Source organism: Peromyscus californicus, unplaced genomic scaffold (genome assembly GCF_007827085.1).
Source record: "Peromyscus californicus insignis strain IS unplaced genomic scaffold, ASM782708v3 Scaffold_22__1_contigs__length_63687245, whole genome shotgun sequence".
NCBI classification, from domain to species: domain Eukaryota; kingdom Metazoa; phylum Chordata; class Mammalia; order Rodentia; family Cricetidae; genus Peromyscus; species Peromyscus californicus.
The window spans coordinates 56,623,310-56,695,398 of NW_026294525.1; the positions used below are offsets into that span (position 1 = coordinate 56,623,310).

General features: G+C 41.2%; 1 protein-coding gene across 1 annotated transcript; it reads left to right on the forward strand.

Annotated features, from left to right (window-relative positions):
* The first annotated feature begins 6,371 nt into the window (after positions 1-6,371).
* Positions 6,372-35,702, forward strand: Hdac2 (histone deacetylase 2). Its single transcript, XM_052751415.1, has 14 exons — positions 6,372-6,508; positions 20,569-20,681; positions 21,772-21,889; positions 23,981-24,055; positions 25,515-25,653; positions 27,401-27,542; positions 28,640-28,732; positions 28,807-28,915; positions 30,647-30,787; positions 31,055-31,163; positions 31,726-31,856; positions 32,221-32,376; positions 34,447-34,504; positions 35,331-35,702. Exons 1-14 carry the CDS (start codon positions 6,457-6,459, stop codon positions 35,359-35,361), a joined length of 1,467 nt encoding a protein of 488 aa, XP_052607375.1. The 5' UTR covers positions 6,372-6,456; the 3' UTR covers positions 35,362-35,702.
* Positions 35,703-72,089: the final 36,387 nt, after the last annotated feature.

A 72,089-nucleotide genomic window follows, 5' to 3' on the forward strand; every position in this document is an offset into this window, starting at 1 on the left:
GATCTCTGAGACCAGTGAACCGACCGAGGAGCAGCTTTGCCCTCAATATACTTTTTGTTAAATTTTTTCAATTCAGCTTGCTCTGGCTTACTGCATCAGTGGAGACACTGATGTGAGGGACAGAAAATCCATTATTATTTTTCCTCCACCTCCTCCCCAACGATCCCTGAGTTCTTGGAGGAGGAGTGTGATATAGATGTCCCATTTAGAACTGAACATTCTGAAATCTCTTCTCTGCACCTTGACTAGTGGTGGGTTTCTGCAGTAGTTCCCATCAACTGCAAAATGAGGCTTGAGAGAAGCACTAATCTAAAGGTATAGCCATACATCATTAGGAGTCTGTTCAATATTATGCCTGTTTAGCAGAATAATAGTAGTAGATTCTCCAGTGAGGTCTATAACCTCTCTAGCCATAGGTTCTTGATATCAATTATAGTTCCAAGTATGGGTTCTATCTTTTGGAGTAGGTCTTAAATCCAATCAGAGCGGTGGTGGCATAGGCCTTTAATCCCAGCCCTTGGGAAGCAGAGGCAAGTGAATCTCTGTGAGTTCGAGGCCAGCCTGGTCTACAAATCAAGTTCCAGGACAGTCAGGACTGTTACACAGAGAAACCTAGTCTCAGAAAAAAAAATCAATCCAATCAGGCGGTGGTTTGTTAGTCCCATGCCATTCATGACAGCATTGCACCCTGGGACATGTCTTGCCCAGCTGATCATTATTGGAGCTTATTACTGGGTACACAGTTTAGAAAGAGGGACACATTTCTCCTTTGGTGGTGTGCATAACAGCTTCCGGCACTGTGGAAGCTGGACGAGAGAGACGAGACTTCCAGGTGAGTACCAGCTTGATTTCCCCATGTGCTTTGATTCTTTAAATCTTTTTTTTTTTTTTCATTTTTTTTCAAGACAGGGTTTCTCTGTGTAGCTTTGCGCCTTTCCTGGAACTCACTTGGTAGTCCAGGCTGGCCTCGAACTCACAGAGATCCGCCTGGCTCTGCCTCCCGAGTGCTGGGATTAAAGGCGTGCGCCACCACCGCCCCGCCGTGCTTTGATTCTTTAAGACTCCTATCTGAGATCTCTCCTTGACCTAGTCATTAAACCAGACTCAGCTCCATGTGCTGCTGTCTAGACCAACTCTCTCTTTGGCAACAGTCTAGCCAGTGATTTGAGAGGTTTCTACGACTCAAGTGATAATCACTGATCAGTTTAAGTTCAGGACAATTCTCTTACCATGTTTTCTAACTGACTACCCTGTGTCACTAAGGGTGGCTGTTTCAGAAAGAACTCTATGGTCATGTGTGTATGTGAGGGGGAGGGGATATCAATTTCAAGTTCCTTAAACAGTTGAAAGTCACTTATGGGGTGGGGGTGTGGGGGGGAAGTCACTTATGACCACCACTAGGGTACAAATTACTGTGATATTTGGAGCAGAGAAATGGCCTTGTTTCTACTCAAATAAAGAATAAGGTATCTTTAAGGAAGAAAATGTTAAGATTGTAGAGAATCCCTAGTTGCACAAACGTAATTCTGAAAGTCTAAGTTGATATTGCTACCAATATAGCGACACAGTTCTCCAATCTAGAGAAAAGTTACAATAATGGAGACAATTTTAAACCTTTTATCCTCATGAACAAGTAGTTAAGTGGAGAAGATGGAAGAAGACTTCATACACAGACTGCTAGCATCTTTGAGGAGTACCCTAGAGAAGATATGATGAGGACAGGAGAAAAAAACTTGCTAAGCAGTGGGGGCAGGGACTCCCAAAGTGAACTGTATTATTGTCCTTGCTGGAAGCATGGAATGTCCTTGGTTCTCAGGCTAGCATGTGGGAGAGAACCCTGACTCCTTACTTCCTCCTTTCAGAGCCCCTGCCAGGAAGCTGTATGTGAGGGTGCCACTGAAACTCCAGTCCAGATACTTAGCCCTGATGAAAAGCTTTGGAAATGGTATTTGGAGTGTCCCAGAGGTAATGAGTTACATTCTTCCCCTGATTTCAGCCCATTTCCTAAAACATTTTACAATGCCCACTCTTGAGGAGAGAAATGTTGCAGAGCCTTAGAGGCCATCAAAGCTTTGTTCTTAACCTTGCATTTCCCAGATAACGCTTGTCTTAATCAGGGTTACTATTGCTGTGATGAAACACCGTGACCAGAGAAATGGGGAAGAAATGGTTTATTCAGCTTAGGCTTCCACACACATCATCATCAAAGGAAGTCAGAACAGAAACTCAAGCATGCAGGAACCTAGAGGCAGGAACTAACGCAAAGCCTTGGAGGGGGGCTGCTTACTGTCTTGCTCCCTTTGGCTTATTCAGCCTGCTTTCTTATAGAACACAGGACCACCAACCCAGGGGTGCTTCCACCCACAATGGGCTGTACCCCAACCCTCACATCGATCACCTCCTCCTCTTCCTCCTCCTCTTTATGTGTATGAATGTTTTGCCTGCTACATGTATGTGCATCACATATGTGCTGGTTGGATCCCCTGGAACTGGGATTAGGGATGGTTGTGAGCCACCATGTGGGTGCTGGGAATCAACTCTGGTAATCTTAACAGCAACAGTTGTTAGTTACTTGGCGGCGCTCTTACCCTGCAAGGAAATGTCACAAAACACGACAGAATCCACTAACAAGAGTTTTATTAAGATAAGACAGACAAGTGTGCTCAGGCCTGCGGAAGAGACACGTGCGTGGAGAAGAAGAAAGAAGCCAGGAATATGGCGCCAGCTTATAAAGGCTGGGTCACGCAGGCACACACAGGTCCATGTGGCTACTCCACGCATGCGTGCAGATCACATGGTTGCATTGCGCGCTCTTACGCAACCATACAAAGCCACGGGGTCCTGGTCCCTCGAGATGCCCTGACCCGGAAATGGCTATTTTGACCTGGAACTGACTAGGCAGAAGTGTCTAGGTCCGCCGGACATGCCCAACCGTGGGGGCGTGTTGTGAATCTATCAACAGTGACACTGCCATACAGCTGATAAGCTCCTCAACCTGTGGGTCCAGACCCCTTTGGGGTACAGAAGGAGATTAGTATGAGTGGGCAAGGGGGCAGGTGGGAAGGAGGAAGCGTAAGAGGGGAATATAGTTAAGACACATGATATACATGAAAGAAACCATCTTCATTAAACCCAGTCAGGTAACACAGAATAGATAACAACTTAAAAACAAACATGCAATTAAGTGGAGAACCATTTATTTTCAGATTGTTTTTTGTTTTTGTTTTTTACTAGACTCCACAGCCTTTTCTCAGATTCTGTTAGCTGGGGAATAGGATACTGACAAGGCCATCTGAGAAATGAAAGTGGAGAATGGTGTTGACCAACTAGGTGGTTTAGTAGATATGCTACAGTTCAAAAGTCCTTTCAATGGACAATTTGAAAATGGTGGACAAATTCAGGGTTGAAATTATTTTCTTCCAATGTATGATATTACTGTTCCGATTTTTGAGTTAAAGTACTGTAAGGAAATCGAAGCATGCTTACGAAGAGCTCAAAACTCAGCTGGAGGCTTGCAATCTGGGACAACACCCTACTGGTCGCTGCAAGCCTATACTTTCTATATTTCCTCATGGAACTGCTACATAGAATTTAACAGGTAAGACTAAACTTTCTAGGTGTAGAAACAACTTTATAACTCTTCTTACCAAGTAACTTTTTTAACTGTTGCAATTATCAACAGGATCTAATTGTGTGTGTATGTGTGTGTGTGTGTGTGTGTTGTGTGTGTGTGTTTGTGTGTGTGTGTGTGTGTGTGTGTGTGTGTGTGTGTGTGTGTGTGTGGTTTTTCGAGATAGCGTTTCTCTGTGTAGCTCTGGCTGTCCTGGAACTCACTTTGTAGACCAGGCTGGCCTCAAACTCATAGAGATCTGCCTGCCTCTGCCTCCCAAATGCTGGGATTAAAGGCATGTGCCCACATGCCCAGCAACAGGACCTCATTTTTAACATAGGCTGGAGCAGATGGCTTCTAGACAACCCTGTTTCTAACCCTGATACATTTAATATATCATCTTACTGAATAATTTTAGAGTACTAAACATCTTCAAGTACAATGAAGTTTCCATATGCAGAACAGGAGCTACAGAAAAATAGTTGGAGGCAAAGGGCGTTCCTTAACTATATATTCTGTTATGTATGCTCTCAGTGTTTTTCCTTTTGTATATTACCTAAAACATGGTAGGTCTGATAGAAAGGAGTTTGAATCTGGTAAGTGTTGTGTCCATAGGTTTTGGTAACTAATTCTTTTCCAAGTCAAGTGCATCACAGATGCTTAGAGACATAAATGTGAAAGCAATCAGTCTCCTTTAATGCTAGTTTCTGAGAATAAAAATCCTCTGTTCTTTTCATTTATAATTGTTAAATAATATCACAGGTTCTGCAACAAATTGAAAGATTTGTCCAGCCTCTTCCCTGAGGTTTAAAGCTGGGTTCTACGGAAGCAAAGAACAGTAGTAGTTATGATTACTCTTATCAAAATGGTTAATACAGTCCATAATAGCTTCTATTCATGTGCTTTAAGAACAATTCCATGTGGATTATCTTAAGAAGCTTCTTTAAGGTCATATTAGCAAGTCTCCCATTTTATGGGTAAAACCATTTATACAGAAAATTCAGGTGGCTTGCCAGAAGTCACAGGCACTAGAGAAATAATTATGTACAATGCAAGACAAGCTTGTGAAACTGTATCCTACTGAGACAAGCCTATAAGCTATGGGCAACTGTAACATATTAAGTGTAGCACTTAAAAGGCACATGGTATTAAAAGCACAGGAAAGAGACATGGGAGAAGGGAGAAGTCTCCCTGAAGAAATCAAGTCTTATCTTACACTTCACCATGTTGGGTCTGGGGAAGAACATTAGTGTCTGCAAAAGTATCTCATTCCCTTTTCAGAATCGTCCCCGATTGACTTTGTAACTGAAAGCAAAACTCAGATAGCAACACTATATAGTGAACAGTAACATGGAAGCTTGCGGTTCTCCACTGTGGTTCCTGAACCAACCCTCTTAGTCTCCCAGGGTCTTGTTAAAATTACAGGCTTGGGAGAGAAGGGGATGTGGCAAGGGGTATCCTGAACGAATTCTAAATCTCTTGGGGGTAAAGTCTGGGAGATTGGTGTTTTAAGCAAGAGAGTCATGGGGATCGGAAAGTAGAAAAATAATTGTTTTTGTTAGTGGCTTAGTATGGGCTTACTTCAATACCACCTCTTTAGGGAGGAGGCACTGTGTACCATGTGCATGCAGAAGGAATTGTAAATGATAATTGTTAAGATATGCGAGTGTTGCGTTAGACCGTCAGTTTCCATCCTTCACCTGCGCCTTGCAGGCTGGCTCGGACAGGGGCTGAATAAATGTCACTCTATTAAACACAGGGACTCAATTGTTCAAATCCTTTCTTTGGATTTCTGCTCTTCTCCCAGTGCCTGGCAAGTAGCACAGTCTGATGCGGTAGGTAAAGCATGTGGAGTTTGCAAAAGTTCGACACCTCTCCAGTCCTCAGACCATTACTTAGCACTTGCCAGTACTCCACTCCTCCATCTAACCCACGCCTATAAGGAAGAAATGGACATGGCACGTGCATCCCGGCACTTTTTGACAGCTTTCTAAACAGGCATCGGTGCTGAGAGCCGTGCTCACTCGTTGAGTCTCATAAATGCTTATTAAATCCAGGAGGTACAGTCTGCCATTAACGTCTCCAAGTCAGGAACTAAGTAAGAGCAGTTATCAGGAGCTGATGTGGGAGAAGAGAACACGCGAATCCGGAATGCGTGAAAAATCTCCGACCATCTCGTAGCCGGGGAGCAGCACCTTCTGAAGCCCCGGGGAGTGCTCAAGCGGGTTCCCCTCGGGGATCCCGCGGCACGTGGCGGGCTGGGGCCGGAGCGTCGCGGCCGTGGGGGAGGGGAGCGGCGTGGGCCCAGGCGGAGGGGGTCCAGACCAGCCCGGGATACGTTTGAGCAGGCGCCGAGTGCGCAGGCTCGGCCCAGGCGCAACCAGTGCGCGCAGATCCGAGGGGGGAGCCCGACGGCTGCGCGTCCCGGGCTCGGAGCGCAGGGGGCCGAGGTCCGCTTCTTCGCACCTCCGGATTCCGTGCGACACGATGATCGGTCCATCTGTCCCGCCCCAGCCGGCGGCGTCCACTCCGAGCCGGGCCCTGCGAGCGTGCACAGCCGCGCTCTCCCCTCCCCTCTGCGACACCGCAGTGGTAGCGCCCGCCTCCCAGCCCCGCCACCCTGGGCCTCCCCCGCCGAGTGTCGCGCGTCGGCGCCGCTGCCACCCCCTGCTCCGTGCTCTCAGCCTTTCCCGGCACCCGCTCCCGTCCGGCTCCGGGCCGCCCTTGCTCCGCGGGCCGCCGCGCCCGCTGTCTCCCCCGCTCAGCCCTCTTGTCTGGCCGCCGGGCCGCGGCGGGCGGGAGCAGCCGGAGGAGGAGCCGCAGCCGGGAGGCGGCGGCCCGAGCCCATGGCGTACAGTCAAGGAGGCGGCAAGAAGAAAGTGTGCTACTACTATGACGGTGGGTGGCCCGGGAGCCTGCGGCGGGGCTGCGGGGAGGGCGCGGCGGGGTGGTGGACGCGCGGCTCCGGGTGCCCTGGGTGGCTGTCTGCGGGGACAGGGACACGGCCTACCCGGCTTCGCGATCGTGGCCCGGGGACGCCCGCCCGCGCTCCTCCTCTCGGGTCCTCCGCACGGGCACGCGGAGGTTTGGGGTGCACTGCCTCGGGCCGGTCCCCGACCAACCCCAGTCGGTACCCGGGGCCTGACTGCACAAAGCCGGCGGCCTGGAGCTCCGCCCCGCGTCCCCGTCCCCTCCCCCGCTCGCCCGGTCCCCCTTCTCGGCCGGCGATCTGTCTGCGCTGCGCTTCCAGCCTCACCCGGGACCCCGCCGCTCGGGTGGGGCTGCGGAGGAGTTACTGCTGGCCGGGGGCCAAGTTCGCAGAGCGGCGCTGTCTCGCTCGTGTCTTGCGTGGACTCCATCCCTCGCCTTTGTTCGCCGGGTTCTTTGAGCGCCACTTTTCTCGGGGTTCAGATGGAAAGGCTGCGCCTTGCACGGTGGACAATTAAGGGGTTCCGAGTTGGGGATAGGTAGGCCGGTGGGGAAGTAGTAAGAGGAGGAAGACAAGCTTGGAGTTGTTCCTGCTTGATGGGTCCTAGCATGCCTCTGTGGGAGGTTGCTACCACCCACTTCTTTGTGGCTCTTTGTTCCATCTGCAGTTATACCCTGCTCTGGGGGTCTAGGAGAGAGCATGGGCATCCTGTTTTAGGAAGTCAGTCCCAGCGCGGTGGGGACCCTGCTGCAGGAAACTTTGAGAAGTGGACTGAATATTCTGAACAGGTAGAGCCGAGCTCACAATGCAGTGAATGGTACCAGGTGATGGGAAGGGTTCTCTGGTTTGGAGTATGAGCAGTTAAAGTCTGATTTCTGTTGGTCGAGCCGTCCGCAGTTACATGCGCTAAGTAGTGCCCTGTCTTACAGCTTTCACCAAGACATTAGTAGGTAACTCTTGAGAGAAGGAATAATTTGACAAAACTAGCCTCATTGACCTGAATGAAAGACCTGATTTCTACAAAGCAATACAAAACTGGGAGCTGTTTGTGTATTTGTTGTATTGAAGTCACAGTATCTTGGAGAGGTAGATAAGAAAGAGCCTAGAGAGCCAGGCTGGGTGAAACTGACTTGAACTTGAAAATAGTCGCACGTTTTCTTGGTTTGGAAGAAATTTTTTAATGTCTGGTTTTTGATGCTTGTGCGTGCCCGCGGGGCGTGGGGCGGGGGGGCGGTCAGGAGGGGTGTGTGTGATTAGAGACAGAGCTTCTCGGTGTAACAGCCCTGGCTGTCCTGGACTCGCTCTGTAGATCTGACTGACCTTGAACTCTCAGAAATCCGCCTGCCTCTGCCTCCTCTCCCAAGTGCTGGGATTAAGGAGTGCGCCACCACCGCCAGGCATTTAATACCTGTTTTTGATAAAATGGCCACCTGTGTGTCATTGGCTGGAAAAAATCAAAAGCCTTGCAGAAAGCTGGGACACAATAGCAAAGGCTTTTTAAATTGCCTTCTGTTTTGTTTGGGGGCTTTTTTTGAGACAGGCTCAGGTTTTGTTGCCCTAACTGTCCTAGAATTCACTATGTAGACCAGGCTGGCTCCTATCTTACAGAGATCCATCTGCCTGCCTCTGCCTCCCAAGTGCTGGGATTAAAGGCATAGATCTCCACCCCCAGTTTAAATGCATATTTGAGGGGACTACATATGTGGTGAATAAATTTATTTGAAATTACACCATTGTGGAGGGCAGAGAAGGGAGAACATGCCATTTTAAACATGAGTTACATTGTGAAGTTGGAATGATGGCAGATCCTTGTCCTGCGTTCTCTGATCCATCGGAAAGGATGTAGCCCTGAAGATTAATTTGAAAAATGGTAATTATAGCCTTTCTAAAGTAGAGGCTTGCTCTTGTAGAGCCTAGAGTCAAGGGAGAGGTTTAACAGTCGGGAACGGCGTCTGCTGCTGTTGGCAGTGATGTGGAATCAGACAGTACTCCGCCTGTTTCCTGAGCAGCTATTTGTTCCTGGGTTCTTGGGGGGCGGAGCCTTTGTTGATGGGCGGGATAGGCACTGCTCACAGAGATGGGAGGGATGGAGGGATTTTTCAGTCATGTGATTTTTGATGTATGGGCATACAACTACTTTACCTAGTTGTAAGCAGCCAACTGTATAACGGATGGTGGGAATCTGCCGCCGTGTCTGTCTCTGGTTCAGTTCTTACCTGGCATGTATTTAGAATGGACTTAACTTACATACATTCTGAATCTTTGCATTTGGGGGGGAACTAACAAAATTGCAGAGGTTCTTCAATTGATGTTATAAGTGTGCTAACTAACATGGGATGACATGCAAGACTCACAAATTATTTTCTACACATCTATCTTCACTACCAAATCCCCATTCTTGTTAGTTGATAAAAACTGATTTTTTAATTGTCTTTTAAATTGTGAACAGAGGGTGCAAGTAAAGTAATTTTTGTACCAAAAAAAAAAGTATATGGCTTTTAGGTGCACAAAGGGCTGGGTTGGCAAAGGGCAGTGACATTAGTGATGGGACCTGAACGATACAACAATAGTAGTAGTAGCAAACTACTAATAATAGGGTGGTTTAAGCTAGTTGGGCTTTTGATTCGTTTTGCTTTCCAAGACAGAGTTTCTCAGTGTAGTCTTGGCGGCTGCCCTAGAACTTGATCTGTAGACCAGGCTGGCCGTAAACTCAAGAGATCCACCTGCCTCTGCCTCCAAAGTGCTGGGATTAAAGGCGTGCGCCAGCACCTCCCACTCTGCGCTAGCTGGTTTTAACTTGATAGAGGAAGTAGAGGGAAGAAAAAAAGAAAAGGAGTGAAGAAGCAAATTCTGTGACCAAGGGTGTCCTGTCCTTAGGTTTAATGTGGCCAATAGGCACACACAGAGCCCCTTGACAGCTTACAGAGTGTTTACTGCTGGCTCTGTGTGCTTAAAGAAGAATACTTCTAAAGATAAGTGTGGTTTTCTTTGTGTCTGCTCTAGTCTTCAGAATTGTACCCTTTACATCACTGAGCCGCTGCTCTTCTGTGAACCTTGGGATATGAGTATATGAGCTATCCTATACCTCAGAAGAGAAATTAGTTGTTCTTACTTAGTGGACTGTGGCTATTGACTCATCTCCATAGTTTCTAGAAATACATCTCTGAATGTTGGTCTATACTAAAAGATCAATACTTTGTAAAATGATATACAGCAAATTACAGCTAATTAGGTAGACCCTAAGACCCTTTCTGACCTTAAACTGATGTTAGTTTTCTCTACTTAAATGTAATTTAGCAGATTGAGTTACATTTGGTTCTAATTGCAATATTCACTTTTGATACTTTATCTGGAAATGTAAACTATGCCTTGTTTTGAGTGAAGCTTGGGATAGATCATGTAGCGCCTTCTGATGTATACAGTATAATAGAATTGAATGTATGCATAATTTATATAATTAAGCACCAATTGCTTTATGCTGTGTTAATTTTTTCTCTGATGGAGATAATCATAATCAGAATGTTTGGAGACATGGTCCAGAGAAAAGCAACACAAATAAAGACTATCACAATTATCAAAATCATCTTCCCAATGTACTCCTAACTCTTTTGTCAGATACAAGAATTCTACAGAGCAACCAACGGTTGTCATATTTATTTATTTATTTATTTTGTTTAAAATGGTGGTGTCAGTATCTTTTGCCAGGTAACTTTTAATACAGCTGCATTAGTTTTTAGCTGCTGTATAAATCTTTACTGTCCGTGAAATGGATAATTGTTTTTTGGTTACAGACTCATGCTAATGAAGTATTGCAGCAGTTTGGGAATGCTGATGTGTGTTGCACACAACATTTAAATTTGGTACATAACTCTCTAAAGACATTTCCTGTGCTTTTGAATCCCATTCCCACAGAATTCCTTGATCCCTGGCCCCCCTCACATTTCACCTCATCAGAGGCTTTCCTTGGTCCTCAATTGCCATTTTTGTTTCTCTGCCTGTCATTTCTAGACTAATCAAGGGTTCCATGTTGGCCATCATGTATTTGAGATCTTTATTTAGAGCAAATGGAAAATACTTAGGAAAATTACCTTTATAAGCCTGAAATCCAGGGAGGAGGAGTAGTTACTGAAATTGTATTTCTCAGCTGACAAGCTCATAAATCATTGAGGTGTTGAAGGAGACAATATAAAAAAGACACAGCGCCCAAGAATCGTTCCTGAGAAAAGACACAGGACGGGACGTCATCCCTGGAGTACTTGGGCACTTAGTTTAGTGCCTGAGTGGCCAGTGGCCGGCTTGTGTTACATGCATGAGGAAAGTGAGGAAACCCTGAGATTTCAGGGGTGTTGAGGAAGGGAAGGAATAAAATGGGGGAAGACAGGTTTGTGGAAACCCAGACTCAAAGCAGACAGATGGCCTGCTGTGTTAAAGCCTTTTACAACACTAGTGTTGGATGGCAGACAAAAATTACACAGTAGTCTTTTTATTCTTGTTTTCTTGTTTTTTCTTGATTACTTTTGACAGCTTATCTGTATACGGGGTGAAAGTACATTTCACAGTCCTGAAATTGCAATGATCTGAAAAGTACAAGTTTTTTGTTCACTCACTTAGAATCTAAGGTTTATCCCAAATTAATACGATTCCACTTATTATCTTTATTCCACTAACTGATATTTACGTATTTTTGCTTCAGAAATACATTTGATAATAGTGTTACCCCAATTTTAGTACATTATATATTTTTATCTTGAGTCGAGTTGAAGTATTTGAACAAAAATGGGATACCATTTTAAAAATGCCCAAATTATCTAACTGACAAAGACCATAGGCCCATAAATTAAGAAAAGAGAAGGGGGCTGGGTGACTCAGCACTGGCTACTCTTTTAGAGGACCTGGGTTCAATTCCCAGCACCCACATTGTTGCTCAGTTCAGTCTTGAACTCCAGGATCGCAGGCTCTGATTCCTTCTGTTCTCCATGGACACCAAGCCCAGACATACATGCAGACAAATACCCATACACATTAAATAAATTTTTAAAAGAATCAGTTCAGATAACATTTTCTTAAAAAGAAGAGCCAGGTCTTTATTAAGAAGTGGGTGTCTACAAAATAGCTAGATACAGAACTGATACTGAGCTGGAAAGGTTAGGAATTATTATCCCCTCCCCTTTCTCTTCCAAGAATTACCCGTCCTCTGCCACTGGGGTGCTCCTGTTAAAGGCATGCACTGCCATGCCCACAAAATAGTTCTTTGTTTTTTTGGGGGTTTTTTTTGTGTGTGAGATTATAATCTGATTGCATCATTTTCTTCTTCCCCTTCCTCCAAACCCTCCTGTATAGCCCTTCCTCCCAGCCTGCTCTCTTTCAGATTCACGGCCTCTGTTTTCTTTGCTAATACACACACACAAACACACTTACATTTACATTCATACATATATATGTAAATACATAAATACAGCCTGTTCATCCTGTGTAACGTTAACCTGTAGATGTTTCCGGGGCTGACGACCATTTGGTACTAGACAACCAATTGGTCTGCACTGCCCTGAGGAAGTCTATCTCTCCTGCTCTCATCATTACGCAGTTGCCTGTAGTTCTTTTCTAGGCTTGAGGCCTCCTGCACATTCCCTAATCTTACATGTCTATTGGTGTCCTTGTTCGGGTCATGTATAGGTCATTGGTGAGACTTTATGGGAGTAGCTTCTGACATTTCTAGGAGACACAGTCTCACAGCAAACTCCCTGTTGTTCTGACTCTTGAAGCCTTTCTGCTCCCTCTTCCCCATTGATCCCTGAGCCTTAGGTGCAGGGGTTATATTGTAGACGTACTAATTGTTACTGGGCTAGGCATGATTTCCCTCTTGCTGAAAGACTCTTAAGTCTAGTTAGAAAGCTGTTGGTTACTGCAAAGATATGCATGCCACTAGCACACTTATGGCGCCATGGTGGTGGTTACTGTGAGTCATAGATGCCGTTGCTGGGTAGGACTGCTGAGTGCTCCCCTCCTCTGGAGCCTGCAGAACTCCTTTTCATAACATGAAGGGTAGACCTAGAGAAGGCTTTCAGGTCAGGTCCAGCTTAGGGCCATTGGACCCAGCATCTGAAGTGCATGTTGTCTTCAGCAAGAGGCAGTAAGCTACCTTCCACCCTTAGGGGGCAGCCAGGGGCAACACCCTATAATGTTTTGAGAATCTCTTGGTCAACTCTGGCCAGCAACTCAGAGGGGGGTTCTCATGCCTCGTGTTGGGGTTTTTATGGCTAATGGTTCTTGGAGGGAACATGTGTATTTACGATGACTTATGTGTGTTGTAGGTATTTTAGGCCTATGATTCCTTTGACTTCTTGAGACATCCTTACTGTTAGTTTACCCTCCTCCTTCTTTGCCCTTTATCTATATCTCCCTCCTCCTCCCTCCTCAGAGCTCCCTCCACATAGCCCCCTTAGGTTTCCTCTTCTCATCCCCCCCCCTTCTGTGCTGAGGAACTAAACCAAAGGTCTGCATAAGCTAGAGGAGAGTTCTACCTCTGAACTATATCCCAGGCCTATGGAGGGATTCTGAAAAAGTCATCATCTGTGGCTTGGCTGCATTTGTAAGTATATGTCCTTAGGCTGAATGGATATTCCTAGTGAGAATAAGGCCTCAAAATTATGACAAAAGTTTGTTGGAAGCTGTATGTATTAATATACGTTTGAGGCCCTTGCAGTTACAAGTTACTTTCATAAGTTAGGTAGGTCACTTATTTTGTTCACATTCTTTAAGTTAACAGAAATCGTGCTTTGATTAAAAGCATTTATACTATATTCTTTTCTCATTAGTCTTGGTCCTGCTGTTACTTTCATGTGACCCTGACATTGCTCTGCCAGAGACAAGACAAAAGAGTATTTACTGCCTGTGATCTGTCTTCCCTGTATCTGAATGTAGCTCCTATCTACTAGTTGTATAACTTTGGCTGCATTACCTAACATTTCTGGGTATCGTTCTTCTTTGCAACTATAAAATAGTAGCATATTCTACAATTGAAAAGACAAAGAGCCAATACTAAGTTCTAGGTAAATGTTCTTACTGTCATTTTTTTTTCCCAAACACTAGAACTTAAGATTGGGTGGATAAGGAGAGAATCTGGAAGGACTTTGGGAAGGGAAAGAATATGATCAAAATATATTTAAATTTAAAATTCTTTTAAATAATAAAAAATACGTAATGAGCCTTTCTTTGTCCTGCCAGCCAGATCCCAAATAAGGACACAGAGACTTATTGTTAATTATGAAAGCTCAGCCTTAGTTTAGGCCTGTCCCACTAGCTTTTATAACTTAAATTAACCCATATTTTTATTAATCTACATTCTACCACATGACTTTTACCTCTCTTTCATCTTGCACCTCCTGTTTCCTCTCTGTGTCTGGCTGGCTTCTCTGCCTCTCTTCCTCCCAGAGTCCTCTCTGTTCCTGGATGTCCCACCTCTACCTCCTGCCTAACTATTGGCCATTTAGCTCTTTGTCAAACCAATCAGAAGGTACTTTGGCAAAGACACAGCTTCATAGTGTACAAAAAGATTATTTCACAGCATTTCCCCCCTTTTTGTCTAAATAAAAAAGATTTTAACTCTAACATAGTAAAACTATATACAATAAGAACAATTATCAAGTAAGAATTACATTCACAATGTTTAGTCTATATGTATTTGGCAAATTCAGAGAAAGTAATGTATTGTCTATCCTCTCTTAGTTCAAAGTTTTATACCTAAACCATCCTAAAAATGTCTTTTTTGATCTTAAAGCTTCATCTTAGATAAGCAACTTAAGCTCTTATGTTTCTCAACTTTATAAATCTCTTATGTCTTGTGTAAGTTTCTTTTCTGAATTTGGTAACAAGGAAAAGTCTAACTATAACCATCTGGTCTTCAACCCCATCAAAGACCCAGCAAGGATTTAATATCACCTGATTAAACAGGAAGTATAGAGCAAACAACTTTCAAAACTAGAAATGACAGAAACAGCTGACTGCCTAGACAGTTACTCAAGTTTCCTCTGTAACACTGGGGCTTCTATCTTTGGCCTGCAAGTCTAGAATATCTGACAGACTCTTCTGTGAAGCAGGAATTTTGAAGGACTGTCCTACCTTATCTTGGCAAAGTTCAACAGTCACTTTCTTTTGTGTCCTGCTTGTCCAATTTGGACAGCATACTGTCAGTAGTCTAGGCAAGAGCAGTTTCTTGCCCAGTGTCTAACTTTGCCACAACAAAAGCAAACTCCATATGGAGTTTCTTAGATGCCCATCCTCCTTTTTTGAAGTAAATTAGTGCTGTCAGGAGCAGACATGTCTCACATCACGAAAAACTGTAGATTATTAAAAAATCTTAAATGCCATATTCTGTAGATCTCTGAAGTGTTTGAACACCACCTATCTAAATTATATATGTTTAACCTTGAAAACTTATCTAACATGAACACGTTTGTTTATTATAGATGAGTAACTACTAACCAGTATTTCCAAATTATACACTACATTTTTATGTAATTAATTATACAGTATACTTTTAAATGAGGTGCATAGGTACAATACCTTAAACAAGAGTAGAAACATATGTACAGTATAACAAAAATAACCTTAAATTTGTATCAGTATACAGAAATTCATACCAGTGTACATAAATGTTTGAAACTAATGGTTGTTCAAAAGTAGACTCAATAATCCACCCTTCTGTCCCATCATTTCTATATTGTATCCCCCCTTTCTTCCTTCAGGAAGAGATCCTTGAATCTAATCTCCTTTGTTCAGCTTTTTTCCTGACCATGACCAATGACAACTTGTAACCAGACCCCCCAAACAATGACAAATACCCATAACCCTCTGAATAACCAAATCCCCTTTTGGGAATGTGGGTATCATGTTTTCTAGACTGCTTCTTGTTGTCTGGGGTTGAAGGCATCTTTAGGGGACCCTGAAAAAATTGGGATAATGGTCAAGTCTGAGGAGAGCTAGCTGTTGTCCAGTCTCAGTGTGATGGGGAAGGTAAGGCTTATCTGAAGTTCTGGCTAGAGAGTCTGAGGCTGGACCATTTCAACTCGCAGCTTTGAAGATGTTCAGGCTGTAAAATTTTGAGGAAACTGCAACAGAGACATTATGAGAGGCTGGATCATCTGGGCTACTTAACCTTTATTGGTGTCTGGTCCCTTTTTTTCTGAAAACATACAAACTTTCAAAGGTAACATATCTGCATTAACATAAGTATGGAATGTACAGTGTGCACAAGTCAGTTAAAGATAACTTTTTTGTTTTATGTTTGAGCAGGTAAAAGGCACCTTTCAACTTTATAAGTTTGTTTGGACTGTATAATCAAACTATAATATAAATCTCTGTCCATGTCATATGAGGGGATGGCATATGATAATAAGTCATGAGGATTCTGTAGCCAATAAGATCTATCCTGTTTCATCCAGTCTCAGAGCTGTTCCCATGTGGAGGGATCAACTTACACATCACCTGTCTTGTAGTCTTTCTTGGCTTTTCCCCTCATGTCTGTAGCCAAGATCCTCAGGAGGTCTCCCCTGGTCAAATCTGATCTTGATGAACTTTGAAGGAATCCATAGCTTTTCATTTCCTGTGGAAACAAAAGCATAACTTCTCCCCCAATGCAGCACATTGTTCGACTTCCATTTTGAAGCCACGCTATCCCTAAAGTATCCAGGCTGGTTTAATTCAGTAGTCCCTTCCACAATCCAGTGTCTCTCAGCAGCAGTTGTTCTCCGTTCATTAGCATTCAAAAAATTCAAAATCAACAAGACACCATGCAGGATCCAGATGCCCTGTGTATTTCCCATCTTTATGAGGCTTTCTTTTTTTTAATATTCCTTACTCTGTCTTTAAAGACTTTATCTTAAACTATTTTTTTCATGATGGTCTATAGCGATTTTCTTTTCCATGGTATCTAAGCACATTTTTAAACATATTGTACCTTTTTGAGATTTTCTGTGTCTGGATCTCAAGTATGAAGGCTCAGCCTTAGCTTAGGCCTATCCCACTAGCTCTTATAACTTAAATTAACCCATATTTTTATTAATCTACATTCTGCCATGTGTCTTTTACCTCTCTTTCGTCTTGCACCTCCTATTCCTCTCCTTGTCTGGCTGGCTTCTCTGCTTCTCTTCTTCTAGAGTCCTCTCTCTACCTGGAAGTCCTGCCTATACCTCCTGCCTAGCTATTAGCCATTTAGCTCTTTATTAAACTAATCAGAAGGCGCCTTGAAAAAGACACATCTTCACAGTGAACAATAAGATTATTTCACAACAAAAATATAATTTAAAAAAGTAATTATCTACATAGACCAATGAGATGTGTTGTTTCTTAGCTCTGCTGTTTGCATTCGTCTTTGAAAAGATAGCTAGCATTCTAAGTGGTCCCCTGTTTATAAATTGTCTACAGAAGATAGCTTGTGTTGAAAATGAAATTAAATAAATTGGAAGTACTATACCAACATATTCAGTCATACTGTTAGAGGACAGGTTTTAACAAAATGAATGTTCACCTGGGGGTGGCGGCAAAAGTCTGCGCTTTCTCAGTAGTATCATGAATTCATTGCCTGCCTGGGCTACATAACTAGAATTTTCTCTCGAGGGAAGAAAAGCAAATGTTTCCTGGACTATTGTTAGGTAGATAGTATGAAACGCTCTACATTTTTTATTTCCACTGTACAAATGAAATGGCATTATTAGGAAAGATTCTAAGCGGGGGGTATTTTGTTTTTGAAGAAGGGTCTTACTATGGAGCTCTGGCTGGCCTGGAATTCTGTATGTAGATAGACTAACCAGGCTGTCCTTGAACTCACAGGGATCTACCTGCTTCTGCTTCCCCGGGTACTAGATGTGCACCACTGTAGCTAGAAGTTTCTCCAGTTCTGCCTGGGCCCCGCAGTCCCATGACCTGCTTATAAAATAATCACTCAGAAGCTTAATATTATTTATAACTGCTTGGCCATTAGCTCGGGCCTACCACTGACTAGCTCTTATATTTAAACTCAAACCATTTCTATTAATCTATATGTCACCACATATTCTGTGGTGTTACCTGTGTGCCATTACATGCCACTCTTTGGACAGCGGGATGGCATCTCCTCTGCCTCTCCTTTCTTCTTCCCACTATCTCTCTTGAATTCTCCCACCTCTCCATCCTGCCCTGCCAGTGCAGCTTTATTTATCAACCAATCAGAGCAACATATATTCACAGCATACAGAAAGATATTCCATAGCATTTCCCCTTTTCTGTCTAATCAAAAAGGAAGGTTTTAACTTTAACCTAGTAAAATTACATATAACAAAACAGTTATCAAGCAAGAATTACAGTCACAATTTCTAGTCTATTTATATTTGGCAATTTCAAAGAAAATATTCTGTTTATGCTATATTTGTGAGTCTAAGGTTTCATATCTCACTTATCTTTTATCATAACCAAGGAAAATTATAATTAAAACTATCTAGTCTTCAACTACATCAAAGACTCTAGAAGGATATAATATTATCTAAGTAAACAGGAAATTCATTGTAAGCAACTTCCAAAAATCTATAATGACAGAGATAGCTGTCTGCCTGGACAGTCAGTCATCCAAAGTTCCTCTGCAATGTTGGGGCATCCATCTTCAGCCTATAGGCCTAGAGTCTCTCAGTCACTTTTTCCTGTGTCCTATAGAATGTCTGGCAGTTTCCTCTCTGAAGCAGGAACCTGAAGGACCATCTCACCTTGCAAAGTTCAGTGGTCACCTTCCCATGGGTCCTGCATGTCCAGTTGACACAACATTTTGTCAAACAGTTCAGGCAAGAACAGTTTCTTGCCCAAATGGCTATTTTTGCCAAGAAGAAGATAAACTCCATATGGAGTGTCGACACCCATCTTTCTCTTTGAAGTAAATCGATGTTGTCAGAAGCAGACGTGTCTCATTGTTCAGAAAGTCTTAAGTTTTTAAAACCTTTTAAATGCCATATTCTGTAGGTCTTTGAAGTATTTGAAGATTACCTACCTAATTGAATTATATCTATGTATACCTAGAAAACTTAACATGACTATAAGTTTGACTATCATAGAAGACTATTAATCTGTGTTTCTTAATTATCCATTACAATTTAAATGAGTTACATAAACATAATACCTTAAACAAGAGTAGTATGTATATATATATATAATATATAATATATATATACATAAAGTATAACAAAATTAACTTTAAATTTGTATCAATAAACTAAAATCTATAGCAATGTAAAATATTTATCCTATATTTCTATATCATATCCCCCTTCTTTTAGAAAGATATTGACTCAAACATTCATAATCCATTTTTGGGGAATGTGGGTGTAGTTTTCAAGGCTACTTCCTGCTGATAAAGGGTGCTGTATTCTTATGGGGATCTTCAGCCTACAGGTCTTGAGTTTTTAATCGCTTTGTAACTGTGTGTGTGTGTGTGTGTATACATACATATATATACATATATATATATAATTTTACTATGTTAAAGTTAAAATTTCCTTTTTAATTAAACAGAAAAGGGGAAGTGCTGTGGGATAATGCTTTTGTACACTGGTTTACTAAAATGTTGATTGGCCAGTAGACAGGCAGAAAGTATAGACAGGATAAGCAGACAAGGGGAATTTTGGGGAGAGGAAGGCTGAGTCAAGAGATGCCAGCAAGCCACCCAAGGAGCAACATGTAATGGGACATAGGTAAAGCCATGGAACATGTGGCGATAAATAGATTAATAGTTATGAACTAATTTAGGATATAGAGCTAGCTAGCTAAAAGCTTGAGTCACGGCCATGCAGTTATAGTTAATATAAGCCTCTATGTGTTTACTTGGGGAACGCAAGTGGGAGAGGTTTGTCCCAACCGCCGGCAGGCTGGGACACAGGAAAACTTCTTTTTTTGTTTTAAGGGCAGGTATAAGGAGTTTAGGGTCTAGCTTTTAGTGTATAAACCCGTGTTGAAACAGTAAGATTTGCAGGCTGGTAAAATCAGTTCAGCTGTCCTAACAGTGTTTGAATGTTTTATCTAAACTCCAGTATTAGTGGTAATTTCTCATTTCTTGCTTGACAAGGCTATTGTAAAGAAAGTATCCTTTATAGAGCTGAAGAGATGGCTCATCAGTTAAGAACACTGGAGCACCTGCTGAGGACCCAGGGTTCTGTTCCCCGTACCCACAGAGTGGCTTATGCCATCTGTAACTCCAGTTCCAGGGGATCTGACATCTTCTGACCTCCACAGGCACCAGGCTTGTATGTGGTCTGCTGATGTACATGCAGGTAGACTCTCAGGCACATAAAATAAAAATGAGTCATATTTAAAAAGTGTCCCTTACCTTAGAAAAGTAATACATATTTTTTTCTAAGTTTGTTGACAGGCTTTCTCATCGTCGACATTTTGTGATAAGCAGTACAACGTTACCTAAAGTGTCTTGTTGATGAGAACCAGATCTGGGCGTTATTTTGTACTTTGCTTTAAGACATTGGGAACTAAGACATTTTAACAGACAGGCTACAGCTGTCTAGTCCCAAGGACAAGATTGTTCTTATTACCTGAAAAATGCCATGAATGTGTCTTAGCATAGCAAAGCTTCCTTTAGACCTTAAATTTCAGTTACCAAAACTCCCCTAGTAGACACTGAACATACCAGCTCAACTGTAAGAGATTTCAGTGGGGTGCCAAAAAGTCATCCAAGAAGTGAGACTAGCTGAACAAATTAAATGATAACTCAGACTTCAAGAATACATTTTATGTATCTAAATTCACAAAATAACAACAAATCCGTTAAAAACGGGTTTCACTTTAAAATTGGAGAACTAAAAGTTAGAAAAATTTTCCTCTCCCTACCAAGAAATTGAGTCCTCAGCATATATAAAATCTGCAGGATATATCGGGTTTCTAATAAAATTTGAATGTTACAAAAATAATCTAATTTTTAACAATTCTTTAAGTGATAAATTTTTTTGAGTTGAATGCACACTCATATAAATGTGTTGTTTAGTGGGCATCTTTTTTCTTTTAGGTGATATTGGAAATTATTATTATGGTCAGGGTCATCCCATGAAGCCTCATAGAATCCGGATGACTCATAACTTGCTGCTAAATTATGGTTTATACCGAAAAATGGAAATATATGTAAGTACTCTTTTGGCACTTCTTCTTTAAACTAGTATTTGAAAGCTTCTTATGCTGCTGTGGGAGATGCATTTAGTAAATGAGAAGATCTGAAAGAAGGCAGCTCTTTTGGTTTGATTTGTCAGAGAAAGGCTAAGTTATAGGAGTAATAGTCTCTTCCCTCCTTAATCATTTTAAACCACCACCTCACCCCACCCTGGTCTTAGGCTGTGTTCTGGAGAATAGCTTTGCCCAGCATACCAGATATTTTTGTGACAGTACTGTTGAATTGCCCGTGTTGCTAAAAAGAATTGACTTTGGGTTGGTGGGATAATTTAATAGATAAAGGCACCAAGCCTGATAACCAGAGTTCAATCCCCAGAGTTCTCACAGTGGAAGGAGAGACCTAATTCCCCCACATTGTCATGTGGTATCATGGGTGCAGTGACACACACCTCCAAAAATAAGTAAATAAATACAATGTAATTTTAAAAAGAAAATAATTGACTGGGACTATTGCAAGAGGTTTGTAGAAAATTAATCTTGCATTTATTTGGTTATCATATATATGAAATACTGTTGATGGTAGCCAGGTAGATAAAAAATAGTGTAAGATACACAGCCACCTTATGAGTTTGCATAATAAGGGCAGGAGTGTATATAAAAGTTTAAGATTGGATGATGCTTAACACCTCAAGGAGAAGAAGGTTTGAAACAGTTAACAGTCCTAAACATTGCTGTAGAAATCATTTCTTTCAGATACAGATATTTTAGAGATGTGGGAAACCTTGTGGAAGAAGTATGTCATCAGTGAAATTGAGCTCTTCAGAATGAAAATTAGAATAAATGAAAGGCCAAGGTAGATGTTAAGCAATAAAGGTGTGATAAGAAATGAGCGAGAGTCTGAACATGTGACCTATTTCTACTAAACAAGAGTGACATTAGCTTTTCCTGGACAACAAATGTGTGAGTTTGGATTAACTTTATAATTTATGTTACTCAGGTGGACCTAGTTCATTAGAAGAGACTGATCACGGAAACTTAAGCATCTCACTTGAGAATTCTATTTTAACAACTAATAATTCCAGCATCTTGGTGTTTTTCTTTTCAGAGGCCGCATAAAGCCACTGCAGAAGAAATGACAAAATACCACAGTGATGAGTATATCAAATTTCTACGATCAATAAGACCAGATAACATGTCTGAGTACAGTAAGCAGATGCAGAGATGTACGTTGTAAATGATGTATTTTAATAGTGGTGAATGTAAATGAATATTTTTGTGTTTTTTTTTTTTTTGAGACAGTTTCTCTGTGTAGCCTTGGCTGTCCTTGAACTCACAGAGATCTGCTTGCCTCTTCCTCCTGATTGCTTATTCTGGCTTAGAATAAATCTTTTCAGGAGCTTAGGTGTAGAACTGCCTGAGTAAATATTTTTTCCTACTAGTTTAAAGTATTAATATAATTATTAATTCAGAAGGTCATTGGACCAATATTAATGTTACTTTAAAAAACCAATTAAAATGTCAGTTTGGTCTTTCTCTTTTTATTTTGCTCTCATGATAACTTTGGGATTGGTCAGGAGGTCACTGTTTTACAAAAAAGAAAAATATACTTCATTCTGTTGTTGTTCTTTGCTTTAAGGTTTTTGAGGCTTTATAACTCTGACCGTCCTGAAGCTTGCTAATGTAGGCTGGCCTCAAACTCAGAGATCTGCCTGCAGTTTGCTGTTTTCATGCTTCACTTACATTGCACTATAATATGAAGACCATTTCCCCTTTGGTGGGACGTTGGTGAAGTGTTCCTTAGTCTCCTACGTGTTTTCTTTTATAGGTTAAAGATTTTTGTTATTAGGGACTGGTAGTAAATTGAATTGAAGAAATACTGCAGAATATCCTAAAACATTGGGAATGCTATCTTTTGAAGCTTAATACTGGAGTCAATTTCCTCAGGGAGAGATGGACTTTTTTTGTTTGTTTGTTTTGTTTTGTTTTTCAAGCCAGGGTTTCTCTGTGTAGCTTTGCGCTTTTCCTGAATCTCACTCTGTAGACCAGGCTGGCCTTGAACTCACAGAGATCCGCCTGCCTCTGCCTCCTGGGTGCTGGGATTAAAGGCGTGCACTACCACTGCCCAGCTCCGAGATGGACTTTTTATGATGTACTTCCGTGATGATTATATTTTAGATTTAGTGCAGTTGATAAGAATTTCCTAAGTTCATAGAACTTCATATATTTCTCTGTGACTAGCCCATTTGATAATGCAAGGCTATGGTAGGACAGATACTACTTATCTACAGGTTTTTGTTGTTTTTGTTTGGGGGTTACACAGTTACAGATAGCCCTTGCATATATGACAGGAATTTTTAAAACTTATATAATGCTGATTTATATTAAATCATATTTGAACAACAAAAGAGTGATTTTCTAGTACCTGTAATTTGTAGGTCTGTGAAACAGTTGTCCTCTCCCTAAAGGGGCTGTCATTTGGAGTATGAAGAGTGACTAAGAATGGGTTATACACAATTTCAATGTTTTCTTTCAGCATGAGCAACCAAGCATGTCGTGATAGTGTGACATGTGTATCTATGAGTTCTCATCTTGTTTTAAATACCCATTCTTCTGTATCTTTGTTCCATGAAACTCTTTAATTAGCATTTTCTAAAGTCAATGTTAACCGCAGGGAGGCAGGGGAATATATGTTAATATTTTGTTGTTTTTGTTTGGTTTTTCGAGACAGGGTTTCTCTGTGTAACAGTCCTGGCTGTCCTGGAACTCTCTTTATAGACCAGACTGGCCTCGAACTCACTGAGATCTTCCTATCTCTGCCTCTCGAGTGCTGGGACTAAAAGGCGTATGCCACCACTGCTTGACCCTGTTAATTTTTTTTTTTTTTTTTTTTTTTACTAAAATATACTTCAAAGGTAGGAATAGTGTGTGTTCTAAGGTGTTCTAAAGATGAATTAGAAAGGAGTTGGAGCTACTTAGTTTTTAAAATTGTGCCTAATTTGCTGTCATTAAAGGAGAAAACCAGATTTATGCCTGTTATACTGTATTATAGGCTTCTGATTTAGTTATTGTTGTTGGTTGGGGAGAGGTACTTCACAAGTATCCTGATAGATAAGATTTGGTAATGGCATTCCACAGATAACAATTTAATTATCTTCACTAAAATATGAGTCATATTTTAAAATTACAAGTTTTATATTAGTACCGTAAAGGGTATGCTCTATGATTGCTTGAAAAAAAATGTTTATGATCGTTTTTAAGAAGAGCTTTCAGGCGTTTGCATAATGGGGTGACTCTCATGCACTTGTCTTCTACAGTTAACGTTGGAGAAGATTGTCCAGTCTTTGACGGGCTCTTTGAGTTCTGTCAGCTCTCAACCGGGGGTTCAGTCGGTGAGTGTCCTGAGTCCCTGAGGTTTAACATGATCTGAAGGGGGCTGTGGTGTCTTTGTAGTTTTTGTTTAAAGCAGATGTTTTAATGGTAGTAAGATTTTGTTTGTTTTATTTTGCTTTTGCTACACTGCGTCACTCAGGAAGCCTCAAACTCATAGTCCACATGGGGCTGCCTCCTGAATGCTGAGGTTACAGATGCGTGCTATCAGGCCAACTTAATGGTGATAGATTTGTTTTTAAGACAGTCTCACTCAGTAGCCCTGGCTGGCCTGTATGTAGCTCACTACGGTGCCCAGGCTGACCTTGAATTTGTAGAAATCCTCCTGCCTTAGCCTCTCATGCACTGGGATTACAGGCGTGTTGACTACTTCCATTAGTGTAGTAAAACCCGAGACACCTTTAAAAAGAACGGTTTATTTTGGTTCACAGTTTGGGGGCTTAAACCATGACTGGCCCTGCTGCTTTGGGACTGTGGTAGCACACTATGGGGTGTACATTTTGGCGGGGGGTAGCCCATTTACCTCAAGGTTGCTGAATGGGGACCTTTTCAAGGTCAGGCCTCAAGTAAACTAAAATCAGACCTCAACTCTTCCATCTCCTCCAGTGGTACCACAGTGGTGACTAAATGTTTCACGGGGTTCTGGGGTGTAGTTCAAATTTTCTTTGGGCCGCCAAACAGCTCCCAAATAAAGACATGGAGACTTATTATTAATTATTAATGCTCGGTCTTAACTTAGGCTTGGCCCACTAGCTCTTTTAATTTAACCTGTTTGTATTCATTTATGCTTTGCCTCGAGGCTTTTTACCTTTCTTTCATTCTGTGTGTCCTACTTACCAGCCTCCTCTGTGTCTGGCTGACTGGCCCCCGACACTCCCTGTCGTCTCCTCTTTTTCTCCCTCGACCCTAAATTCCTCCTTCTCCTTTACTCTCCCTGCCCTGCCCGGAAGTCCTGCCTATACCTCCTTTTGCTATTGGCTGTTCAGCTTTTTATTAGATCAGTCAGGTGCCTTAGGCAGGCAAGGGAAAACAGCAACCCATCTTTACATAGTTAAACAAATATTCCGCACATATTCTGCAACACTAGGGAGGCATTTTAGGTTCAAACTAGCAAGTGTAATTGTCTTTAAAACTCCAATGTTTAACAATCAAGACTTTAAAACTTCAGTTTAACAATCAAGAAAACAGTTTTTAAGTTTTTTTTAAGAGACTTAATTCTGTCCTTTTTACTACAACTTTCCATGTATACTGCCATTTAATTAGGTAAACTATAGGAAAATAGTTATCTAAGGAAAACTTAGGGTCCTAAATTATAAATAATCCTTAGCTTTTCGATGTCAAAACATTTTTTGCTTACACATGGCATGTTTACTAGGGCTTCACTTAAAGGGATTTTGTGTGAACTGATTTTTTTTTATTTTAAATATTTAATAAATACCATAACACGTTTCTACCTCTTAGCTGGGGCTGTGAAGTTAAACCGGCAACAAACTGACATGGCTGTCAACTGGGCTGGAGGACTGCATCACGCCAAAAAGTCAGAAGCGTCGGGATTCTGCTATGTTAATGATATCGTGCTCGCCATCCTCGAATTACTAAAGTGAGTTTGTTCAAACTGAGCTGTCCTCGTGATCAGATCACTTAACTGAAATAAAAAAGATTTGAAAGAATATCAAGTAAATCATAATAGGTTGATGCTGAATCTTATATGGACTTTTTACAAGCCAATGCAGAGGTATGAGACAGTAGAGACAGTAGTCCACTGCCCTGGCTAGGGTAAGAAATAAGCACAGATACCTAAAACTATCACTAAATGGCCTTTTAAAAATTGTTAGATGTAGTTTGTGAATTTAGGTTTGCATTTGTTTTAGCTAATAAAAATGATTGCTAGGACTCTGGAAGTGTGAATGCTGACAGTAACTTGAAGACAAAACTTTGAAACCTGTGTTAAAGGACGTCTGTCTACCCATTTAATGAGCCTAGCTGACCCCAGCTCCCTCGTCCAGTAAGGCTTTCTTCTCTCATAGACACACAGTTAGGCTTGATTGCTGGAGGAGTTTTGGGATTTATCTTTAACTGCTGTTCTAGAGAATATGCAGGTATTGGGAATTTGGAGATTTATAAAGCTAGATTATTTTTCACTGTTAGCTGTAATGTTTTAGTAGATTGTATTTGAGATTTTACTGAATTTGTGTTTTATAAGCTTTGAAAATGTTTTTGTTCCACATGAACTTTCCAGCAGTTAAAACTTGGTGTTGACACTTTAAATAAAGCAAGTAAGCGTTGTCCGGGTAACATGTCTTGGACTTGCCTAGAACCGACAAATATCTGAAATCATTATTTAACTGACGAAGTTTTTTCCACTCTCATCCACTCTGAGCAATTTGCTGCTCCTTTTCTTGTCAAAGCTCAGGGTCTCAGCAAGCTCTCTTTGTCTTGTCTGTACATTCCTTCACCTGGTAAAATTGAACATGATTTAATTGATTGGTTTGATAAGCAACTTTCCTTGCTCGTCTAACAAACACATTGGCCACTTAAAAACTTTGAACATGTTTCATTATTTTTAAACTTTGTGAAGGAATTCTGCTATGATGAGACCTACTGTTTGCAATTTCATAGATTTTTTTTCTCAGTGTTGTTTTTCTGTGCCTTGAGAACATAGTGGTGCCTGGTTTATATGATAACGTCAGCTAACATTGTATATTAGCACAGCCATGGCATCTTTGGATAATAAATATTTTAAATCAGCTGCAGTGACAAGACAATCATTTTACTACTTTAAACAGTGAATTTTTTTTAAAAAATTGATTTATTTTTATTTTATGTTTATTGATGTCTTGCCTGCATGTATGTCAGTACCCACGGAGGCTAGAAGAGGCCAATGGATCCCTAGGAACTGTAGTTACAGACAGTTGTGAGCTGCCATGTGGTTGCTGAGAACTGAACCTGGATCCTCTGGAAGAGCAGCCAATGCTCCCAATCGGGGAGCCATCTGCAGTCCCCAATCCCCCCTTTTCTTGGTTTTTGTTTTTTTTCCGAGACAGGGTTTCTCTGTGTAGCCCTGCTGTCCTGGAACTTACTCTGTAGACCAGGCTGGCCTTGAACTCACAGAGATCCACCTGCCTCTGCCTCCTGAGATTAAAGGCGTGCGCCACCACGCCCAGCAATGCTGAATTTTCTAATGTAGCAATCGGCATAATCTTTGGGTGTGACTATATAGAAATGTATGCTTGTCTTTGAAGTGTATAGAAGAGGGTCGACTGCAGAGAGTTCTGGATTTTCTAGGTTGCCCAAAGGCCTGGAAGCTCAAGTTCCTGAATCCTGGCTTCCTTCTGCTTTCCTTTCAGGTATCATCAGAGAGTCTTGTATATTGACATAGACATCCATCATGGTGATGGTGTTGAAGAAGCTTTTTATACCACGGATCGTGTGATGACGGTTTCGTTCCATAAGTATGGGGAGTACTTTCCTGGAACAGGAGACTTGAGGGTAAGACCAAATCTGTCAGAATATGAGATGAACTTGGGAGGTTGCTGATTTCTGGAGGAGACATGTTGTCTTGTTTTTGTTGTTGTTTGCATTTATGGTGGGACCTAGGCATCTGGAATTAGGTTGTTGGCTGTGTGTGTTTCTTGGTACACATATGTGGCCTTACTTAGTTTGGTTGTTCATTCTGTTTATTTGTGATGGGACCTAGACATCTGGGGTTTCTTGGTGTAGATCTATGTCCTTGCCTTAGTTGAGCAATTATTTGGGCCCTTCTTCACTGTATGATTTGTCGGGTTGTGGGCCAGCTGAACGGTGCTTGGTGTTTAGTTTTGACCATTCTGTTTATGTAGGAATAGGGGGTAGGAAATGGTTTCAAGTCAGCTAGGCATAAGTGCCAATCTGAAAAAGTTCAGTAGTCTCTCCAGGTTCTGCAGGTTGTCCTTGGATAGCAGGGACGGCTGTCACATTGGGAATAGGCAGTGCTCTGTAGGAGTGGGGTGCAGGATATCACACTGTCTTGGAGTAGTAATGGATTAGTGGAGACAAGACAGGATCTCTATCCCAGATCAAGGGCACGGAGGGCCACATGGTCCCAGGGTGTCTTGGTAAGTGGTACGGGAGAATGATTTTGGGGTCCCTACCTGGGGTTGTGGTTCCAGAGTGGTGCAGTTGGAGGTGCTGGCTCTGGAGATCCCTGCCTGTGGCTCTGGGTCCACCTTTTTCATGATTAGTAATCAGATTGAGATTTGTCAGAACATTTTATTTTTATTTTGTGTGTCGGGGAGGGGCATGAGGATACCATGCAAGAGTCAGTTCTCTCCTGCCACATGGGTGGGTCCAGGGATCAAACTCAGGGCATCTAACTAATTGAGCTTTACCTGCTCAGCCCTTTCACCAGCCCAAGCTACACGACTTGTGTTTTACTTGTATTAACTGTATGCTGCTGTTAAGTTTCTTCTCTAAAACTTGCCTTAGAGCTTAGGAAGTACTTCTACAAATACTGGAACATGTACCTGTTTATTTTTTCTTTTATTATTATTTCCTTTTCCAAAACTGGGTGTTACTTGGTTTTCTAATAATCTATTTTTGTGTTACAGGATATTGGTGCTGGAAAAGGAAAATACTACGCTGTCAATTTTCCCATGAGAGATGGTATAGATGATGAGTCATATGGACAGATTTTTAAGCCTGTAAGTACTGCTTTCAGAAATTAAGTGGGGTTGTAAAATATCATTAAATACTAATGTGTTTTATTCTTGACTAGATCATCTCAAAAGTGATGGAGATGTACCAGCCTAGTGCTGTGGTGCTGCAGTGTGGTGCAGACTCACTGTCCGGGGATAGGCTTGGCTGCTTCAACCTCACTGTCAAAGGTAAGCGCTGCTTCCCGTGGACGTTCTCATTGCTGAGTGCTGGAGAGAGATGATGCTTACGGACACTGCTCCTTTTGCAGAGGACCTGGGTTCAACTCCAGCTCCCACATGGTGGCTTAAAACCCAATGTAATTCTGGTTCCAGGGGATCCAGCACCCTCTTCTGATTTCCACAGGCACCAGGCATTGTGCATGGTGCACAACATACACATTTTAAAAAAGTGTTTTGAGAAAAAAAGTTAAGTTCTCATTGTTCTTTTGCTTGCCAACTTGATGCCAAACTTTGTACTTGTATTTTCAATGGATTTTTATCTTTTTTCCTTTCCTTTTTTTTTTTTTGTTATTGTTGTTGTTTTTGTTTTGTTTGGTATGTGGCTGACTAGCTAGTTAATCTTGTTTCCCAGCAAGTCTATATTTATGTTTATACATTTGTCCATGACTGCTTTGTTGCCATTTTATCTGGGGCAGGAGTTGTCTGTTCTTATCATGATGTTTTGTCAGTTTTTCCAGAAACCCTGATTAAATGGTGGGTTTGCTGTTACAGAGATGAGGATTTGTTCTGCTCTGCATGTACCCTTCTCACTTCCGTTCTGAGGTGTGAGGATCTGGCCTGTGGTGGTCACTGCTCACCAGTGATAGCTTATCCATCTTCTTCCCCCCTTGCACAGGTCACTCTTTTGCTGAGTTTTTGTTTGCTTAGTTTTCTCTTTGCTCATTACTAAATTGAATTTCTAAATATAGTCTGCTGAGCTATATCGGGCGCTGTCACCAACCAAAGAATGGTCCTCTGATCTCCTGTTTGGACTGAGTGTCCTCATGGATCTAGTGGGACATGGAGCTCCTCTGCTTCTGTTTTATTACATCTTCCTGACCAGTGTGCCCTCCGTTTCCTCTTGGTTGTTACCTCACATTATGATGGAACACTTTGTATTTTGTGTTTGTTTTTCGAGTCAGGGTTTCTTTGCATAGTCCTGGCTGTCCTGGAACTCTCTTTGTAGACCTGTAGGCTGGCCTTGAACTCAGAGATTCCTCCCAACTCTACCTCCCAAGTGCTGGGATTAAAGTCGTGAGCCACCACCGCCTGACTTAGAATAAATCTTTTTAAAAAATAAGGCTTCATAGTAAAGTTAATGGTTGGATCAGAAGTGACTTGTTGTGTACATTGCATGTGTTACTGTAGAGTCTTTACATGTGAACCTGAAGACTAGTAACTCATAACTTGTTCCTATGTTGGGTTCGTGATCTTAGGTAAGTTAAGAAAATGATCTATAATACCAGCACCTAAAGACAGTCTATAATCACATAATTAAGCCACACATGTCTATGTGGGAGATGGAAGCTAGTTAAAATTTGTATGTTTCATTGCTCTGATTTTTCTTCTCTCCCTTATGTGATCTCACATGAATGTTTTCTATGTTAATAAAATATGTGTGTGCATATTTTATACTTACTTGTTGCATAGAGTCCCGTCATCATCTCCCTGCAAGGTGGGGTGGCCTGGAGACAAAGTCATGCTCTATTGTCAGACTGGCCTCCAAATTCTGACCCACCTACCTCAGCCTCCAGAGATGTCATTACTGACATGTGGTACTGTGCCTGGCTGTCGAGAAACCTTATTTTGGTTGAGTAAAATACAAAATAAAAAAAACAAAGTTTTGATCATTTTTAATGTCCTTTTTTAAGTTGCTACAAAATACATATTTTGTTGTAATATAAATCTTCTTTGTCTTAGGTCATGCTAAATGTGTAGAAGTAGTAAAAACTTTTAACTTGCCATTGCTGATGCTGGGCGGAGGTGGCTACACAATCCGCAATGTCGCTCGATGTTGGACGTATGAGACTGCAGTTGCCCTTGACTGTGAAATTCCTAATGGTAAGTGTTGAAGTTGTAGTGTCTGCTAGAACATCCGATACGTAGAGATAGATGAGTGGGAGTCTACAACCTTGCCCCTGGAATGTGCAATCTCATCTATGACTGAATGGTTAGACTGCAAATCCGTGAGAGAGAGCGCATTCCCTCTGTGTTCATTTCCAAGCTTTCCTTTGAGACTAGTTCTCTGTCTGGATCTGGATTGCATTTGTTAGCTTCTATGGAAACTAAGCTCTCAGTGTGTGACTTGTTTTTCATTGTTTTTAATAGAGTTGCCATATAATGATTACTTTGAGTATTTTGGACCAGACTTCAAACTGCATATTAGTCCTTCAAACATGACAAACCAGAACACTCCAGAATATATGGAAAAGATAAAGTAAGAAATCATTTCATGTTAATGAAAGTTTAGGCTATAAAAGGTCAAATAGAGGGTATCATTTTAGCTATATGCATCAGATATTTCCTTTGTTTTAAAAGGATTTAAAGAATACTGATGTTTTAATCTATTCTTTTAACACAAATGTACAACTTTTGTAAATAAACATTTTTTATTCAAGTGCATTTTTAAATTGCCATGGGCACTAAATTTTACTCTTTCTTGCTTTCCATTAAACTGGTGCTTTGTTTGCATTGTCTGAAACATTTTGTTAAAGCTTTGTCTACACAGTGCAGAGACAAGCATCAGTGTGGGTGTGTCCTCTCTTCCATAGACTACCTGTATGATATTGGACAAGTGCGCTTGTTGCCTCATCATTAAATGGGGGATGAATTAGTACCTACCTCTTGAGCTGTGGGTTCAGTTAGTTAGTATGTGCAAAGAATTGATGTTTAAATATTGTTAGTTCAAAAAGGTGATTTTTTTTTTGTTTAATGTTTCTGCCTGTTTATAACAGGAACTTTACATAAAGTGGTTTCGTCTAATAAATTGTGTCATTTAGACAGCGTCTATTTGAAAATCTTCGAATGTTACCACATGCACCTGGTGTTCAAATGCAAGCGATTCCAGAAGATGCTGTTCACGAAGACAGTGGGGATGAGGATGGAGAGGACCCAGACAAGAGAATTTCTAGTAAGAAAGCCCTGATAATGTCTTTTTGCCTATTTCTGGCTCATCCAAATAAGACTTAAAACTGAAGGTACACAGGCATGTTTCACTAGGACATGTTATGATTATCCTTTTCTCCATTTTAATTACATGTCGACTTAGCTTCCTGATGTCTCAAAGCCTGTGTTAATATTACTAGTTTTATTTTGTGTGATTACACAGACATGGCTTTGTCCAGAACTTAGGCACTTGGTATATTTGGAAAGTATTCCATTTGCTCGGTGTGCTGAGTTGAATGTGGTCGCTGTTTTTATATATGTAGAGATGTGTGTAATGATCGTCGAACCTGTGGCCACTGTCAGATTTATTAACATCTTTTGTGTGTCAGTTCGCGCCTCAGACAAGCGGATAGCTTGTGATGAAGAGTTCTCCGATTCTGAGGATGAAGGCGAAGGAGGTCGTAGAAACGTTGCCGATCATAAAAAGGGAGCAAAGAAAGCTAGGATCGAAGAAGACAAGAAGGAGACAGAGGACAAAAAGACAGGTCAGTTTACGGTTTGGTGACGTCACTGTCACTGTCGCTGCTTAGGAGTTCCACTGTAGCCGGGCGGTGGCGGTGCACACCTTTAATCCCAGCACATCGGGGGCAGAGGCAGGAGGATCTCTGTGAGTTCAAGGCCAGCCTGGGCTACAGAGTGAGTTCTAGGAAAGGCTCCAAAGCTACACAGAGAAACCCTGTCTCGAAGAAAAAAAAAAAAAAAGAGTTGCACTGTGGCTTTTAGGAGATCCTTAGTCACACAAGGGTCAGGGTACACGCACTCGTTGAGGTACCCTTCCCTGTGTAAATGATGTTTACCTCTAAAGCTTGTTGTTCAATGCTTTCAGAATTCTTTTAAAGCATTTTCAAGTGTGTATGCTCACATCTTCTTTGTGATACAGAAACTTTATTCCGTGTCACAGAATGGGGTGAAGGGAAGGAAGTGGGGGGGGCGGGATGGTTACAAACCTTGTTCCTCTGAGCAGAACTGCACCTCATTGTTTGCAGCTCAGGGTAGGACTGACCTCACAGTGATCCCCCTGCCTCGTCCCGTATGCTGGGATTAGAGGCATATTCCAATACACCTGTTTCAGAGCAAAAATTCTAAGATAATTTTGAACTGTTTAAAGTTGAGTTAATGAAGCAAAAGTTAAGCTCCATTATCCTTTGAAAAGTTGCTTTAAACAAGAAGACTCTTCAGGAACTAAAGAAGATAAAACAAGATCAGTAGAAAGGGGCTTCGCACCGAAGTGGTTTCTGATGTCTTAGGTGCCTCAGAAGGTTTTCTTTAGTGAGCCGTTATAGCACCTCCTTTAAAGGGTCTGGCATCCCTGGTCGCCATGCTGAACAGGCAGGGGTAAGGAACGGGAAGTAGCCTGTTGAGCGTTTGTTTCCTCATACTAACAGTGATAATGAACGCAAGCTTTAGTTGACCGTTAATCATCTGAGACAGCCTCACCCACCGTGTGGCCCTGGCTGGTCTGGTACTTACTATGCTAGCCTTAAACTCAAGATGGTTTCCTTCCTCACTTTCCTGGGTGCTGGGATTACAGAAATGTGTCAACCACATCCAACTCAGTTTGTTTTCATTTTAAAATATCTTCTGCATTTTCTCTTTCTTCCAAATACGAACGTGATAGGTAAATTGTCTCTTACTGTTTTACACAAAATTAATGCTGTTTTAAATAAAGACAACAATCTTTAGGCCAAAACCTAGAATAAGAACTGCCACCACCCCTTTGGCACTATGAGTTAAACTAAGATGGGGTAAAGTTCTCATTTTCAGTGCATACATTTGTATGAAAGGTGGCATCACTGTCCTGCGGTGTGATCGTGAGAATGCTGATGTTCCTGCACCTTGTCATTAGGCCTTGCTTCATGACTTAGTTTTACATAGAGAAAACACTCGTCACATCCGGGATGGTTACTTTATTACTGCATTTTAACTCAGGAATTTCAGTTTAGTGGTAGTGAAAAAACTAAAGGTCAGAACAATGGGATGTAGTTTTTGTGGACCCGCAGGACGGATGGCTCAGCAGGTAGTAGGGTGTTTGCTGCCAAGCGTGGGGACGTGATCCCCAGGATCTGCTGACCTCGGCAGCTGTCTTCTCACCCCTGTGGATGCCGTGACCCTCTAAATAAATAAATGTTTGAAAACAGTGAGTTCACTTCTGCTTGCTTCTAGGGTCAGGTCTGCCTTACAGCAGACACATTCATCGTCAGCTGCCGACTGACCACTGCCTCCTCACCTCACTCCTCTTCAGTTTTTCTCCGGAAGATACTGAAGTGTGTTCCCATTTCAGTGTCCTTCCATCCTGACAGCTCTGTGCCCTGCTCTGTCCTCTGAAGTTCTTCACAGTACCTGTCATGCTGTGACGCTTCAGAACTGAAAAGTTAAAGAGGGTGCGAGCACATACGTCATCACGTTGACAGTGGGCCCTGCATCGCTCTGCTAAGGGCACTTTCTAGTGACAGACTTCAGGAGGAGTGAGCTTAGTGCAGCTTTTTGTATTTTAAAATAAAGTGTATATATTTTATATTTCAAAACAGGTTTTCATCTTTTCACTCTGTTTTTAGATGTTAAGGAAGAAGACAAATCCAAGGACAGTAGTGGTGAAAAAACAGATACCAAAGGGTGAGTGATGCTTCCCTCTAGAGACCGTCACAGTCATATGTGTGTTTGGGGAGCCGCAGAACAGCGTACTGTAAGAGATCTACCTCCTGAGTGGTGTTACCGGGCCAACCTTGAGAACAGCGTACTGTAAGAGATCTATCTCCTGAGTGGGGTTAATGTGTCCTACACTGTTGCCCTCAACCTTTATGTTTGTGGTCAGGGTTTGCATAACACTCAAATTCCTGTGCTCGGAACATTTTGATGTTGGGAGATGGCTGGGTTAAGTGAAGCCTGTTTGAGAATGTTATTGTCAGAGTGCATGTTTGGTGGCTAAGTGTGGAGGCTTGAGACTGAGGCTGGGGATTTACCATGAGTTTAAATCCAGACTGAGGACTGGAGAGATGGCTCAGAGGTTAAGAACACTGGCTGGCCTTCCAGAGGTCCTGAGTTCAATTCCCAGCACCCACATGGTGGCTCCCAACCATCTGTAATGAGATCTGGCGCCCTCTTCTGGCCTGCAGGGATACATACAAACAGAACACTGTGTACGTAAATCCCGACTGAGCTACATAGTGAATTTTAAAGTGTCAGTCTAAGCTGAAGAGTGAGCTTCTGTGTCAAAAGCAAGTGTGCGTGCTTGGTCACACACAGTTGTATGCTAATTGTTAAGGATAACTTGGGATGCTTAGTTGTAAAACCATCAAAAAGATTAAGACATTAAGTCTTTCATTGCCCAGAAACAAAACTGAATTACTTGGCGTGAATCTACAAGTCTTGATCTGCAGCTAGTCAGTGGTCTTAAACCAAGAGTACTATTTTTAATATTTCACATTACCTCTTTCAACAGAGCCAAATCAGAACAACTCAGCAACCCTTGAATTTGACTCCCAACTTCAGGATCCTCTGGAAAAGTGAGACAAGACTGGCATGAGAAACCTTTGCTGTCTGAGGACTCCTGGCTTCATTTTATACTGTTTTGGCATGGACTGTATTTATTTTCAAAATGGCTTGTTTTTGTTCTTCTTGCCAGGTTTTATTGTGAGTTTTTCTAATTATGAAGCAAAATTTCTTTTTTTTTTCCACCATGCTTTATGTGATTGTATTTAAATTGATGTGTTATTATGTCAAAAACCGGATCTATTAAAAAAAAGCAATTGGCCTTTCTGAGCTGATTTTTTCCATCTTTTGTAATTATCTTTATTAAAAAATTGTACTTGGATCGCCTTTTGTCTGTTCATTGCGAAGACTTGTTTTCAAGCTGGTGACTTGATGGTGTTTGTGGGACCGGAATACACCAAAGGTCATTTCAGCTTGAGAGGCCGCCACTGGGTTTCACTGTATAGCTCAGCCAGTGCTGTGAAGACTGCCATTGCATAAATTATCCCCAAAATTCATAAGCTGTGCAGCTGAGGTGAAGGAATCATTTTGAACTGAACCAAAGACTCAAAAATTAGAAATGGACATTGTAAATTGAAAGAGAATCCTGTAATTTTTGAAATGGGCAATTGCATATGTCTCTGCTGAGCTGTCTCTAAGGGTTGCTTCTTCCTGGACACATGCCCTGCACACGTGCATGAGGGCTGTTTAGTCAGAATGTCCCCGTGTTGTGTTGTCAGTATGAACTCTACCAGCAGAATCTGGTTCTTGTCGTGCAGTTAGATCACAGTTTAAAGAATTAAAACAGCATGCTTTGTCAGTCAGCAGCTATTCATTGCTGCTCATTTGAAGGTTTTGGGAATCGCTGCAGCTGAATAAAACTTAAAAAGGGCTTTCATTTGTTATGGTTCAGAGCAGACATGAAGCAGTTTCTGTTCATCGTGTGGAAGAGGAGAGAAAACAAATATTAGGAATTTGCCAAAGGTGCTGAAATCCTCCTACTTGCTAGAACCAGGTTGCTCATTGTGAGATTAGAAGAACAGGTTGGTGGAAGGCAGTGTGTGGAGAATATCGCACCGCTGTCCTAGGTTTGGAGGTTTCACACCCATGATTTCGCCCCTTGTGTTTGCTGTGTGTTGTCAGCAGCAATCCATAACTTACGACATTAGGAACTAAGGAAGCAGAGTCCCTTCATTGCAGAGACAGTTCAGTGTATAGTGTTTGTGAAACAAGTAACGTGCATACTTGGGACACGTCATCTGGTATTGTGATCTGTCCTCTGATGTGTAACAATTGCTATTATTAAGTTCTGTTGTATGAATCTACTGGATTGTGTCTTGAAGATGCTACAGTGAATCTTCTCGGGTGGATCTGGGAAACTTTTTTTTTGTTTTTGTTTTTGTTTTTTTTTTTTTCAAGACAGGGTTTCAATGTGTAGCTTTGGAGCCTGTCCTGGAACTCACTTTGTAGCCCAGGCTGGCCTCGAACTCAGAGATTCACCTGCCTCTGCCTCCCGAGTGCTGGGATTAAAGGCATGTGCCACCACCGCTCGGCTATGTTTTCATATTTATAAGCCTGTAGCACTAAAGCAGTTTCAGAACACGTGACTTGGGACAACATAAAAACACTGATAACAATAATTTATAAAGTCAAACCACGGCCCACATCTATGGAAGAGCAAAGGAAGTTTCCATTTACATAGCAATAATGATAGTTTCCACAAATGTGTAGGACTGATTCTATGTACAATGAATAAGATCACTGTTAACGATAGACCGTCAAGACAAAAAATAATGGTTAAAAAATAATCCAAAACAATGAGGAAATAGTGAGAACCAAGTGAAGGGAGATAAATTCATTTTTCCATCCCAAGAGTGAGATTTAAATAGGAAAAAACAATAATAAGTTGTAAACGCCATCGAAATTTTCCAAAAGTGAAGGATAAAGCTTGACACCAAACCTCAAATAAGCTACATACTTAACAGAAACTCTCTAGGCCAGCAACACAGAAGTAAAAGTATAGCTGTGATGTGTTTGTTCCAGTGGTGCAGCCTGTAATCCCAGCTCTCAGCCAGAGGTAGATAAATCTGAGTTCGAGGCCAGCCTGGTCTACAGAGTGAGTTCCAGGACAGTCAGAGCTACACAGAGAAACCCTATCTCAAAAAAAACAAAACCCCAACCAAACAAAAACTTCCTTTTTTTTTTTTTAAATTTTTCGAGACAGGGTTTCTCTGTGTAGCTTTGCGCCTTTCCTGGAACTCGCTTTGTAGACCAGGCTGGCCTCGAACTCAGAGATCCACCTGCCTCTGCCTCCCAAGTTCTGGGATTAAAGGCGTGCGCCAACACCGCCCAGCCCTTTTTAAGTTAAGTTAATTTTATTCTCTTTTATTTTGGCAAGGGGCTAGAAGTATTTGCTGCTCTTACAGAGAATCTGGGTTCAAATCCAAGCACCCTTTTCTGGTGTCTGATAGTACCACGCGCACACACAAGTGCAAAACACCCACATGTTAACCAAAATAGCTTTAAAAAAAAAAAAAGAAAGGGCAAGTGTTCAATGAAACCCATGAAGGTAGACTAATGGAACCCCTTGTGCTTAATTTGACATTGTCAGGATTGCTAATAGGATTCAGCACTTCATTGGGAGACATTGGATGTTTTATATACGAGTCCAAAGTCTTCGTTATATAACATTAAGACAATTTAAATTGTCTGTAAGGGACAGTTATGTGAATGCCGCTGAAACGTCTGAGGTAGTGGACTATTGTCAAGTTCGTGTCAGCAACTGAAAAGGGAGGTGTGTTGCACGCCTTTAGTCCCTGCACACGGGGGCCAGATGGATCTCTGTGAGTTCAAGGCCAGCCTGGGCTACATAGCAAGCTCCATGACAGCCAGAGAGAGCTACATACATCAAGAGACCCTGTCTCAAAAACAAAAACAAAAAACAACAACAAAAAAGGAAGATGTGAGGCATATGACATACTTTTCTATGAAAACAATACTCAGTTATTTGATTAAATTCTGTCCTGGGGAAGAGATTCAAGTACATTAGCGCCTTCATGGGGATTTGAACACTGAGCCATGTGGAGAAAAGTAGTTTCTGATATGTACAGATAATTCCAAAATAACAATGATTTATAGTCCTTTAGAGCCTGCCTACTCATACAGTTGAGGAGTGCTACCACTGTAGTTGCTTAGTTTCATTTCTTTATATATGGCTAAAAGACCCATTGCCGAGAACCAAGGATCAGCTGGAAGAGACATGGAAAGAGAAAGTCACAATCAGCTCCATCCTTGTCTCCTTAAAAATTACGTTTAAAGACGGAGACTTCAGCTTGGAAACCCAATCATTTATGAAGTTGTTACTGCTGTGCCCTCAGCGTTTCTTCTTTCTCCAGGGCATGCTGGTCTAAATCAGCTTTGGTACTATTCAAGATAAGCTTGTGACGAATCTTTGTCCTAGCAAAGCTACCAGCCTCTATAAAACTGTTTTTATATTTATTTAGTGTGTGTGTGTATGCACATTTGTCTATGTGTGGCACACACCTGTGCAGGTGTACATTCATGTGTATGCATGTGGAGACCAGAAGATGACATCGAGTTTTTTGTCTTCCTTGACCACTCTTCACCTTAGATACTGAGGCAGACTTTCACTCTAACCCAGAGCTCACCGGTTTGGCTGTCGCTAGTCAGTTTACCTATCCCTGTCTCTTCTTCCCGAGCAGTGGAATTACAGGTAAGCTACCGTATCTGCCTGGTGGTTACATGGGTGCTGAGAATCTGAACTCTGATCCTGATGGCAAATGCTGTACCCACTGAGCCGACATCTACTCAGTCCTAGGACCCTTCAGAGTCCTCTCACGCAAATGATTGCCTTTGTGCCTAAATTTGTGTTATTTAAAAAGAGGAAAAAATGTGTCCCGCTGGGTTCATTATGAGTGAGGTTCAAGTAAACGTCCATGTAATGCTGCAGTCACTGTATGTAACAAGGTAAAGGCAGTAGAATGGTCCGGGAAGGAAGTCTCACACCTTCAGGTGTTTTTAGAGATACCAGATGGGTTGCATCCGAGCTCTTGTTGTGGTTTGATGCCTCTAATTTCAAATCAATAGATAATGGTTGATACCGAAGCAATCTTTCAAGACTTGGTTTCCTAGAGGAAAACTAATACATTTTGGCTAGTTGAGGGGAATATTAATCTCCTAGTAATTCACTAAAATATAATACCAAGGAAAACGATGGCCAGTGGGTCAAGGTTACTGTGGTGGTAATGTAAAAGTAGAAAACTCAGGAAGGCCACACAGCATTTGGAAACGGCTCCATTGCTTTCCCACCATGTTGCCACAAGATGGCAGTGTCTCCATTTAAAAAGAAAATGTTCTCTTTTGTGTATGTGTGTATGCAGTTCCCTGCAGTCGGTGGTTCTGTTTAAGAAGCAGAAGACCTTGCCAGCATCCTCTTTCTTTTCTGGATCTAAGGACCTAACCCAGCACTTGCCAGGCAAGTACCTACCACTCAACTAAATCCCCAAGCCCCGGATTCTTTTGAATGTAATGTTGGGCTAAACTCTATTCAAATTAAACTACAATTTGGAGTACTGATTGAGGTTTTTCTGTAAATAGAACAATTGTTTACACTAATTCCCAAGCTTTATATCCATAAAACACTGTGTCTGATAGCAATTAGTTATTTGTGATTTTTCTAGTTGGAATTAGAATGAAAGTGAATATGAGAGCCAGAATAATTCACTTTGGCTGGATGTAGAACTTGTTAATATACATAATGGAGAATCAAGAGTTGTTTCCAGGAACTCAAGTTAATATGGCGAAACTGATATTTAAGGGAATTGGAATGTTGTCCCACAACTGCTGTTATTCAATCTTTGAGTGTGATAGAGTGCTTGTACAGGGCCTGGTTTCTGTCCACAAAGTCTTGGCTGAGTAAATGAGAGCGGATTCCTGGAGGACATTCTATTTGTTCACAGTAATCTAAAAGAATGTCTTATTATAAATATTGAAAATGGGTATGCGATGTTATGTTTTCTGAAAATAGAGTTATGAATAGGTAAAATGCCGTGGCTAGTATTACATGCTGTCCAGCAGTTTGTGTTTAGGAATGAGGTGAACAAGATTATAACTGAATTCTAAGGCTATATTTTTAAGGTTGTGACGTTGTGGGTTTATTGATAAGCCAGAAGTTTCCAATATCAGTTGAGTATTATGTAACGAGTCATCTTGTTCTTTCTTCAGAAATCAACATTCTAGGGGGCACTTTCCAGATGTGTGGCACTCAGTGCACTGAGCTCAAACCAGATGTAATAGTTTAAAATGTGTGTAAAATATACGTAGGCTTGAAAGAGACAAAAAAAGGTGATATATACAGTATAGAAACAAATACATGGTTTTAAAAAATAAAGTCTTTAAAGAGACAGTAAAATTAATATAAAAAATAAGCCACGTAGAGATGACTATTACACAGAGAGTCTGGATTGTGTTGTCTTTGGGATTCTTAACTACAGAGAGATATTTGATTGTAAAGGAAGCTGAGTTAAACCAGTATGTATATTTTAAAGATACTTTGACTTCAAAATTTGGATGTAAGGATATGTTGCTTTGGAAGAGAGTCTCTTTTGTTTCCACAGAAAGCAAGAGGCTATGGATTTGTTCCAGATTAAGATACATCAGGTTTGACCAGCCAAGACCCCCTGAAAGGTCTCCGATGACACCATGGCCCAGATGATCCAACATCCAGAACCGTTTCAAGACAACTGGCTCAGATGATACAGCCTCACGGACTACTCCATGATCCTAAAATTTTCTTCGTTTCCCCAGAAGATACAGCGCCCCCCTCCAGCAGGAAGTAGTAAGAGAAGCTACGCCCAAATTCCCAAATATACCAAGCTGACTTTGGAGATGTGTAAAGGTTAAAACCTTCCTTTTTAAGAAAAGAAAAGGGGAGGTGCTGTGGGATGGTCTGTATGTCAAATGTGTTGCTGATTGGTCAATGAATAAATCACTGATTGGCAGTGGCCAGGCAGGAAGTATAGGCGGGACTAACAGAGAGGAAAATGGAGAGAACAGGAAGCTGGGAAGGGAGAAGAAGAGAGACACTGCCAGCCGCCATGATGAGAAACAGCATGTAAAGATGCCGGTAAGCCACGAGCCAAGTGGCAAGGTATAGATTAATAGAAATGGATTAATTTAAGCTGTAAGAACAGTTAGCAAGAAGCCTGCCACGGCCATACAGTTTGAAACCAATATAAGTCTCTGTGTTTACTTGATCGGGTTTGAGCGGCTTGGGACTGGCAGGTGAGAGATTTATCCTGACTGTGGGCAAGGCAGGAAAACTCTAGCAACAGAATGTCTTATTATAAATATTGAAAATGGGTATGCGATGTTATGTTTTCTGAAAATAGAGTTATGAATAGGTAAAATGCCGTGGCTAGTATTACATGCTGTCCAGCAGTTTGTGTTTAGGAATGAGGTGAACAAGATTATAACTGAATTCTAAGGCTATATTTTTAAGGTTGTGACATTGTGGGTTTATTGATAAGCCAGAAGTTTCCAATATCAGTTGAGTATTATGTAACGAGTCATCTTGTTCTTTCTTCAGAAATCAACATTCTAGGGGGCACTTTCCAGATGTGTGGCACTCAGTGCACTGAGCTCAAACCCTAGCAGTTCACTAAACAGGCAAGTTCAGAGAGGCAGCAAAGGTCATCAAAACTAAGCTGGGTGTGGAGCCTCAAACTTGTAGTCAGCACTCAGGAGGCTGAGGCAGGAAAATCAAGTTCCAGGCCAGCCTAGGAAACAGACTAAGACCCGATCCAAAGCAAAACAAAACAAAAAACTAAATAAATAAATAAGTAAATAACGAATCCTGCTTCTACCTGACAAAGACCAGTGAGTAGACACCACTGGGAACCAGTAAGACAAACCACAGATTTAAAGACGTAAGAAACTCTGCCTCAAACCCACAATCCTGCCTCAGCCTCCCAAACTTCCACATCCAGCTCACTTTTTCCTTTTAAATTGCACTTAACTCTATGTCCTATGTGAGAAAGTCTAGCTGGAGCTGGGTGTGGTGGCTCATGCCTTTCATCACAACACCTGGCTGGTAGAGCGGATGGACCTCTACGAGTTCAAGGCCAGCCACCCTGGTCTACAGAACCAGTTGTTCCAGGAGCCAGGGTTACATAGAGAGACCCCCATCTCAAAATCAATAAATAACTAAATAAATAAAATCAGTTATTTATATTATATATATATATATATATATATATATATATATATATATATATATATATATATAGTGTTGTTATATATACCAACATGATATATCTTTAAATGGAAAAGCATTCAAAACAGCTCTTCTTCCTCTGTTTGATTTCTGGAGTGAGACACTTGGAAGTCAGTTTCAGATCTGCTGGTGACTATGGAGGGCCACAAGTCTGGTTTTCACGATGTGTGCTCCAAGGTCCTAATGAGTGTGGCGGATAGCCCCAGCCTAGCTTGCTAATGCTTGTTGTCACTACTGAGCACCTGCATGCCCGAGTGCCAAGAACAGAGCACTGGATGCCCCCAGTTGTAGCACAAATTGTTAGAAGATCTTATTAATAGAAACAAACCTGGAGCCAGGTTTGTATTGGGGTGAATGCTGAAAGATCAGAGAAACAGAACAAGTCACAGCTAACCTCACCTCGCCAACTTCTCAGCTGATCTTGTTTCCTCAAACTGGAAGCCTCTGAGTCCTCATCCAAATGGATCTCAGCTGAACTGCTGCTAAAAGCCTAAAAGCTTAAAAAGGCTCTAGTTCATGGTTCTTATATACCTTTCTGCTTCCTGCCATCACTTCCTGGGATTAAAGGCATGTGTCACTATGCCTGGCTGTTTCCAGTGTGGCTTTGAACTCACAGAGATTTGGATGAATCTCTGTTTCTGGAATGCTAGGATTAAAGGTGTGTGCTACCATTTTCTGGCCTCTATATCTAGTGGCTGTTCTGTTCTCTGACCCCAGATAAGTTTATTGGGGTGCACAATATATTGGGGGACACAATATCACCATACCCAGTCCTTACATTACATTGATAATTTACCTATCAAGAATGAAGTTTATTTCTTGGGTTTGGGAAGGATAATGTCAAGGTACCAGTATCCAGGATGACCTGAGTGCTGTACCAGCCAATGGCCGAAGGCAAATGGATACTCAAGAAGGCCTAGGTGGGCATAGTTGTGCGACCTTTAATCCCAGCATTTGGAAGGCTGATTCTCTGGGAGTCTGAAGTCAGCCTGGTCTACATAGTGAGTTCCAGGCTAACCAGGACTATATAGTGAGACCTAGTCTCAAAAAAGAAATAAATGAATAAACAAATGAATCAATTATTTAAAGTTAATAAGAAAAGATTTACTAAAGAGAAGGCCAAACATAATGGTGTAACAGGCCCACTCTCAATAGCTAATTGACTCAAAAACACATCAATTTGTGGGGGTTGGAGAGATGGCTCTGGAATTTAGAGCTCATACCGCTCTTCAGGGGACCCAGATTCAGTTCCCAGCACCCTCATCAAGTAGCTTACAACCAATCACCTGTAACTCTGGCTCCAGGAGATCTGATGTTCTCTTCTGTACTCTGGGTACATCTATCTATACACCCGTGTGCACATACCCACCCAAGACACACACTGACATATACAATTAAAATTAAAATAAATCTTTTTTAAAAATCAGTTCATTTAAGGGGGCAACATTCCTATGTCTAACCCCTACCTGCCCCCGGCCCCCACCATTTAGACCCTATCTCCCAACATTGTGGCACTGGGGATGACTTTTCCAAGGCATGACCTTCGGCTGATAACTAGGCACTGTTCCCACCACTCCCTGTCTTGTACTCGGCCTGACAATCGAGATTCCTTTCTGGATTTAAAGTCCTCATTAATCAAGAGAGCCAATCTGATTCATGAGAGTTGGCTTTAAAGATGAAATGCTTTTGCCTTCCCTACGCTGTAAGATCGTTACAGTCTAAATCAATAGTGTGCCTTTAAATTCTTTTCCTTCTCCCCACCCCTGCCGCAGCCCCCACTAAGATGCAAAGTCTTGCCATGCTACCTTTGAATGTGTGATCCCCCTGCTTCAGTCTCCTAAATGTTGTGATTTCAGGCATGTGGCACTATGTCCAGCTTTGTGTTTTTTGGTAGTTAATCATGGCACACTCCTCCTCATATCTAAACATTTACTCAGAACATTTTACATAGAAATTTATCTTTTTGAAAGTTGTGATTAATTCACTATATTGAGTGTTGCTATTGAGATAATATGAAGATCAGAAAGCAGAATTTACCTACATTCAGGGTCTAGTCAAGAGACAGAAGTTTGTGACAGAATTGGGGTAATTGGGCATTGACTCTTTAAAAAAAGAAGAAGAAAAAGAAGAAGAAGAAAAGAAGAAGAAGAAGAAGAAGAAGAAGAAGAAGAAGAAGAAGAAGAAGAAGAAGAAGAAGAAGGAATAGAGAATTCTCCTCTTCCTGTACTGATAGGGCTCTTACAAACACAAGGAATGAATTCCTAAAACTTGTTGGATTTTCTGCAAGAAATATTTCAAGTGCCAACTCCAAAAAGGGCTTTGCACAAGAGGGGCAGGGATTTTGTCTGAGTGACTGCAGTAGCTATGGGCAGCCCTTCTGAGTAGCCACAGTGGCTATGGGCAGCCCTTCTGAGTAGCCACAGTGGCTATGGACAGGCCTTCTGAGTAGCCACAGTGTCTATGGACAGGCCTTCTGAGTAGCCACAGTGGCCATGGACAGGCCTTCTGAGTAGCCACAGTGTCTATGGACAGGCCTTCTGAGTAGCCACAGTGGCTATGGACAGGCCTTCTGAGTAGCCACAGTGTCTATGGACAGGCCTTCTGAGTAGCCACAGTGTCTATGGACAGGCCTTCTGAGTAGCCACAGTGGCTCTAGATAGGCTTTCTGAGTAGCCACAGTGGCTATGGACAGGCTTTCTGAGTAGCCACAGTGGCTATGGACAGGCCTTCTGAGTAGCCACAGTGGCCATGGACTGACCAAGCCTATTTTCTATAAGAAAGCTAAAACCACAGAGGAGACTGCTCAGGCTTCAGTGTGCTGAGCCCAGCTGCAGATGGGAAGAGAATGATGGCTAGTGAGAGGTGTGAGCATTTGAACTGGCAGAAAGTTCAAGAGAATGGCCACGTGATCCAGTTCACTTCATTTGGTCACAGATGGTCTTTGGGATGAGAATAAACTAAAACTATTAGAAATAGATAGAAAGATAGATAGATGATAGATAGATAGATAGATAGACAGACAGAGAGACAGACAGGATTTTATTGCTGTGAAGAGACACCATAACCACAGAAACTCTTATAAAGGAAAACATTTAATTGGGGCTGGCTTACAGTTCAGAAGTTTAGTCCATTATCATCATTGTGGGAAGTGTGGTGGTATACAGGAAGACATGGTGTTGGAAAAGGAGGTGAGAGTTCTACATCTGGATCCTTAGGCAGCAGGAAGAGACAGTGAGCCACTAGGCCTGGTTTAAGCTTCTGAGACCTCAAAGCCCACCCCCAGTGACACACCTCCTCCAACAAGGCCACACCCCTAATAGTGCCACTCCCTATGGGCCTATGGGAGCCATTTTCATTCAGACCATCAGAGAGAGAGAGAGAGAGAGAGAGAATTCTTAAACAACAACGAAACAAACTCTTGTGGGAACCATCTACTTAGAAAGCAGATGCATCCCTGGCTGAGACAGTGCCATGGGACAGCCCACCTCCCCATCCAAGATTGAGATCCAGTCTCTGGAGGGCACACTTGTGTCTCTGTGGAATGCAGAGAAGTCGTTAGAGCACTATAGCAAAACTTACTGGCAGTGTGCTATCGTCTGGAGTTCCAAGGAAAGCTATTCACAAAAGACATCTAATGGGAGAAACTATCAGAGACTGGCTGAGCTGCTCACACAGTGAAGAGAAGCAGCCTCTAGCTGCCATGCTGCCAACCACAGGACACTGCAGGGGCCTGGAACTACACAGCTGGCTGGTGATGCTGGAGTTGGGACTGGAGAAGTCAGCATGCTGCAGAGACCTCTTGAGAATAGACTAAAAACCCAAAGAGCGAAGCTCCCCATTCCTCTAGCATCTTCTGTTGATGGAGTTTCACACTGGGTCAGCTGACGAAGTGGGACTGTTTAAAGGGTTCAACTCTTAACACTGCAGCACGGACAACGAAGGATGTATTTCAAGTCGAGAGCAATAAATGGACAACTGAACTGTTTCCCTTTCCAAGAGGCTGTTTGTACAATGCAGTTATTGTGTACAGGGTAGAGTTCTTATGGTCTAAAGCTCCCCACTTTAGCTCCTGCCTCCTCAGCATCATTGCGTTGAGGGTGGAGTTTCCAAAGCATGGTTTTTGGAGGCCATAGAATTAGCTAATAGCTGTGGGTGTGGACCCAAGTCACCTTTGCCTTGCTCTGCTTCTCACAAAGCCCTTCAGCATCCTCAGCCACTACCTCCACCTTCCCCTTCCACTGTCTTTTGAACATCTGCTAGCAATCTTTCGTTCTTGTTTGTAAAAGAAGACTGGAATTAATAAAAAAATAATGAAACTGTGTGTTCCTGTGGTACAATGATTAAGAAGATGAGTGGGCTGTTTTTAATCACAGAAAGAGGGAACTCCAAAACCAGGCTTGTTTCAGGGCTGGTGAGATGGGTCAGGAGGTAAAGGCACCTGCCGCCAAGCCCGACAGCCTGAGTTCAGTACCCAGGACCCTCCTGGTGGAGGGAGAGAACTGATTGCCACAAAGTGTCCTCTGACCTCCACGCAAGCACTGCGACATGTGCCCCCATACACATACACGCACAAAATAAATAAACAAAATGTAATAGAGTAAAAGACTTGTTTCAGAACACTTGCTGAAGCCACATGACATTAGAGAAGAATGTGTAGCACGACATTTAGTAATGCTATCTTGGCAGCGTGAAGACCATTAAATCTGGGCTCCATCATTTACTATCTCTGTGATGACATTGGACATATTTCTTTCCCTAAGCCTGCTTTCCTTGTCCAAAAGTAGAAACGATACCAACTTCATGCACACTAAGATTAAATTTATTTATTTTTATTTATTGAATATTTATTTACTTATTAAGTTTATTAATTTATCTCCAGGTCTTCCAAAAGGTCCATTAATACAGGGAAAAGATTTTGTTATTGTTTGAGTGATTCAAAAAAGGAAAAAAAAATACCTCACAATAAAAAGGGAAATGAGCATTCTGCAGAGTTTGAGTGGTAACAGAAACCACCTGCAAGGCAGAATCCTGGAAGCAATCCGTTCTTGTGCCTCCTGGATGGTCTAACATGATACAGAACACTTTTTCCTTTAGCTGGGGAAATACCAAATGCATGCTTCCGTGATCATTGTTTACAGATGTATTGGAAGTCCCAGCAATGCAATCAGGCAAGAAGCGAGAAGACAACCAAATTGGGAAGGGATGAGAAACATAATCTGCAGATGACACGATCCTACAGAGGAAATGTCAAAGAATACTACTAGAGGATTCCAAAGCCCCCCCCCCAAAAAAAAAAACCAATACTGCTATTTTATTGGTCTTGGTTGCCCATCAGAACTTCATAGTAAGACCCATTGCTGAAGACACCACATACTTTGTTAACGGGGCACAGAAAAATCAAACTGGTACTGACCTAAAAGCTCCCTCCCTGTTGGCTAACTCTCATAGTACTAGAAGCTGCCATGCAGGCTCCTGTAGGGTCAGTCATCAATGGCTTTACCCAGATGTGAACCCTGCAAGCTATAATAATCATTGCCTAAGCAAGATATACGCATTTGGTTCAACAATGGCATGAACGTCATGGGAGTTACCGATCACATTCTGATTGGATTTAAGGCATAGCCCACAGGAGGAAATGCATGCCTGGTACTATAAATCTGACCAAGAATCCATGACTGGTAAGTCATAGGCTCTAGGGAAGAACCTACTACTGTATTCTACCAAATGGACATAGTATCAAACTATCTTGTAAATACTTAATCTAATAGCCACAGATTAGCACAGCTCTCATCCCTCATCAGACAATCTTCTTTTTTTGTAGTGGATAGAGACTAGTACAGAGACCCACAGCTGGTCAAAGTGAGGAGAATAAGTGACTGTGGAATTCTCAGCCCTACATGGGACAGCTATACTACGTCCCCTACCCTCAAGGTCCATGGAACATCCCAGAAGAAGGGACAGAAAGATTGTAAGAGCCAGAGATTGAGAGGACTGCTGAGGAATAATGTCTTCTGGATAAGACAGGGCTGTTGCACCATGAACTCACAACAGCTATAATTGTTGACACAAGGTCTGTACAAGAGCGAGTCATCCAGCATTTCAACACGAACAGAGTAGAGAGTCACAAACTCCACCCTTAACTGAGGGATTATTGGCAGTTAATATTTGCTGTGGGATAGAGAGTCAGTTTTCTTCAGAGGTGTGGCCCCTGATCTATTACTGCCTATCTCCCATAGATGGCCCTACACCCATGAACATCTACACAGTATGAATCGAACTCAGTGGGGAACAAAAAAAAAAGAGAGAGAGAACACAAAGTTGGGACAGAGATGTGATGGAATGAGTCCAGGAGGCGTAGGAGCAGGGAGAGAGAGAGAGTGGATCTGATCAAAATACATTGTATACCTGTATAAAATTCCAAAAGAATAAATACATGAAAGATACTGCTAGAGCTAATAAATAAATTGATTGCCCATGGGAAGCTCAGTCAGACTGGATGAGAGACTCTCAAAACTTCCCATGACCTCACTTTTTCCTGGTGTTTCTAACCTGTCTCAAACCAATACTTATAGAATGAGAATGCATTCACCATTCCAGAAAACCACTCCTAAAAATGTCATATTTGGGCTGGCTAGATGGTTCATTGGGAAAAGGCACCAAATCTGAAGTCCTAAGTTTGATCCCCAGGACTCATGGGGTTGAAGCATTGTTTTAAGTTTCAGTAACGAGCATATATTATATATAGCAAAACAGATAATTTCTCAAATGTTTTTGACATTTGCTTTGTGAGTCCCTGCTGAGAGGATGCCAGTGAAAAGACATGAAAAAACGCTCTCTGTTTGTTAGTCCTGAGACAGAATGACTAGGAGAAGGGGAAGCCATCTCTTTTTTTCATTTGACTTTGATTTTATTTCAATGTAACATACAGTAAAAATTATACAAGATTTATTAGCGTTTACAATGCTAATAAAGAAAAGGAACTTAAAAACTATTTACCTCAGATTTAAGAAAAAATCTATTCAGACACAACAAATCTATTTTCAAATATTTGTTTTGCACTAAAGTTTAGACAGTGTTCAGTAGAGATTTATGCCTGGCAGTTGTAGTGTTTTCAGATCACCTCTGAGTCTTGGAATACACAGTTCCCATTTCCCTAGTAGAAGGAAAGATGTGTGTGTGTGTGTGTGTGTGTGTGTGTGTGTGTGTGTGTGTGTGTGTGAGAGAGAGAGAGAGAGAGAGAGAGAGAGAGAGAGAGAGAGAGAGAGAGAGAGAAGCTGATGGTTTTTACTTGAGTACTAAAACACTGAGAAAGTGGATTTTCTACATCCTGTGTCCATAGCAACCTGGTAATGTCTGTGCTTAGAGGACCAGGCATGGTAACCCATAGCCAAAGCACTTGGGAGATGGGGATGAGATGACAAGTTCTAAGCCACAAGACTGGATGATATATCAAGTTTTTTTTTTTTCCAGTGTGCTTGGTGCCCACAGAGGTCAGGGCATCAGATCCCTTGGAACTGGAGTTACAGACACGTGTGAACTCTTATGTAGGTGCCAGGAATGAAGTGGGTTCTCTGCAAGTATGGTAAATGTTCTTAACCACTGGTCATCTCTCCAGCCTCCTTTTCTTTATTTAATTAAATAAAATAATTTCCTTTTAATGAACTAACAAATTAAAAAACATCACACAGCCAGATTAAGGTAGCCACTTAAAAAACAAAAACAAAACACCCTTGCCCAGCCCCAAACTCAGCATCTTAGTGAACTTCTGTATGGTTGGGGTGGTCATTCTGAAGCCAAGAACTTCTCTTAGAGTTTTATGCTTTCACTGTCAACTGCAATTTTTTTTTGTTATTTGTTTTTTTTGTTTTTTGTTTTTGTTTTTTTTTTCGAGACAGGGTTTCTCTTTGCACCTTTGCACCTTTCCTGGAACTTGCTTTGGAGACCAGGCTGGCCTCGAACTCACAGAGATCTGCCTGCCTCTGCCTCCCAAGTGCTGGGATTAAAGGCGTGCGCCACCACCGCCCAGTTATCAACCGCATTTTAATGAACTTATCTGCCACACACACAAATGAAGAACTGGCAGAGTTGAAACTGTAATGACACCAGCGTGTGACATCTTCTTTCATGACTCAGGGTTGTGTTGACTCCATTCCACTCATCCTCATCACGTTACCCTTTCTTGGTCTCCTTCCTAAACACTGCCACACTGCGGCCATTCTTAGACCTGTTTATATGTATCCACAGGTACATTACAGGCTAGATTCCACATATGAGGAAGAGTGTGTGCTTTTCGTTTTTCTAAATTCAGATCTCTTTGCCTAATATTGTGCTTTCCAAGTCCATTCATTTTCCTGTAATGTTCCTTCATATCAGAATCATATTCCATTTTGTATATGTACCACAAATTCATCTTCCAGTCACCTGTTGATGACCCACTCATGAAAGGGGAAAGTGGATTATGGAATAAAGCTGGTCCTTAGACCTTACTCCCCATCATCTTCCTTTGCATTTCTGGCTGTGTTCCACTCATATTTCAGTTATCTATATTCCTAATGAGCATTCTCTTAATGAAGATAATAGCATTAGCTTGTAGTGAATCATGCCAAAAGTTGGTGGCTTCAAGATGACAGGACTCACTTAATTGTTATCTCTCCTAGTTCTGGATATTGACTGGATCTGATTCTGGGTCCCTTAAGCATTTGCTGAATTTGGATTTCTATTGGAAGCTTCCTGTCTCGGTTGGGATTGTATTGCTGTGAAGAGACAGCATGACTGTGGCAACTCTTATAAAGAAAAATATTTACTTGGGCTGGCTTACAGTTCAGAAGTTTAGTCCATTATCATCACGACAGGAAGCATGGTGGCGTACAGGCAGACATGGTTCTGGAGAGGTAGCTGAGAGTTCTACATCTGGATCCACAGGCAGCAGAAAGTCAGTGTCACACTGGACCTGACTTGAGCATTCTGAGACCTCAAAGACACATCTTCACAGTGTACACAAATATTCCACAACAAATGACTGACTTAGGGCCATCACCATTCTCTAGATGCCTACTTTGTAAAATAAGGTTGATAATATGAAAACGTTGACCTCACAGGTTTGTTATGGAAATGCCGAAGGATAAGGTATACAAAGTGTTTAGCACATGCCTGTAATTATTAACCTAATTCTAATCTATAAATTAGAGCAAAGTCTGATGTCTGATGTTAATTTATGACTTTAAGTTTTGAATCTTGAACCAATGGAAGGATTCAATGTAGCTAAAGCAACTTTATATGTAAATATTCATGTTTCCAAAAGGGCCAAGAAGATCTTCCCTGGGAAGTAAAAGAGTTTGGTGGATGAGAATTTGAACCACTTTAAAAATCAACCCACAAGATTGTGATGGTGGCATTCTACTGCTGTGTATGATTTCCACCAAAGATAACAGCTCTAGAGTGCTAAAGACATATATGGAAAACACGCAGCTAAGGAAAAACCCTTCTTTTTTTTCTTCAATTACAAGTATAGAAACTGCTCAATGTTCCTTATTGTTATATGGCCCTTGAAAGAAAAGAAAGGGACATTTGGAGTCATGGAACTGACAATTTTTTAAGTATTTTAAAGCATGATTTTTAAATACCATCATCCACACAAAATATGCTTTAAGATGGCCACTTTAGTTCTTAAATAGCAATCTAAACATATACTCTCAAAAAGATTTAAGGAAATTATACTTCATTAACTCAAGAAATACTAACTCTTCCATGATTATGATATAGATCTGTATTCTTGACATGGAAATGTATATATAGAAATCATGGTCAAGCGATTTACATAACAAACATGTAATATCAAGTCCAAAAGAAACTCCTTTGAGATGCATAAATGGATGACATGACCCTTCCATGGTATGGTTAAAGGGAAGGTCTTTATTGTAAATAGGAGAAAGAGGGGGAATCCTGAGGCATCTGAAAGAGTCTAGATCAGAGAGAGAAAGTAATAGACTAAATAAGGCCAGCAGACTGGACCTGGCCATAAGAGAAGCAGGAGCAGAGAGAACAGTTTGAGTAGACTCATGCCTTTGAACCATAGAAAAAGCTTGGCGATCCAAAAGGATAGTTCTGGGTTAAAAGCACAAATGCTCTTTCCTCTGTGCAGGGTGCTAGAGATATCTGTCTGTTTGTCTGTCCATCTGTCTGTCTATCTATCTGTCTATCTAATCTATCTCTATATATAACCAAAGAAAATTTAAATTTTTGAGTCTGTGACTATGATTGTAGTAGTCAGTGCTTTACCAAGGCTAGATTAATAGCTTATCAGAACTTCATTGATTAATGTTTTAAACTCTGAACTTTTGAAGCCATAATATATCAATAGCATGGCAAGAGGGATTTCTCGTGTTTTACATAGCTTAATTCACTTCCTTACACCTTCACAACTTACATACACTTCCATTCAATCATTTACTGTGACAGAGGTGGTTGATTACTGAGAGCAATCATTGAAAAGCAATGTCTTAAAAAATAAAAAGTGGTAATTGCATGATAGCTTGAGTTTGTTTTTTACATTGAAACCTGTTTTGTAAGTTTATCTCTCTCAGTGTGGAGCCTGTCAGCAAAGTCAACCCATCTGTGAGCTTGCCTTTCTCAGCAAGAGATCTAGTAGCTCTAGAAAAAGCAAGGCCTGATTTTTACAGATGAAATGGACTGACCAGGCAGGTGCAGTTTTATAAGGGGGAGCTGGCTACTGCCTGCTGCTAGACTGATAAAGCTTCACCTTGCTATTGATACCATCAGATCTGAGCGGAAAGTATCATCTAAACTGCCTTTGTGCCAATTAAAATGACACAGACTTACTCACTGCCTGGATGATTACCTTAGGTTCCTCCGTGGTTATAGCAATTCAGTGTTCTGCTTGTCCACAGTTCAGGCAGTCTTGGCGGCAGGCAAGGTGAAGGGCAGTTCACCCAATTGGCCAGCTTTGCCACATTTGAAGCAAGATTCTGGTAGTTTGTGCCCTGTCATCCTCTTTGGAGGAGCCCTTAGGACTGCTGCTAGGAGCTGGCATTTTTATCTACCGTGGGTAACTTTTACATTAACCACCTTAAATTTCATACTCAGCAGATCTCTCTGATGGGTTTGAGGGCCAGCATCTAATCTGGTTAAAACTTAAATATACCTGATTTTAAGCAAACTTTACTTGTTTTTAGTTAGTTGTTCCAGGCTTAACCTTGATAGCATCTACAGAAGGCAAAATAAAGTTTATCCCTGGAAATGAATTACATTTGTACTTAGCATGACTATGAGCATATTACTGAGCACATTAAAAAATTTGATCAGTTATAAGGTGACTAACCACTAAATTGCACATCTTATCTTTAATAGTTTACAACAAGTTAGTAGCTTTTATAAGATTAAGATTTTACAGTTTTGTCCCTATTAAGTTTGAACCTTAAAAATTTGAGTTTGAGATTTAATTGAAGATGCTTTAGTGTCAAAATAAAACTTTAAACACTAAATACAGTCCATGAGAGACTGGGAATCTTAATTTCCTGACCCAGTCATAGTGTACCATTACAGAATATTAGTTTCTTGTATGCCTCAGTTTATCCAAATAGCTAAAGTTTAACATAGTTAGCAAAGACAAAGAGTCTAGACATATTTCTTCAAGTCAATTTCTACTAGACCTTAGGAATTTCTGAACCCTATTCATGAAATTTACACTGTTCCTTATCTAAATGTTTTAGTCTTGGGACAAACATCATCATATAAAAATCTATCCCAATCCCAAATATCTAAGAGAGAGACCTGGTGTTGCCTCCTTATTCTGCAAGGAGATACAATGAGAAGCAGAGGACTCAACAGGACTAAGAAGTTTTACAGGTGTTGTCTTAGCTGGTTTATTTACCATGGTCATTTTAATCAAGATGGTGCTGAGGTCACACGGAATGCACTCTCTTTAACCTTAGTAAAGATGGCTGCCAGCCACATGGTTGCTTCCATCCTGATGAGGTCATCAGCCAAAATGCCAGCAAACCACATGGTTGCCATTTACTCCAAAGTGAGCCCAGCAGGCACACACACTCTTTTTCTGTTATTTTTAAATATCTATTTTTTAAAACAAGAGTTGCATCCAAGTTACATACAAGCATGTGGTAGCAAATTAAGATTACCAATATGTAGATTTTTTTTTAACTATCAACTTTTTGTTTCAGTTTTAATCTATCTTTTTGTTACAGATTTTTTTTTAAACACGCTCAATAAATTTATGAATCCTGAGATAAGAATAGTCTAGACAATGGTCTTAAGAGATTTCTTGAGAGCAGAGAGCAAAGAAAGCATAGAGATAAGAGATGTTTCAAGAGTAGAAAGTAGAAAAAGTTTAGTGAGAAGAGACTTTAGGAATCAGTTGCTCATGTGGTAGCAGAAGTTGTTATAAACTGTGAGAATTTCAAAATCTAGTGTGCAATCTTCAGTTGAGCTGGACTGAGGCCAATCCATTTGCAGCAAGACGTAATGGAATCTCTGAGTCCAGGGAGAAGGAGATTAGAGGAGGCAGGTGAGGAGTGTTCTGAAAGGGAGAATATGTGGAGGAGAGCAAGGATGAAGAAGGGTAAGTATACTGGTGACAAGAATTTCAATCCTAGGCATCTCTAAGTGGACCAAGAGACTTTGGCGCCCAACGTGTTGGCAAGAGTTTTCTACCTAAAACCTGAGAAAAAGATTCTAAAATGGAGCTAAAAACAGTTCCTAGTTGTTTCTCCCAAGTTAGTGGCAGCCTGTGTGTTTGAGCTACTATGGCGGGTTCCTGGCATGCACGTTCGACCTGCAGTATGGCGGGAATGAGACCTCTGCAAATGACACATTAAGCTGTGTGGTGGATTTAGCCTTTGCTAGTACAAAACAAAAAGAGGTTTCTGGGCTACATGCTGCTTTGATAGAAGCATAGACCCACTATTTCTGAGAGTTGATGGCTCCCAGAGCTGGAGGAAAACGTATCACCGCCGTGTTGGGAAGCTGAAGTGGGCGAAGCCAGCAGCCACAGCCCCGTTTCAGTCTTAGAATGGTGCAGTTTAAAGCAATAGACTCAAGCTAATATAAAAAAATAAGCCACGTAAAGATGGCTACCATACAGAGAAACTGAATTATGTTCTCTTTGGTATTTGTAACTGAAGAAAAACATTTGATTGCAAAAGCTGTTGAGTTATGCCAAAATTTATATTTTAAAGGTACCTTGACTTCAAAATTCGGATGTAAGGATATGTTGCTTTGGAACGGAGGTTCTGCTTTTGTTTCCACAGAAAGCCAGAGGCTATGGATTTGTTCCAGATTAAGATACATCAGGTTTGACCAGCCAAGACCTCCTGAAAGGTCTCTGATGATACCATGGCCCAGATGATCCAACATCTGGAATGGTTTGAAGGCAACTGGCTCAGACAATACAGCCTCATGGACTACTCCATAATCCTAAAATTTTCTTTGTGTCCCCATAAGATACAGCGCCCCCCTCCAGCAGGAAGTAGTAAGAGAAGCTACGCCCAAATTCCCAAATTATATGTAATTTTACTATGTTAAGGTTAAAACTTTCCTTTTTGAAAAAAAAGAAAAAGGGAAGTGCTGTGGATATTGTTCTGTATAAATAAAACACTGATTGGCCAGTGGCCAGGCAGGAAGTATAGGTGGGACAAGGAGAGAGGAGAATTCTGGAAAGTGGAAGGCTGAGTCAGAGAGACACTGCCAGCTGCCTCCATGACAAGCAGCATGTGAAGATGCCGGTAAGCCATGAGCCACGTGGCAAGGTATAGATTTATAGAAATGGGTTAATTTAAGATATAAGAACAGTTAACAAGAAGCCTGCCATGGCCATACAGTTTGTAAGCAATATAAGTCTCTGTGTTTACTTGGCTGGGTCTGAGCAGTTGTGGGACTGGCAGGTGAGAGAGGTTTGTCCTGACTGTGGGCCAGGCAGGAAAACTCTAGCTACAAGACTTGTTAGAGAAAAATAGCCCAAATTACAAAGGAGAGGCATCCCTCTCTATGTGATGGGTGCCCAGTAAAATGAGAGATGCCACCTGGTGACTGGTGTGACTTTTGTAACAGTAGGAGTCTCCAGGAGCCAACAGAGACAGAGCAGGCAACTCCAAGGTGACACTATTTGAGAACCAGGAGAGAGTCAAAGTCTTTGCAGACGATGGGTGCACAGCAGCCAGAGAGATTGAGAGATGCCCTGAATCACAAGGGAGAAGCGTGGCAGGTAGAAGGAAGATGTGGCTAAAGAGGCAGACTCTAAAATTTGGAGTTGAATATGGTGAATGGCAGAAGCCAGCACACAAAGGATCCATACCTTAGGAGAGTCAAATCAGCAGCTTGGTTCAGTTAGGAGAGGCCAGGAAAGTGATGCATTTATGCCCATCTCCAGTGTTTTGGAACCAGATGCATAAACTGATGACCTGACTGCTCCATGGTATGGTTAAGTGGGAGGTTTTTCTTGTAGATATGAGGGAGAGTACAGCCAGAGACATCTGAAAAAATCTAGAGCAGAGGGAGAACAGCAGACTAGTCCTGGCCATGAGAGAAGTAAGAGTGGGGGAGGCAGAGAGAGGGAGAGAGAGAGAGAGGGAGAGAGGGAGAGAGAGAAAGAGAGAGACTGAGAAATAGCAGGGTTATAAGGAGAATGAGTATGAGTAGCTGAGGGAGGGAATCCCTTCAGCTGGAGAAGTTTAGGGTAGGGAGGAGGTGAGAAGAGCTAGGATGCTAGCATGGACTTTGAAATGTGACAGGTACTTGTGATATTGAGGGAGTCTTGGAGGTCAGCATGTGCTGGTATGCTAATAGGCATCACAGATAGCCTTCTCTCCTGGCTTTTGGAACTTGGGAAAATGGCATTTCTTTTGGGCCTGACAGTTATATTTTGGCTCAAACTATAAGAACATATAGAGAATCTAGAGAGACAAACACATAGACAAATAGAATCTGCAGGAATAAACAGAATATTTACATAAGATGGGATTAATATGATCTTTTATTTCTTACATGCATTTGTTAATATTCTGACCCACCACTTGAAATCCCACCCCTTGGCATCACCCTGAATCATTCCTTTCTCTCTTCTGTTCTTTCTTCTCTGCCATAAGGTACACACACCTCTGCTTTTCCTCTCTTCTCTTCCTCTCTCCCTTTCCTGTCTATCTCTTTATCTCTATAGTATAATAAACTCTTTCCACATGGATGCAGCACCTGGGTTGTGAATGAATGTCCACTGCCACGGCCACTGCTATGCCTGCACATGTATCATAACAGCATTTCTATTTTCTATCTATATACAAGGAAATATATTTCAAATTTTTTTAGATTTTTTTTATATGTTTGAGTGCTTTGTCTACATGTATGTATGTATACTACATGTACCCCTGGTGCCCTTGGAGGCAGAGTACACATGGTTATAAGTATGGTGATATTTTATTTGTAATAAAATATTATTTGTATGTTAATAAATAAAGTTGCCTGGGGTCAGAGCTATTAGCAAGCCATAGGAAAGCAGGGCAGTGGTGGTGTACGCTTGTAATCCCAGCACTTGGTAGGCAGAGCTAGGTAAGTCTCTGTGTGTTCAGGGATACAGCCAGTATTGGATACACATGTCTTTAATCTCAATACCTGTAATGGTAACGCCCGCATTACCGTCACCCGTTCACCATGTCCGAGGGAGGGGCTGCGGATTAAAAAATAAGGGACAAGAGACAGCGAGTCATTCGCCACGGCTGAATGCCGAGTGCCAGCCAAATGCCGTTTATTGAAAGAGGGAGGAAACCTTAAATACAGGCTTACAGCACAATGGCGGATCCCCGGAGGGCAGAAGTTCGCTACATTTTTGCATCTAAGCTGTTTACACCAAATGCAGGATACAGGAACAAAGAACCTCCGGTTGAACATTAGGTGAGAAGGAAACTGGCAGGGAATCTGAATAGGGAGGACATCTGGTCAAGGTCGGCAATCAAGGTGGCAGCCACTCACAGTGGGGGGCCAGGGCCCACAGGTCCCCTTTTTACTAAAAAATGAGCTTCTGACTTAGGTTGCGTGGGACGTCAGCAGATCACCTTACCCGTCATGGAGACACCTGCCCAGGCCACACAAGTGCTCTGTCTTAGGTTGATGACCGCCCCCCAAGCATTACCCGTTTCTGAATACTCATTATCATACAGACTCAACCACGTGAGCTGTAGAGTAACTGCTGCCAAAGATCTCAAAGTGGCGCTGGGCTTGCAATCCGTGTGACACAGAAAAGACCAACAGAAGTCCTAACCCACCCATAGCCAGTAGGCTAAAGGCAACTGAGCCATTCCCTTCTTAAACGAGCTTTACTGCAAATTGGAGTCCTTGTAAGGTGGTATCCCATAAGCAAATGGAACTAGAGTTTTAATAATTTTAACAACTTTCAAAGCCAATTTAAATGTATAGATGTAGAATTAAATTTATCATGCCCAATAAAATAAAAGATTAACTAACTATGGTAGCTACTTTTGCTGCCAGGGTCTCCATTGTGCTAGCTGTAGAACCCAATTATGAAATAGCCATCCCAGAAATAGTAGTAGCAGTGGCCACCACCGCTATAACAGCAACAACGGCAACAGCGATGTCAGTCTCTTCTGGAGCGTGTGAGCAACATCTGTGTCTAACTGTCATGGTCCACTGGCATGGATGCAGCTCCAGGAACACGAACCACCAAGGCCCATTTTTCTTGATCCCAGCACTACTTAGGCTGGCAGGTCTGCAAAAGAATAACTGAGAACCATAAAGAAAAACAAAAACAAAAACAAGGAACAGAACTAATGGTCTCATTAATGGCTACATTCAGGCTTACAACTTTTAAGGTATCTTCAAAAAGGCTAGATGAATTTCAGGAGGCCAATAAATGTTTGTACAGAGCCATTCCTGAAAAGTAGGTACTACACCAGCTTGAAGAGGGTTGCAAAATGTGAAAAGGCTTAGCTGGCATGTTACTGTTAACAAATGAAGGTCATTGACCTTCGGGGTTATCCTTAATCTCCAAGGTGTGACACATTCTCAACATTTTTAAAAAAAGTTACCATACATTACCTTCTGAAGAATCCAACCACATGGCTACAGTTCCTAGGCTTACGTTAATGTTTGCCAAGGCTGGCAGTATTGGACTCTCAATCCCTATTGGCATCAGAAGGGGAGAGTTTTTTATGAAGGCCCAATAGGTCTCTGCCATGTTGGGATTTAGCAGCAGCCACAGGGTGCACGCAGCGCTCAGGAACCCAAAGAGGAACTTCATTGTCCTGCAGAAAGACACAAACAGATCCCCAGGCCCACACCAACACCGGATGGGGTCCCCTCCAAGTGCCAGTAGAAAGATCCTTCCATCGCACCAGAGGATGATTACCTTTCAATCTCAACCCCATATAATTTTGTTTTTAATTTAGGCTGCTTATTATTGATAACTGTTTGTCAAAACACCTCCTTTTTTTTGTACCTCTAAAGCCTCCAGTTTTACATATAGGCGCCATTTTGCATTTAAAATATGAAAGCAATAATAATTGAGCAATTCTATCACCAGCTTCTGTTTCCATGGTCCTTTTTACATATGCCAATTATAAAAGCATTAAATACAATCTCTATAGGATTTGAAGAGGTAACTTTAGGTAATACTCTGGAGTATTTTTATAAAATCTTAAAAAGAGGATCCTTTTTTATAAATTTCAAGTAACACATTAGCACAAAATAGCCAATTATTAACAATGTGGACCAAACAATTTACCTGTATTTTATTTACTGGAAAAATAATTTTGCAACCTCTTTATCAGTAAGAGATTATTATTTATGGGTTTATCTTAGCAACATTACTTAATAAGCTAACAACCCAATCCATTTCAGGTGTTATATTTCTATAGAATTAAACCAAGAATTTCTAGAAAGCAACTTAAATTGCAGAACCAAATTTTTAGTAATGATCAACAGACAAGAGTATACCTAATGCATAGTTCAAAATTATGAATCGATGCTGCCAGGAGCAGACATGTCTCACTGTCCAGAAAGTCTAAGTTTTAAAAACACTTTAAATGCCTTATTCTGTAGGTCTTTGAAGTGTTTGAAGATTACCTACCTAATTGAAATATATCTATGTATACCTACAAAGCTTAACTAACATGACTATAAGTTTGACTATCAAAGACTAATTATTAATCTGTATTTCTTAATTATCCATTACAATTTAAATGAATTACATAAACATAATACCATAAATGAGAGTAGAATAATATATACAGTATAACAAAATTAACTTTAAATTTGTAATAAACTAAAATCTATAGCAATGTAAAACATTTTAAACAAGTTGCTGCTCTTTAAAAGTAGATTCAACAATTGACCCTTTCATACTGTCATATCTATATCCTACATTTCTATATCATATCACCCTTTCTTATTTTAGAAAGAGATTGACTATGATCAATAACAATTTGCAACTAACAATCTAAACAAAGACAAACATCCACAGTCCATTTTTGGGGGGAATGTGGGCATAGTGTTCTAGGCTACTTCCTGCTGATTGAAGGTGCTGATAGTCTTATGGGGACACAAGGAAAATTTTAGGATTATGGTTAAGTCCTGACTGGAGTAGTCTATGATGCTGTATTCTCTGAGCCAGTTGCCTTGAAGCTGTTCTGGATGTTGGATCATCTGGAGACCTCTCAGGGGATCTTGGCTGATCAAACCATATTAGTCTGGAAACAATCCATAGGTTTTCATCTTCTGTGGAAACAAAAGCAGAGCCTCTTTTCCAAAACAATGTATTCATAGACATAAATTTTGAAGTCAAGATAGCTTTAATATATATATACTGGTTTAACACAGCAGATTTTACAATCAAATGTCTTTCTGTAGTTAAAAATCCCAAAGACAATATAATCCAGACTCTCTGTGTGATTTCCATCTTTACATGGCTTATTTTTATATTACTTTTACTGTCTCTTTAAAGACTTTGTTTTTTCTTAAATATCTATTTCTTTATATAAGTGTCTATATTCCTTTTTCTCTCTCTCTTCCAAGCCTATGTACATTTTTACACACATTGTAAACTGTTTAGAGGTTTATTCTGTCTGAATCTGTCTTATTGTGAATCTATTGCTTTAAACTGCAATGTGTCTAGGACAGAAGAGGCAGCCTTGGCTGCTGACTCCTCCCACCTCAGCTTCCCAATATGGCAGAGGTAATTCACCACCAGCTCTGGGATCCATGCTCTCCACCAACTCTGGGAGTCAGTGGGTCTATGCCTTTATCAAGGAGCATGTAGCCCAGAACCCTCTTTATTTTATTTATTTATTTATTTATTTATTTATTTATTTATTTATTTATTTATTTACTTACTTAGTCTGTATTAGCAAAAGCTATATCCACCATGCACCATGCTGCATGGCTTGGAGACACCTCTGTGTACAGTGTCAGGAATCCACCATGCTGCACTCAAGCCCATATGCTGTGAACCTGCCATACTGTAGCTCAAGTCCCCACACCATGGGGTCTCTGTAGCTTGGCATCTCTATATCTCAGCCTGCATGAGACATGAAGTAGAAAGCTGTTTTTGACTCCATTATTGTGTGTTTAGAAGCCCTTTTTAAACTCTTTTAGGCCTCATGGAAATTCAAGAGCCCCATGTTAGGTGCCAATTGTAGATGAACTGCTAAACGGTCTTATTAATAAAAAAAAAAACCTCAGAGCCAGAAATTGGTGTTAAAGCCTGAGAGAGATCAAAAAAATAGGAAAAGCCACAGCTAACCTCACCTCCGTAGCTTCCAAAAGTGAGCTACTTCCTGTCTACCCACAGCTATATGCCTTTCTGTTCTGTTCTCTCCTTTGCTCTCTCAGTCCAGCTACATCACTTCCTCTTCCTGCCCAGCTCTGCCACTTCCTGTCTGTCTGTACAGACCTCCAGACCTCTAGTGCTGGGATTAAAGGAGTGTATTACCATACCCGGCTCTGTTACCAGTGTGGCCTTGAACTCACAGAGATCCAGACAGATATCTGCCTCCCAAGTGATAGGATTAAAGGTGTGTGCTACCATTACCTGACTCCTAATATAGTGGCTGGCTTTTTCCTGTCATCCTCAGGTAAATTTTATTGACAGACACAGTGTATTGGGGGACACAATACATCACCACATTTCCCCCTTTTTTGTCTAATAAAAAAGTTACAACTAATACAAGAAAAACTATATACAATAAGTACAATAACTATATACAAGCAGTAAATACATCAACAATGCCTAGTCTATTTGTATTTGACAAATTCAGTGAAAAATATTCCATTATCTATCCTATCTTGGTGAGTCCAAAATGTGCCAAATTCACTTCCTATCCTATCTTGTATTACCAATAGAAAACTATCTTATGATGTTTTTCAAATGTATACACTTTACACCTCTTAGTGAGTTTCTTTTCTGAAATTTCTTAACAAGGAAAACTATAACTATGACTATCTATATTACCTAGTAAAACAGGAAGTGCAAAAAAGCAATTTCCAAAAAATGTGAGTTATGACAGAAACAACCAGTTTCCTGGACAGTCACCCAAGGTTTCTCCAGTCCCACCAGGTCCCCGCAGTCCTGTGGCCCACTTATAAAACAATCACTCAGAAACTTATATTAATTATAACTGCTTGGCCGTTAGTTCAGGCTTATTACTGATTAGCTCTTACACTTAAATTATTATCTATATTTAGCCATGTAGCTTGGTACCTTTCTCAGTTCTGCCTTGACATCTTGCTTCCTGTGTCTGGCTGGTGAATCCTGACTCAGTCCTTCCTCTTTCCAGAATTCTCCTTGTCTGCTCGCCCTGCCTATACTTCCTGCCTGGCTACTGGCCAATCAGTGTTTTATTTATCAACCGATCAGAGAAACACATATTCATAGCATACAGAAAGACACCCCACAGCAAAGACAAAGTTTCTCTGTGTAGCCTTGGCTATCTTGGTCACTCTGTAGACCAGGCTGGCCTTGAACTCACTGAGATCCACCTGCCTCTGCCTTCCAGGTGCTGGGATTAAAGATGTGTGCCACATTTAATAAGCAGTTTGTTGTTATTGTTGTTGAGATAGTGTAGCTGTCCAGGTTAGCTTAGAGCCTCTTGCCTCTGTCTCCCAAGTACCTAGTTTAAAATATCAAAACAATTCAATGACTGAAAAATGTGATTAATGTAACTTTCACAGAAATATTATTAACATGTTCTAGCTTCCTTATAATGAAAGAAAGCTGAAGTTCATAAAAATCTCAATGAAAAGCAAATTGGGCGAATCTCCCTAGTTTTTCCTTTTTTAACTAGAATCTGAGATTGTTACCAGAAAGCATGCCCACTCCACTATCTGACATTTCTCTGTTGCCATATTAATTTCTCTTAACCATGTCTCCCAAACATCTAGGCCTCCAAGAATTTTGTAATTATACCAGACAGAAGGATGGTGTCCAGAGAAGGGTGGGGTGAGTTTCCAGTAGCTTCACAGACCTTCACCTGTGGGGAAACATTTTGTTGTTTGTTTGTTTGGTTGGTTTGTTTTGTTTTGTTTTCTGTTCTCATTCAGGCTTTTCAAAGACAGGTTGGGAATGTTGCTAAATTGGGAGAGTTCTTGCCTAGCGTGCCCAAAAACCTTAGGCTTAATCATCCCCAGCACTGTACAAAACCATGCATGTAGTAAACACCTATGATCCTAGCCCGAAGGCATGATCAAGAGTCAAAGGTCATTCTTGACTCTATAACAAGTGAGATGGACCCAGAATCATCTGGGGAAAGTCGTAATGAGGAACTGCCTGCATTAGGTTGGCCTGTGGACATGCCTGTAAGGAATGTTTTTCTTAAGGGTTCCTTGAGATAAAAAGACCCAGCCCACTGTGGGCAGTACCATAGCCTGAGTTTGGGTCCAGGATTCTTTCAAGAGAAGAGAAGGTGCATTGAATTGCAAGTGTGCATGCATTCTTTACTCTGTGCAGTGGGTGTGATGTGGCCAGCTGCTTCAAGTTGCTGATCCCTTGACTATCCTGAAATAGTGAACTGAACCTGGAATTGTAAACTAAAATCATTTTTTTTCTCTCCTAAATTACTTGTTGTCAAGGTATTTTATTCAACCAAGTGAAATGAGACCAGGATGATGAGTTTGGAGTCAGCCTGAACTACATGAGACCCTGTCTCAACAAAACAAAACAAAAACTGCTTTTTCAAAGGGAAAAAAAGGAAGTTTCAAATTATCAAAAAGGATGAAACTGAAAGGCTCAAAAATGACCAATAACACACAAATGAGCCTGCAAGTCAGGTGACATCCAGAAAGGAATGGGGTGTGGGGAAGAGTTGAGTGACTGCCTGCTTCTCCATCTGTTCCCTCCTACACACCAAGTTGGGGAGGGTCCCTCCCTGAAGCACAAGAAAGCAGGTCTGGGAAACCTACCAACAATCTATGATGGAAACTGGAAAAGGAGACTAATGTTTTGATTCAGCGAATTTTTGAAATGATTTCATCCCAAAGAAAACTATCCCAATTTCGAGTGCCAAGCATTCGAAATTCACAAACAGAAAACAGATGCGACATGTGTTCAGTTCGAAACTGGCTTGGGAATAACTCTCCTGAAATTGAGTGAGGATACATTTAAACGATATAATTCAGACCAGAGCTTTGGAGAGGGTTTTTAAAACAGACAAAAGGGTATTATACACACATTTGGTTATCCCTAGAGCATGTGCATGCCCCAAATGCAATAAATATGACAGCTATTTGGCCCTGCAGTTTCCACATACTTTTTAAGTGACGGAATTACTGATTGCATAAGACACTTAAAGCAGCTTTTAGGTAGATATAGCTGGTAACGTTTTTAATGCAAAACTTTTAAAATAATTAACCAATGGGTTAAAGAAAATCTACTTCCCTACATCAATACTTTTCCGAAAAAAAAAAAAAATTCTGCTTCCTGATCTGGAAAGTTAATTTGGAGCCACGGTTTACTTTTTCTTTGAACAGAAACCTCCGCAGAAGTTTTCATGGTTTACTCTTCTTAGGAAAATGAAGGTTATTGCATTTTGGGGGGAAAAGCTTCTGACTGATAATTTTTCATAATAATTATGTATTGAGGAAAAAGTGTTTGGGATGAAAACTAAGATAATAGTTTAGAAAAAATTGGCATCAGAATAGCTACATTTTAGCCAGTCTTCCATCCGAAAGTCTCAAAAACTTTCATCAGTTCCAAAAAATGCTTCCAAATGTTTTTAACCAGAACATTGATGGTGGGTTCCAAACTGTGACATTTTACAGCTAATACTGTCATCAGTATTTGGAATGTATTGTTTTTATTGTTGCTGTTGTGTTTTGTTTCAACAAGTGGGATTTCCCACATCTTGAACATGTTGTTTTAGCAACAGTTCTCACATTCAAAACAAATTCTCACAGACTTTACCCAACAAATATGTATTGAGTAATGACAATGCAGAAAACATTATGAAATTTTCACTTGAATCAAACTTTTGCATCGGATAAATTGTATGCTAATCTTATTGACTAATATTCAGAAGCATATTTTCAATGTGGCTCTTATTTGTTCTGTTCCTCACTATCTACAATAGTTAGCTTCAGTTGTCAACCTGTTGAGATCTAGAATCACAAAGGAAACTTCTGGGCACACCTGTGGAGCTATCTTCATTAGGTTAATTTGAGGTGAAGAGACCTGCCCACTGTAGGCAGCACTACTCCCTAGGCTATGATCCTGTAGTGAATGAAATGGAGAAAGAGGACTGAGCACAAACATTCATCTTCTCCCTGTCTGTGGGTGCAATGTCACCTGCTCTCCTGTCTTCTTCAGCATGTGGGACTGTCCCTAGGAACCATGAGCCAAAATAAACCCTTCCTTCTGTAAGTTGCTTTTGTTGAGATGTTTTATCACAGAGAAGAAACTAAGACACTAGTCTACATAATTGAAAATGTACCACCGTAGTCCCAATTCATAAAGGGGATGGATATGATATGTATGTTATACAACCAATAAAATAAAAAATTATGAATCCCAGTTTAAAATGTAAAGAACATTAAGTGCTAAACTGGAAATGTAGAGATACAGTGTATAGCGTGACGCATATATATATATATATATATATATATATATATATATATATATATCCATCTAAAGTATAATAATAGAGGACATTGTTGGTCCCAATCCCCCCACCCCACTATCCCATCTCCATTGACATGCACTGCTTTGGAATGTTCTCCAACAGTATTTAGGACAGCATTTTCCATCTTGGGCTCAGTCGTGTGAATTGTTATGATCAACAGCATAAGAGAGAAGTGCCGATGCTCTGGCTAGAAGAGTTAAGCATGTTCCACCTTCTCTCTAGTATCTCTACCAGCTGTTAGAAGTACCTGCCAGGGGTAGTCCACAGGTACCAGAAGAAGGAATTTAGACATTGGAAGGTTTTTTTGCCTGAGCTAAAGTACTGACAGAAATGCAGCTGAGCTCCCAGCCAATGGCTAGCTTGAGCAGAGATGAACCTAGCTGTGTTCACCTATCAGGGATGCCACAGCTAAGCACTGTGAACCAGGAGAGTTAATCAACAGAAATTCTTTCCTCACTCCTCCGGAGGCCAGAAGTCTGACATCAAAATATAAGCAAATTTGGTTCCTTCTGGGACCTGTTCTCTTGGCTCTAGGTGGTTGTCTTTCTGTTCACACAGGATTCTCCCTTTATGCATGTCTGTATCCAAAAATGCTGTTTCCTTACTAGGACTATTTAAAGATCTCATTTCCAGATATAGTCACATTTCAAGGTTGAAGTGTGTGTAACAATTTAGCACAAAGTGTCAGCCAACCCCAGGGCAGATCTGTCAAACATTAGGTATTCCACAGACTCATGGCCTTAACAATTAATTAATTAATTAAAACAAATTAATGTTTGGGAACTGGAGAGATGACTCAGTGGTTAAGAGCACTTACATCTCTTGCAGAAGACCTGAGTTCAGTTCCCAGTACCCAGAACTGAACAATGGACGACCAACTCTAACCAGGGATCTAATGTCTTCTGGCTTCCATGGGCACTAGCCCTCAAATGTGCATGTCCTGCCCCCTGTGAATATACATAATTAAAAATGAAATAAGTCTTCAAAAAATTAATGTTTCATGGTATTTCATTTTAGTGTGCTTTCTTGCAAAATAATGGCTAACAAATAATGTAAAAAGGCATTCCCACCCTTAACCAAGAAGCTATTTGCAATTGATACCTGCCAGAAGAGGGAAAATCAGTTTTCTCCAATGGGGTATCACTCCAGGGCAGATTTCATGCTCAGGAGCCAACACAACTGAACTCCATACGTTCCTGTGTGCTTTTTTTGGAGAAAGAGAAAATATGAAATTGGATGGGTGGGTATCTGGGAGGAGTGTCTGGGAGGAATTGAGAGAGATAAGAATATGACCAAAATATGCCAAATTTAAAGATGTTTCAATAATTATTAGGTAGTAAGATACATAGTAATTTAAAAATGTTTTCTGAAAGATTATTGCTATTGCTGGCCGTGGTGGTACACACCTGCAATCCCAGCACTCAGGAAGTAGAGACAGGGGAACCAGGAGTTCAAGGTCATCTTTAACTATATAGAAAGTTATGCTAGCCTTGGCTATAAAATACCTTGCTTTTAAAAAAAAAAAATTGTAGAGCATAATATTATCTCAGTCAAGTTTTCCTGAGTATAAATATTATTTTTCTACTATTACCAAGATAGAAAATATAGTTGCATATAAATTAAATCAAGTTCTACTGATAATCTACCCCTACCTGGTCCATGGTTAGTTGTATTAAATATATTTAAATTAGTTTCTTATTTATAAACATTTACCTTTGCAATTTTTTTACACATATACTCATGTTTTTATAAGAAGGCATTATACATGTTTAAGCTGCCTTAACTTTTAACATAATTTTTTCTAATTTTCTGTGTCAATAAATATGTATATATAAGATCTTGGGTAACTAAATTTAAATTTGTAAATATAGAGCTACATCCTAATTCTAATTTGTTTTTTACTTATGGTTGTTTAGATTACATTTATTTCTCATGATTAGTTTTGCTTTTTTATTTAAAAAAAAAAGGTTTGAAATCATAGTTTTACCTAAAATGAGGACATGACTGCATGTGGAGACTATTATACTCCAAGGGACTGTGCCGGCCTCACACAGATGGCTTTAACAAAGCGTGAAGATGGTGACGTGTTTGGACTCAGTGCAATGCTCAATGAGTCAAAACAAGCATGATGGTAGCCGCAGTGCTGATGCTTTCGTGGCTAAGTATCTGTTCAGTGGTCTCTGAAATGCAGGACGCTGTCCTGGTACAGGAATGAAGCAAAGATGTGGCTCCTCCTTTCCAGCATCATAGTAGGCAGGGTGTTCTATTGTAACCCGCTCCTGGTCACAGTTCACAAGACTACATCTGAAATGAAAGAAATCCAATGTCCATATCCTGAAGAAACATTTTTGTTCTTCAAACTTTTCTACTTTTATTATGAATTGACTGAACCTTTCTGACGACCACAGACTTTTTCTTTCGGATTTTTCTTTCTTGGATAAGAGAAGAGTAAAAGTTTCATCATCCTAAGCAGAGGATGCTTTTAATGATCCCTAAGAACTTTCCAAGAAGGGGCTTCTTAGGCATGGACTTCTACTGAGAAGGTTTTGAAGTACAGCTTTTTGTCTTGAGTACTGCCCAGCTATCCTCGAACTTCAAGACTGGCCTTCTGCTTTCTGCCATTCCACATCTGTCGGCCACTGAGGTAGCACAACCTTAGCCGTGCATGCAGAGATGCTGAGGCTGCCTTCAGGGATGCTGTCATTGACCTACAGTTGGGGACCACCCCTTAGTTGTGGCTTGGGGCCAGAGATTCTTTCCCTCTGGAAAATGTGGTGACACTTCTGTGTAATTTCTTCTCCAGAATACAAGGCCACTCCTCGTGTCGACGGACACACCAAACAGAGGGATGTTTTCCCTGCCAAATTGGAAACCTCCAGGGAGGAAACATTTTTATCCAAGTGTACAATGAATTCAAGTTAGTGTGTTCCAGAAATTATGCAATCTCATTCCAACCTACTTTCTTCATTTCCATCAGCAAATTTTGAAATCTAGTGCAGCTCTGTGGAGTCCTCGTTTCACGTCAAGCTGTTTCCAGTATTTGGTTCCCAGGAGTAATAGTGCTGTAGGATCTTGTGAAAGATGAGTGTTTTCACAGACTTACATTCCAGCACACATTCGAAATCTGAGATGTGGGAGAAAGAGGCTGTGAACCCATGAGCACACAGATTTCCAATCAAGATGGCAAAGGTCTGGGCCAAGGACGGGGAACCAGCTTTTACATGGAAGGGCTGTTTTTAACAGACTAAATAAAGCAAGTAGAAGAAAAGGCTGGTATATACGGTTATTATACCCATTATAGCTACTGCCACATTTCCTTTCTTAGATCTTCCTAAACTGGTGGTGAGACAGATTTTTTTTTTTTAAATTATCTTGGGACTTTTGCACAGACTCCCAACAACCAAAGATACCATGAGTGCAGAGAAGAAGACACTGTACAACACAGGCCCCGGGCTGTTCTGTGGGATGTGCTTGTTACAGGTAAGAAGAGAGCCAATGAAAAAGACAGGGGAAGAGGGAGGGAGGGAGAAGGAGGAGAAGGAAAAAAGGAAGAGAAAGAAGGAAGGAAGAGGAAAGGACGGAAGGAAGGAGGGAGGGAGGGAGGGAGGGAGGGAGGGAGGGAGGAAGGAAGGAAGGAAGGAAGGAAGGAAGGAAGGAAGGAAGGAAGGAAGGAAGGAAGGAAGGAAGGGAGAGCCAGCATCACGCTTTTGACATAACTCCGGTCACACTCTCTTCCTCGCCTAAGTCTCCCTTTCCTCCCATCCACCAGGCTCATTCATCTACAGAAGTCACTGATGAGAGCAGTTGGCATTACTCCCTGGAGGCAGGTGCGGCGATGGATGTCACCTTCTGTCTACACAAAGCATACACAGAAGTGTAGGCATCAGGGAGCCAGAGACAAAGGGCAAAGGGTTTGTCGTTAGTTTATCTGCTCTCTGTCAGGGCAGCAGAAGTCATGCTCTTAGGAGCCCAGTGAGCTACTCAACAGTCATGAGGCAGCGTGGAGTTTCTGCTGACATCTCTGATGACTCTTCAGATGGATGAGCAGCTTCAGCATTTCTTACCTGGGCTGTGCCCTCGCTCATCTGGGTTCACACGGATTATTCTGCATTGCGAATCTAACAGAGCATGCGCCGTACGCATTGTATGATCCAATGAAGCAATTCACCTCGGCCTCATGAAGGCTAGAGCGATTAGTCACACTTGGAATTCCCGTTGGTTACAGAGGACTTTTTGAAAACGCAGTGTTACTTTTCCTTCTGTGAAGCAGGGCAGCAACCTATTAAACATAGAAACTTCATAGCCCAGAGTGGCGGTTCACGCCTATCCTCTCCATATGCATGAGTTTGGGGCAGGACGACATCTAGTTTGAGGCCTGTCTGGACTACATAGGAAGTTGCAGATGAGCCTGGGAGATCATGCAATATTTTTCTTTCTTCATGTGGCTTTTCTCATTGTATAACGTCTTTTTAAATTTTAAGTACGTGTATGTGTGTGGGTATGTGCTTGGGTGTGCACGTGCTTTCTGAGCCGAGAGGCGTCAGATCCTTCTGGAGCTGGACTTAACAGGCAGATGGGGGCTGCCTGATGTGGTTGCTAGGGACCAAATTCAGGTCCTACTTTGCTTTCTTAATTGCTGAGTCATCTCTCCAGTCCCAGAATAATGACTTTCAAGTGTATCTATGTTGTAGAAAATTGCAAGATCTCCTTTCTAGGGCTGAATAACATCCACACACAGTGTCCGTGTAGCCCCCCCTCCCCCACCACTATGTCTCCATCTTCGTCTCCTCTCTTTTCTTTACGCCAACATCCACTAATGCGGGCACTTATGCCTTTCCATGTCATGACCATTGTGAGCAATGATACAGTGAGATGAATGTGCAAATACCTTTATGAAGCAGAAATTTCATTTCCTTGGGTACACACTCAGAAGAGTGTTGAATTGTAATTGTATGTTTAACTTCTTTAGAAACCTCCATACTGCTTTCCATAACAGCTACACCAACCTAAATCTTCACCAACATATAAGGGTTCCCCTTCCTGTACAGCATTGCCAACAAATGATGTCTTCCTGTTGTGGATGCGACTGTTTTGAGAAAATGTCTCACAGTGTAGTCTGAACTGATCATCAACTCATGATCCTGTTGCCTTGGCCTTTCTAGTGCTGAGAATATAGACATGTACCATGTCTGTCTTCTTATGTGTTGACCTTTTGATGGCAGTCATCCCAATGAGTGTAAGGTGCTTGGTGTTTTTAATTTTCCTTTTCTTGTTTATTAATGCCGTTGAG

Excerpts from the sequence above, each read along its gene's own strand:
- Hdac2 (XM_052751415.1), top strand. The coding sequence starts at position 6,457 with ATGGCGTACAGTCAAGGAGGCGGCAAGAAGAAAGTGTGCTACTACTAT. Across the intron at positions 27,543-28,639 it reads CTGGAACAGGAGACTTGAGG|GATATTGGTGCTGGAAAAGG; the intron begins GTAAGACCAAAT and ends TTTGTGTTACAG. Across the intron at positions 28,733-28,806 it reads ATGGACAGATTTTTAAGCCT|ATCATCTCAAAAGTGATGGA; the intron begins GTAAGTACTGCT and ends ATTCTTGACTAG.